This window comes from Saccoglossus kowalevskii, chromosome 12 (assembly GCF_978046115.1).
Source record: "Saccoglossus kowalevskii chromosome 12, keSacKowa6.1, whole genome shotgun sequence".
In the NCBI taxonomy this organism is placed as follows: Eukaryota; Metazoa; Hemichordata; class Enteropneusta; family Harrimaniidae; genus Saccoglossus; species Saccoglossus kowalevskii.
The window spans coordinates 8,693,311-8,765,399 of record NC_140652.1 but is presented as its reverse complement, the minus strand read 5'-3'; the positions used below and the strand labels follow the sequence as shown (position 1 = coordinate 8,765,399).

The window sequence follows — 72,089 nt, the reverse complement described above, 5'->3', positions numbered from 1 at the left end:
GGATTTAATTTTGACCGAATGTTTATTGTAATAAGATATGGAGATTAACGCACCATCTAGTGATGGGATATGGCGAAACTGGCCAAATAACCCTGATCGGGAATTGTTTAGTGTTCTCATGTGACTAGCGCATGCGTATTAGTCATAGACGCGACCTGGATTGCTTGTCCGTTAACGCATTTAGTTAATTGCGCGGTGGAACTGTGACATTTCAAACTTTGAGGCATGTGATGAGCAAAAAAGCCCTATGAACACCCGAGAAAAAAGTGAAGATGTGGATAATAATGCCATTCCTATGAATCACGCCCTTTATTGACGGAGCGCCACTGGGCGTCAAAATCACACATAATGTATATTCGTTGGTCATCCACATGATAGTAAAATCTCTCAAAAACATCATCTTTTTGATCAACGGCTACAAATCGAAACAACATCGACGACTTGAACGACCTTCACGTTTCACTTTTACGTCACTGACGCCTCTGGAAGCAAAGACTTTATATATACAATCCAGGCAGAGCGGCTACTCTGTTACAACTGTATGAGATAAACCGATTAATGTAGGAAACTTTCATATAGAACACAAACGTTCTAGCAAGTTTATAAAGTTAGTCATTTATTGTTTAATCTTATTACTTTGCAGAGGAAGTTACAAGACATGATTGGCTGAAAAAATGACTTATTTGCATAAATTGAAATTAATGAGCCATGAAAAACTCGTCTTTTTCTTTAACGTGATTATAGCAAGTTACGAAATTCATGGAGAATACAGAAGCACGTTGACATTTCACTCTAATACCATTGCTCAAAGTTGCCCAAAATTGTTTCAATAACTTTTACCGGCACTAGCAACAAGTTACCTAATTAGTATGCATTTCCAGAAATCATTGTGTGTGTGTGCATGCGCAGTTTGAAATGAAACAATTTTGAACGCAATAAAATCACGTGTAGGACACAGGCTCCAGCAAGAAACTAGTGGCATCAAGCTGGTTGTCGGCTGAATTGTTTTGCATTAGACATAATTTTAGAGCCTGTATATTTCTGTGTGATGTTTCTATATTTTTGTATAAGGAAGTTGTTGCTTCGACGATGGGCTTCTGGCGACTGACTTTGAAACATTCCATTCAGATCAGACGACGCCCTCTCGCGCCGCCACCCCCCCCCCTGTTACCTTGTATAGCACTAAATTTAGGATTGTTAACGAACGTTATGATAACTGAATGTGAAATTTTATGATTCGGTATCTTTATTTTGTTTCGTTCAAGCTAATTTTTTTTGAAATTATCAAGGACATGACATCGTTTTGAACTTAAGAAGTAGTAGAAGCCTACTCATAAATTAAAATACCCAGAATTTATTCATTTTGCAATTAACTGTACTCCAATTCAATATAAGGACATTGACTTAAAAAAGTTGGGGGTCACCAGCCTTTTTTTCGAGAAATTGATGGTTGCATTTTAGTGGAAAGTCGCCATTTTGTCACTAATATAACACTTTTACCATAGATTCCTATGGCAGAATTATTATGCAATATCTCAACTTCTAACCTAGTGAAATAGACTGAAAAAATCATATATTGTTGGAGTACTTTTTGTTGTTCTGAATTATTTAAAAAATCTGGATTTTAAAAAGTGTCAAAAAATGCAATTTTTCTTTAACATTGTGTTCCATGGAATTGTTCTAAAAATAGCAATTTTCAAGAAATATTAGGACACGTTTCTCAAAAAATTATGACTAGGCTTCTACCTTAGAGTGATATTGTTTTGATCTGCAGTCCCGTTTTAATAACTTAAATTTGAGTCAATTGACAGTTTCATTATACTTATACGAATATATACGATATTTAAGGAAAGTCCGGGGAAAAAAATTAAATCTCCCAGATGGAAAGGCTCCCCAAATGTAGGAGAATGGAATTTATGTTTTTATATCATTTTACATTCACTAGATATTCAACTTTTCATCAGTATTATCAGTATCCCACCATCTTGATTATCCAACAAAGGGTTATGGGTAAATTGTGACGTCATAGCCATGGTTGAGAAAATGATTTGATGTCCTACGTCATTAGCCTACAGAATGCGAAAAACAAAATTGTGGGGATCTGCGTAAAATCAGTCAATTTAGATATACTTTGGTTTCCACCCTGCATATTTTGGTACAGTGCAATTTTCACATATCTACTGCCATTCCAAATCTTGCGATAGGATACACGTTGATTTAGCAGGTGTGAAACTCACAAAGACTGATCACTAGACACCATTCATATCAACACATCGTGACACAACACAGCAATATAAATATCATATATCGCTTAAAGACTCTGTGATGTGTTGTATTAACGTGTTTTCTCCGTTGTTCTCTTCTCTCAGACCCGACGTTGATGGATTTTCCGTTTACCGAAAGCCAGACTGAATTACAGAGAATTTGTCACACTCGTTAAGATTCCAAGTCTGCGAAGGTACAAAGTGTAATGTCTTATGCACGTTTCCATAGAAACCGTGTCGGATAGGGGGACGTCATATTGAAAACCAATCGAGCAGTCAGATTCGGCGGTTTGGTCGGTAATTGCAGACACACGCGTCATCACCTCGAGTTGTGGAATCCCTGTTTACAACTAACACATGACCCTAAGAAGTCACGTCACAATTGCAACGACTGCCTTAAATGCAGAATGCGATCACCAATCTTGTAGGAGCTCGCAGACAAACTGGTATTTTCGCTGCACCTATCTGTTTACATTGAGACCAGTGATACCTGAACGTGTGAATCGAGGTCATATTTGGTCAATATGGTGGATGTAGAACAAGGATTGTGTTTCAAAGTGCTTTGAATGCTCGGGCGAAAACAACTCGATTAGCTATTTTTGGCACGTATATTTCCAATCGGGTATTATTATCGAGGATAACGCACCTCCAAGTTTGCTGTACGGACACGTATTCGTACTACTGCAAAGGCATCACCCTCCTAAAATACAAGCGAATGTGACTGAGAGTGTACGGCATTAAATCGATAATTTGTGTGATTTTCGCCAGTCTTTTAATCCATATAAAAGAGGCAATTGGTAATAGTGGTACCGTGAAGAGACGGGATTCTAACTGCGCTGGAGACAATTTGATACGGTTGTGTTCGCGGCGCACGTGGTGGATATAGTCAAACTTTAACACGGACTTACATGCGGTACAAAGGAGCTGGGTGAAGTGACGGAAATAGGACCGTCTATCGAGAAGAAATTTAATACATCAGTAGCAAATTGACAATAATTAGTTTGGTTTTGCTCGGTCTCTGCGCTGTAAGACGCGGCCACTATGACCACGCAGAACGGGTCGATCGACGGAGAAGGAAATATGTCGCAGGTTCATCTCCCGCTGCCCGTCACCGAAGATGAGGTACATCAAATCGAGAGTTTTTTCCGCAGTCGACGGTCTCATGTGTACGTCTGCCGTGGACTTGTAAACCTGTACGAGTCCTCGATTGAGGACATGGCCAATTTAGCAGGATGGGATCTGGTCACGACGGGTGTACCGGCCCTGGTCTGGGATAACAATGAAACATTGTTAACCAACAGAACTCGCAGATCACAGGCACAGATTTGTATTGCAGAGCGAGGGACCGGTTTTGTTCTGTGGAAGGACTGTGTCAGTGCAACAACAAATTACAAAGCTCCTGATAAGAGTTTTCATACCATGAAAGTTTCAAGCGACCATAAAAAGTTGGCAGGACTGAGCTTCGACGATGAACGGGCGGCTTCGGACCTTCTCCGGACGATCCGATCATTAATCGGTGCATTGGAGGTGGAACAAACAATCAGCAAGAAAAAATTAAGAAATGTGCCAAAAACGCCGAAATTGCCCAAAAAGTCGGATATTTCGCTGCCATGTTGTTTTGAACACATAACCAGCTTGGAGACTGCTGATCGGGATCATATTATCACCTTGGCAACGCTGGTACCCGAGAAGAAGAATGGGTGTAGTGACGTCAAGCGATTTAGATCTGTGACGCTTAGACGGTAACTACACATTTAAATACTTGTGGATGACGACAAATTCAGTTTTATATAATATAAAGAGTTATCGGTAGCTGGTATTATCGAAACCCCTAGAGGACAATTTTCAATACATCAATCCTATAAGTCGCGCCCCTAGTGACGGAATGCTTCGCGCCCTCTAGTGACGGAATGCTTTAGTGAAATCAAAATGACGTATACGGATGTAAACAGCTGAACTGATTGGTTGTATAGTCGTTAGTCATCCAGAATATTGTAAAATCACTCAAAAACATAATCTTTATTGATGGACCACAGATTAAAAAGACATCGGCTTTCGTGTCACTCATTTACGTCATAAAGCGATTCGTCACTAGAGGGCGCAATTTATAGGAAATGTCTATTTGACATCTTGTGCATGCAAGATCTACCTAACATTTTGTGGTATAATAAATCACAGAACACAAACATGAGATGTAAATAAACACAATTATATAGATGACCCGAACTGTCTATGCATTGCATCCAAATAGTCATGGCTCTGCATTACATTATGGATATAAAATATCTCCATGGTTACAGAGAAACAAGAGGGGTGGGAAATTAATCTAACAATTTCATTACTGGACACAATTTCAATTTCAATCTACATTCAAGGATTGCAAATTTAATTATGTATTACACTTATATCTTTACTATATGAACTACCTTGAGTTTTTGTCACGTGATATGTACTTGGTTCTCATTTGTTTTCTCTATAGTATTCATGCATTTTTTTTACTCAAAATATTTTCATTCTTTTGTTATGAAACTTGTTTATTTTTTATTTACTGCGGAAGGTTACTCTAGATGTTCAGGGCTGTACATAGTTTGTCTTTTGCCTCGTCCTGAAAGTGTTTGTCGCCCTCAATCCGATCTAATGAAAATATCATTAAATTACAAGGCTAATTAGAATGTTAATGCATTTGACCTGTCACAGTTGATTGAAAATGTCAACGTTAGTATTGCCGATCATCTGGAGGTCATGTCATTTGAGGGCGTGCAAAGCATATATTCATCTTCGGCCCGAACCCGGCAAATTACTACATGCGTATGGATAATAAGAAAATCGGCCAACATTTCTAGGCTATTGTAGATGTATTGAAAAGCCGGTGCGTAGATTCTAAACTTTAAAGTAGAAGCCTTCTCATAATTGTTGAAAAAGTTAGTCATGACAATATCTAGTATATGTAAAATCATGAAGCTATTGTTCAATGGTATGCTGAAATAGCATTATTTTGTATGTTACAGTGACATTTTTGTGAAACTTGTCTATTGTCGTGATTTTTAGAACAACTCCATTGAGCACATTGATAAAGAAAAGTTGAATTTCTTAACATTTTTTGAAATAATTAAGAATAACAATAAGTATCCCATCCCAACTTTTTTTAAGGAGATAACCTTTTAATATAATGTCCCAACGTATAATTTATTTAAAAAATAAACAAGTGTGGGTATTCTCATTTATGAGTAGGCTTCTACTTTAGGCGACAACGGCGACAGGATTCCTGTGAGATACAAGAAAATGTGTGCCTCATTCATAAGAAATAAATTGATGCAAAACAATTCATGTAAGTGGAAGTCTTGTAAGTTTGTTTCATACACATTACATCTCAATAGAGGGCGAGCACCTACACCTTTCCTCTAAAGCGCGCCCTCTGGGGACGAAGTATTTTTGTGAGAAACACTTTCCCTGAAGTAGCACTACCGGCGTGCAAAAATACTCCTGCTTTGTCATGGCGGAAAATACAGACATGTCAGTTTGCTGACAGGCGATAAAAGTTCATTCTATTTTCATTCTATTTCAAAATCACGCGTGCAAGTTTACGTTACACCCCAAACGGCATGCGCGCGCATGCGAAACACCGTATAGTATCCAATGCGCCCTCTAGCGGCGAAGCGCTTTTATGACGTCAAATCACGTTGACGGTAGAATAAATGTTGTTTTCAGTGGCTAGTGGCTCAGTGGCTAATATCTAGTTGTGATGTCGTTCGTCATTTAGAAAATAGCAATTTTCTCTAAAACATTATTTTACCACAGGGAGCCCAGGAACTATAATCAACCGTAGTACGCAGTGTTTATGAGCGGGGGGGGGGGAGGGGTTATCGGCTGGTATCTAGTGTAAGAAATAGACAAGGGATGAAGGCTCCAGCCAGCTCACATTTTTTAAACTAGAAAAAACAGACGAAAAGAATGAAAAATAAAATCTAAAAAAAATACCAGGTTGAAGAATATTAGTTGCTCCTTCAAATTTTGCCAAAGCCTTGCCTACATTTTACCGATATCTGCAGAATAAATCAAGAAAACTACACAAATTGACTCCATTTAGGAATTCCTAACGGTTTTCCCGAACGCACGGCAAAGTTTGGAGGCGTGGCCTGTAGCATTTGGCAACTACCAATCACAAGACTGGTTACGAACAAGTTGAGCAAGGCTAACCGAGTCGTGACCTCGATGTGGTTCGTAACTAGTCTTGTGATTGGTTGTTGACAAATGCTGAACAGGCCACGCCTTCAACTGTGCCGCGCGTTCGGGCAAACCGTTAGGAATTCCTAAATGGAGTAAATTTGTGTAGTTTTCTTGATTTATTCTGCAGATATCGGTAAAATGTAGGCAAGGCTTTGGCGAAATTTGAAGGAGCAACTAATATTCTTCAACCTGGTATTTTTTTTTAGATTTTATTTTTCATTCTTTTCGTCTGTTTTTTCGAGTTTAAAAAATGTGAGCTGGCTGGAGCCTTCATCCCTTGTCTATTTCTTACACTAGATACCAGCCGATAACCCCCCCCCCCCCGCTCATAGAGACTGCGTATTACAGTTGATTATAGTTCCTGGGCTCCCTGTGATTGTACATTACAATTGTCTTCAGTTCAAAACAACGCAAACACGGTGATTTTCCTTATATTTATTTACGCCAGAGGAATGCTCCAGGGGCGCGACTTATGCGTATTAGGTATGTTTTATTTTAACTTTTCAGTCAAGAAATTAAACAACATTTAATTTACCGATGATTATGGCATAATGTGTATATTTCTTATTACACCCCGGCGAGAATATACACATAAATAATAAAATACAACGTAAATCCTAAATAAATGGCAAAATACATTGATAATTTTCATTCAGGAAAATAAAGATTCAATTGCAACCTGCTAGAGTATGTAAACCATAATTATTTTTTCTTTTTCTTCAATTTAATCTCGTAAATTTCCTCTACTACACCACTGCCACTACAGTATGTATCCGACCCCTTTACACCGTTCGTGGAACACAGTCAATTTACATTACACATGACATGATAACTTTTTTGGAACTGTTTGTTTCTCTCTCTTTGTCCACAGTAACACTTCCATCCAAATTCCATAAAATAAAATAAAATATTACATTTCATTCGCTAAAATCATAACAAACACCCAAATAAACACTCACGTATCAAGAGGACAAAGTTCAAGTTGCGTTCACGAACGATACAAAATGGCATAGATTTGAAGTGTCGTTCAGAATTTAATAATAGATAATACTCGTTGTATCCCTGAACTGTGTCATTCAAACCACCATTTTGCCCACTCTTGTGCCAGTGATCAGTGTTTGGGCGAGTGGTCGGTGTTTTCAATAAGCGAGCGAGAGGAAAACGATAAAAATGCGGTCGTTTTCCGGTCGGAAAATATCATGCAGTCGGAAATTAAGCGATAAACCACAGGGAGCCCAGGAACTATAATCAACTGTAATACGCAGTCTCTATGAGCGGGGGGGGGTTATCGGCTGGTATCTAGTGTAAGAAATAGACAAGGGATGAAGGCTCCAGCCAGCTCACATTTTTTAAACTCGAAAAAACAGACGAAAAGAATGAAAAATAAAATCTAAAAAAAATACCAGGTTGAAGAATATTAGTTGCTCCTTCAAATTTCGCCAAAGCCTTGCCTACATTTTACCGATATCTGCAGAATAAATCAAGAAAACTACACAAATTTACTCCATTTAGGAATTCCTAACGGTTTGCCCAAACGCGCGGCACAGTTGAAGGCGTGGCCTGTTCAGCATTTGTCAACAACCAATCACAAGACTAGTTACGAACCACATCGAGGTCACGACTCGGTTAGCCTTGCTCAACTTGTTCGTAACCAGTCTTGTGATTGGTAGTTGCCAAATGCTACAGGCCACGCCTCCAAACTTTGCCGTGCGTTCGGGAAAACCGTTAGGAATTCCTAAATGGAGTCAATTTGTGTAGTTTTCTTGATTTATTCTGCAGATATCGGTAAAATGTAGGCAAGGCTTTGGCAAAATTTGAAGGAGCAACTAATATTCTTCAACCTGGTATTTTTTTTAGATTTTATTTTTCATTCTTTTCGTCTGTTTTTTCTAGTTTAAAAAATGTGAGCTGGCTGGAGCCTTCATCCCTTGTCTATTTCTTACACTAGATACCAGCCGATAACCCCCCCCCCCCGCTCATAAACACTGCGTACTACGGTTGATTATAGTTCCTGGGCTCCCTGTGGATAAACGGTCGATTAAAAAGTGTGAAGTTGGGCAAAATTAGTACTGTAGTTCAAGTTGATGTCAGCGTATTTCTAATTTAGTTATAAATCGTACAATAGTTATTTACTCACTGTATACTAATAGATAAAACGTTGTATGTGTCTTCAGATTTTCAGCTTAGTTCGTCTGTCGATTTCTCGTACCAACAACATGATTTTTTATTTGGGATCTTGAGAAACTTAACATGATTCGTTATGGCATTCATACACACAACACCTCACAATGTTTCAACTTTCAGTTAACAAGGTCTTTCACAGTAACACTTCTTTGGGATTGACATACTAGCATGAATGGGTTCAATTATCAGTGTTCACTGATGACGTCATTTGACTGGCCCTCTAGAGGCGAAATGATGCCAGGAAAAGCGGACGTTTGTCGTCTACTTCACATCCCGTTTTATACATTCGATATTTAGAGCATTTCGCAGCACATACAAGTTGTTGTATAGCAAGAATCAAATCTAATGTACGGAATGAAAACAGCCAGTATTGAACACTGGGTAGATAACAACCAGTCCCACGTGACAAGATGCGTGTCTTGGTTTGCATCAGATTGTCTTTCATCGTCATCGGCCGAATCACACTAACTCGGTGTGAAAATACTCTCCCATATCAGAATAAACGGACCTTGTCTGTTGAAAATGTGGCTCCATACGAATATGTGGAATGTCTGGCTGTGGTATAACGTACTCACGTAAGTTAGCATAGTTTCACGTCATACATTACTTGTATCACTGTTGCCAAGATATCATTGCTTTAGGGTTATCATGCAACCCAATTCACAAAGTGTTGTTATAGTTATTTTCAGGGGCTGTGCAATTTACCTTTAGTGTTTTAGAGACCGGTGATTGGGGTTCCAGGTTCATGAGGTTTCATTTAGTGAGTCCCGATGAGAAAACGAACTAGAATACTAGAACTAGCATGTATTCTGTATGAAAATAATTTTTGTATTAAAGTAGGGATTCGTCTCTAATATTGGGGTCCGGGAAACAAAACATGTGGCGCCCTCGCTGGCCGAACGGCTTGGGTTTGGAGCACCGCGGTGGGCGCAACTCACGCGACCTTGTCAGGCTACCAATAGCTTTGTTTTAAATGACGTCACTCGCAATTATACATAGTCATATTTGTAACTATTGCGGGATTGAAATTCTTTCTTATTGTTTTATTCAGGGCATAAACTTCTTTGGGATTCAGAACTAATCATCAAAAAAGTCAAAGTAAATTATCGTAGTTGCCCCTTGAAGATGAACGTCTGTTCACGTTGTCTTCATTTATTTCATGCACATTTCATCATTACGTCAGTTTAGTAAGATCTCGTAACAAGTGCTGTAAAACATCGCATGCTTGCAACAACCTTCTTTATCTTACGCGCATGTGACCTCGACCAACCAGTTGTGTACATTGAGTTCAAACGCAGAGCCTCCTTTCCAGTTATCTGATGTTCAAATAACGACGTCAAAATGTAGAAAAGAACAATACGATTAGAATAAAAATAAATCTTTTATTGAGTTTCATTTGTCATTAAATTTTATGCGATATGAGTACATTGAACTATATGCGACAGCGCCCTCGGTAGTCGAAAAACCACGATTCTCTCTGTGAGACGGGGTGCCTGCACGACGCACGCCTTTTTCATGGTGCAAATACATATGTCAGTATGTGAATATTCGGTAAAAGGGAATCTTATTTTTTCCACGTCGATTGTTACACCCACAAGCACAACATCACGCATGCACGTTTACGTTACGCCCCAAAACGTATCATCCGGAACTATACGTACACTTTTCATAAGTCACCATTTTACTGTTTTTAATTACTAAATCAACAGTAAACGATATCCATGAGTACTAATTAACAAAATTAATAATATAAGTCAAAACACTTAGTTAATAAGTGTTACACATACCTGGCAAGATGCGTGACAGCGCCACCAGCAGTCCAAATTCCAGGATTTTTCTGACAAACGTGCCTCAAAACAATTGATTGATCTATTGATTGATTGAAACGCCAAAGATTCATCACACCCTCTTTTACTTCCGCCCAGGAAATTACAAACCGATTTCCAGACTTCTCTGTGAAGATAATTCAGACAATCCGTAAGAATCTGCAGAATCATTTACATGTCATTAATACTACGTTGCAGCATATGCGGAAGAACTATAAAAAAGTATACAATCTCCCGATAAATCAAGCCATGTTGACCCCATGACCCCATACTAACAACTATACACTAACAATGCTTAAATGTTCTACCACCTACCAACATGTTTACTCCTTGCAAACCCCTGAAACGATTTATTTATTTATTTATTTATTTATTTATTTATTTATTTATTTATTTATTTATTTATTTATTTATTTATTTATTTATTTATTTATTTATTTATTTATTTATTTATTTAATAACACTTATAACAGTTATATCAGCCAATTTATTACAAGAATTAGCCACATAAACTACACCTTACACTACAGATTACTGGAAACCACCTTGACAGAGTTTTGGTGACGGAAACTTGACTAACTGAAAATGATTCAGATTAACTTCATTATAGGTGCGATTAACTATGATGGTTATAAACTACTACATACACCCAGAGTTATGGGGAAACCAGGATTGTCATTGCATATTACAGCGAATGACATGGTGGGAGTGTGTATTAATCCTCAGCAGCCGCTGGATTGTTAACTGTTGTATATATCTGGTAGCGTCGCTTATGTGTGGGATTCGAATACGAACTTGGACAAACTTCAGCACCAATAATTTGGTGAAACCTTATTGACGGTGCTGAATGGTATGTTGCATGGAACGAAAACTTCGATTGACCTCATTGTGATGACGTTTACGTTGTGGAATACGGACACAATATGCTAATAACCTTTAACGAGATTATGACGTAGACATATATCATGAATATTATTTGAAAGTGAAATTATTAATAGAAAGCATTTAGTATGAAATGCCGGAATCACATATATTCGGTCTTGACCCCCAACTCTGTCTGTTGTGGTTATTTGAAGACTGTAAACACTTTCTATCATTCTAAACTGGTCTCCAATTTCAACAACTATTTCTGCGGTTTACACTCAAATCTCAATAGGTCTCGATTGTAAACAGCGCCACCAGTGGCTGTTCCTGGCTCCAAGCGTAAAGTCTGAAACCTAGAGGAGGTGACATTGGTGTTCTCCATCAAACCAATCTAAATGCGATGTTTTACAGCGACATATCTATAAATCATTTGAACACATTGTAAGATCACCTACTGATTACTGTAGATTAATCATTATTGGGAGCTGACATCCGGGCATTTCTACCGCCTGGCAACAATCACGGTGAAAAAAAGGCCGAAAACTCTCAGGAAACGATGCTTTAGAATGGTTGTTGAGACTCCTCTGAACAGTGTTACAAAATTAGCACTGCATGTGTAACGTATATAAATTTGGTTGTTCGGGATTACTTCAAAGCTGAGTTTGTGTTGTTTTCTCGAATTTTCACCGGCTCGACCGGCGTTCCACAGCAGCTCGCCCAGAGCCCATAGAAATACATGTACTTGGTACAGTGATGCGCGTCTTAGCAACATGAAACGTTCTGTGAGGTAGCTCCGCCCCTTAGGATAGACCACCAGCTATTCACTATCCCCCATAAAAGTTCCTCATTGATTTCAATATCCGTCTTGACAGCACTAATGATCACGTGGAGAAAATACAAAATATACTTGAATTTTCTTAAATTAGTTCAACGTGTTACTCAGCTAACGCACCGACATGGACACATTCTCGGTCTGGTTATCAATACACTAATCCAGCTTCATCTCACTGACTGACATGATAACATCCACAGAGGTCTGCTAGACGTTTATGCACCTCCGCGTCAAAAAGTGGTTACCATCAGACCAGACACAAAATGGTAAAATTACGATATCAAGATTCAGGGAAAGAAAAGGCGCTACGTTGAACGAAACTGGAGAATATCTAAATTCACTGTCCATCGAGATATCTACAAAACACAAAGCAACAATATAACACAATCCTTGAAGACCTTAAAGACAGAGTACTTTTCCAAAAAAACTCGGAGACATTATGAATAATCATAAAAACAGACCATTTTCCAATGTATGCTTCATTTCAAAACTTATCGAAAAATTCGTTTCATCAAGACTAACCTGCCATTTACAAGTCAAAAGCCTAAATGAATATATGTAATCTGCATACAAACTATAGCACAGGACTGCTCCAAACAAAATAACATTCTTGCAAAATCGCAAAGTCATTTTATTTGTCTGTTCTTGCATGGTTAATCTCTGTTAATAACAACGATGGAGTCTCTTCTAACTCTCAGAGTGTCAAATATGGCGAGCCACAGCGCTCTGTTCTGGGACTTATATTCACCATCATGTATACATCACCACGAAGTAACATCATCAGATAAAAACAAAATTTAGTTTTTATCAGATCAGACTTTCTGGGATTATGGCGCTATATGAAGTCTCAAATGAATAATAATAATGTATTTATTTGAAACCAAATGTAAGGTGTACAATGCAATAAGTGCTTATTGTTTATGTTAAAAGCATAGAGTTGGCAACTTGCCAGCTCTCCCAGTGGATGATGTAATAGAATGGCGGGCAATATAATTATTTGTTGCCACTTTCTACACAGCTAAAGGGTGGTGGTCGCCGCGCCACGTGCTGTTCGATATGGGACTCATATCAACGTACACCACGCGTGTAAAATAAATTGTTTTACGGGGGGGGGGGGGGAGTCGTCACCTGCGCATGCGTCAGATGGCCATAGCGTGTCATTGTTTACAAACAAGCGTATACCCATAAGCCTTTGCGTTTTTAGCGTGTGTTGTGATCGTCGCGCGTGCGTAGGTGACGACCCTCCCACTTTGAATTTGAAAACGCGCTGTGCGACGACCACCGCCCTTTAAATGCGGACGCTTAGTCCACTCGCATTTCTCGGACAGCTTATGTCGCTGGATACATGGTGAACATAACTCAGTGAGCAAAAATCGGCTCACCAAATCAAGTTAACAAGAAAAGATATTCACGTCTTTGTTTCTATGGTAACAACAGTTTTACTTCACACTGGCGGCGCTTTTGAATATAAAAAATGGTTATAATTCAGTATGGGAAACAAGATGAAGGCATTTTACGGGCTTTCAGCAATACGAAGTCTCCCATCAGTCCTCCATAGCTTATTAAAAATGTTGTCCGAAAATGTTTTTAGTGTCCATCCTCAAGACATTTTATATAAAAACCATGTTTCCAGTCAAAATCGCATTCGTGAAATCCATTTGGACAGAATAATTTAAAATATCAAAGTGGCGTCACGCTGATTTGCAGCTCCGGAATATGTTAATATAACGCCCTCTTGCAGAGTCTCTGAGAAATGCTTGAGCAGTTTGACGTCACGTCTAAATGCTTTAGTGTCAAAGGTCATCGTGAGGACTGACAGTGATTTCCAATTTGCAGAAGATGAGCAAGTGTTTTGAGTGTAAATCGACATCATGACTGTAGAATTTGGACAACAGTCAAACAGGCATCGGAAAAAAATAGTGATTCCTACTACTCTGTCAGCACATATCCGGGGATTTTATTGACAGTAAAGGTAAAGGTAGGTCTTAATATAAACGTATAATATTTCAGTGTCGACCAACGAACCGATACACGTTGTTTCGTAATAACTTTGAAAAAAACAAAACAATCTCATCTCCGAAAATAAAAACCGTTATTTTTATTCACTTTTGTTTTAAACAACTTCCTACAATTATTCCGACTTGAGGTCGCTTCGTGGCATTTCTTACCTGTCTTGCAATGTAGTTGCCTATCGCAATTTAAAATGCATTCCGCGCCGGGCGCTGTGCTGGGAAGAGGCCTTCGGGCAACGTCGTCAGAAATGCGATATGAGATGTGTTCGCAATGTGATTTTTCTTATTTTCTGTTCTATTTTTACATCAAATATTGTCTCGTCGTTTGTGACTGGGATAGTAATTGTCTTTCTGTCAGTGTCACTTGTAACCATTAGCTATTGTGGACGGCGTGCATCAAAACCGATACCGTGGCGCTGTGTAATTGTGTGTTTTTAGTAATTTCAATTTACATGACGTACTTTACTGGAATATAGCATTATACCTGTTTCCGTTTCAAAGAATTCTCGGAGGGTTTTTCGATAGAAAATTTAACGCCATAGAAATTAGCTGTTATAAGTGAAGACACAAATGTCATAGTAACGCGAGAATTCAACTGTCCCCAAAACGCAGCAATTTATGGAAAAACAATATGTACTTGTATTATAAAACGTACACATGCAGTGCTATATGAACATAAAATTATTGTACGCTAACACTAACAATATCCAATATCATTTTTGAACCTACCAGTAACAAAACATGAATGTTCTTTGCTTTTTGCACAGACGTCTGTCAATATCATAATACATTTATAGAAATTTATTTAATTCTGTTATTTTATGAAAGTAAATAATGACCATATGGTTTGTTTTTTTTGCTCCAGCGAAAATAAAACCATGTATGCATCGGTTTGAACAACATGTACTGTAGAATACTTTATTTTAACTTGGAATTAATTTTCGCTTTTTTTTGCTGAAGGAATGATTCAGTGAAAATAAATCAAGGGAATATACCTTTTTTCCAATATTTTACATTCAACTTGTCAAAAATCAGTGAAAATAAATTCCATACCAAAGCACCAAAAATGTCTTTTCAGTGAAAATTAATTCCAGCTAAAATAAAGTATTTTACGGTAGGTATTTTAGGGTTCTTTTGCGATGGTGTTTATAGTAAGGGTCACTTTTTGTGAGTCACAAATTCGTGATTTTCCAAATCAATTAGTGAAAATGTTGAAATATTTTAGCAGTGGAAACTAGGATAAAGATTAACTAGTTGGTCAAAGTAATTTTTTTTCAATTTTTGTCCTTGCAAGCAGATGTGAATGTGAAATTGTAAACATTCCTAGTGCAAACTATCTTGTGAATTTGACAAGAAATAATCAAGAAATAATATACCAGTGAAGATTTTTTTTTGAAATTTTGTAAAATTCCATCTTCATGATGATTTTAGTGTCAAATTTTTTTGTTTTATAACATACAGCTCGAATAATTTTGAAGAATTAAACACAAGTGAGTGTATGATAATGTACATGTACCACAATAATCCTTTTAGATGAATTGAATCATTGTTATCATATTTATTTGTTATACCTGTCTAAACTAAACACGAAATGACATAATTGTTGTGTTTATGGAGATTTTTGGTTTACATGTATATGGGATTTTTACAGAAGGATTCGTTTTATCGAATTGTTTTTTCCCTCCTGAGATGTTTGATTTATAAAGATCTCAAAGCAAAACCTGTGTAAACTGAACACAAATGGAATTGAGAAAATTGTGGTTTATAGAGGTGTTCATTTTATATAGGTGTTCAGTTTACAGAGGTGTTTGGTTTATATATGTGTTCAGTTTATGAAGGTCTTACAGCAAAACCTGTGTAAACTGAACACAAATGGAACTGAGAAAATTATTTGGTTTGTAGAGGTGTTCAGTTTATAAGGTGTTTTATAGAGGTGATTGTTTTACAGAGGTGTTCAGTTTATAAGTTGTTTATTTTACAGAGGTTTTCAGTTTATAAGGTGTTTGTTTTACAGAGGTGTTTAGTTTATAAGGTGTTTGTTTTACAGAGGTTTTCAGTTTATAAGGTGTTTGTATTACAGAGGTGTTCAGTTTATAAGGTGTTTTACAGAAGTGTTTAGTTTATAAGGTGTTTGTATTACAGAGGTGTTCAGTTTATAAGGTGTTTGTTTTACAGAGGTGTGTAGTTTATAAGGTGTCTGTTTTACAGAGGTGTTTAGTTTATAAGGTGTTTGTATTACAGAGGTGTTTAGTTTATAAGTGTTTGTTTTACAGAGGTGTTTAGTTTATTTAGGTATTCAGTTTATAAAGGTCTTACAGCAAAAACTAAATTGCTTGGTTTATAAATCATGGCATTTATGACCTCATGTATTAGTCTTGTAAAATTAAAATGTTACAGTGTGACTGACGTAATTAAAAATACCAAATATTCATTTTGCAATCAATGGTATTCCCAGTCAATACAAGAATATTGACCTAAAAAAGTTAAGGGTCACCGGCATTTTTGAAAAAATGTAGGTTATAATTTATTGTTTTTATTAGAACATTTTCACCATTGATTCCTATTGTTCCCAGGTAGGAAATTACAGGAGTAAATATCTGATGCCCTTCAAGCTTCTCTGAACATTACTAAACGTACCCCCTCCCCACCTACCCGCTAATAAGACATAGTAAATAAGAGTGCCTATCATTTGGTACACCATGACTGTACAATGATGTTCTGTTTCTCTGACACATTGACATTTCTCTTTATGTTTGACAGTAAGGTGAACTTGACTTTGGTATACAGGGCTTCCACTACAAGGTAAAGTAGTTTTAGCCAAAGTGGCTTTTCCTTCATTGTTTTCTCTTCGGCAAATACCTACATGTTCAATTATTTGACGAATGAGGAGAAAGATAACATTATGAAATTTTTCCGTGGGTGATGACACATTTTATAATAATGACCATTTCCTCTGGATATAATCAGTTGTCTATTCTTCTCATTCGCCAATTATAGGGATGGAAGTGATTTATTTTAGCCAAATCTAAAAGAAATCCAGCATTGGTGACCGACAAATCAGCAAATATAGATACCTGTTAGCATTTGGTAATTATGTCAGTTAGGTTCAAAATCAAAAATGAAATTTTAGGAAAATACAAAAGAAAAAAATTTTAGGGAAAAATTATGAGTATAAGGATTACATTATGAACTGTTTGCATTTCCCATGTATGTTGCACATAACAGAAAAATTACAGCACGCTACGTGACTTAATTAAGGCGATACACTGACATCATTAATAGTTGCCGTACATGAGCATAAATTATACTTTAAATGAACTTTTTTTTCACTTTTTATAACTTTGACTAAGTCTGTGTATGCTATTAATTTACACAATGGAGGATTTGATACATTGCCATCGTCTTCGAAGACATTAGTGGGGAAGAGATTTAGTCATGGTGACTCACTGTCTGGAATTTTGAGCTGCTATGAAATTTTCTCAATTTTTCCTGACCCTTGTAATTTGAGAAAGAGTGTTGTTGCCCTAATTAAATGGTTTTGAAGTATGGTATGCCTGATTTTACTAGTATATAGAAAATAGCCAGCTGTTAACAATAAGTCATCAGGACCCCTAAGCCAGTTCTCATATATATGGAGTAAAATGTGGTGCCCAAAATAGATTATATACATCTGCAATTAATTAAGATGGCATTTTACTAATTAATTTGGGTGCTTCAGTCTAGCCAATAACACTTGAAATGCATTTCTGAAGTTGCCTAAAATTTATTAATTAGGTGGGATAGGGGTGGTGTGTGTTGCGGGGGGGGAGGGGGGTATATACTGCTTGGACAATTTATATTTTATCAACAGGGTGATGAACCAGTTTTCACCACGAGTTCCTTTTTTTTCAATCACAAATTCACAAAATAGTCCTGTTTATAGTCTGTACTTTCTTTCAGAAGGTTAGGACAAAAATTGCCAAATTTTTTGATTAAAAACTGAAAGTTTATTCAAATTTTGTCTGTTAACTCTTAAATTAAGGTTGATTTACAGAAATTTTGAAGAATATAAGAAAAATGTGCAGACAAATATGGGCCAGAAAGTCTGGTGGTGAAAGGGTTACGGGAGGAAGAGGGGAGCCGAGAAGAGAAGAGTTACCGGTTCAAATAGATATACAATGCCATTCAAAAAAGATGCTCAGCCATACTTATTAACCACAACAAAAAAGTTGGAATGACATTGAATGATTCACTAAAAATAGATGAAGTCATAGGATACTGCTCTTTTAATATCATGTAATATCAAATTAGAGGACATGTCTAGATAGAGGAAAAACATGTGTTCAACTCAGATTATATTACTTGGTAGTGAAATCAAAGAAAGTTAGCTAGCTCAATAAAATACTGTAGAATTATTTTAATGTCACAACCAATAATGAATATTCATGAGGCAATAATGAATGTCAATGTGATAATAGAAACTGTGATGATGAATATTGAGGAGGTGATAATGAATATTGAGGAGGTGATATTGGATACCAGGAGGTGATGATGTATATTCATGTGGTGGTATGCAATATTCATGTGAAAATGAATATTCATGAGATGATATTGAATATTCATGATGTGATCATGCATATTCAGTAGGTGGTAATGAATATTCATGAGGTGATTTTAAACATTCATGGGGTGATGATGAATATTCATGAGATGATGATGAATATTCAGTAGGTGGTAATGAATATTCATGAGGTGATATTGAATATTCATGAGGTGATGGTGAATGTTCAGTAGGTGGTAATGAATATTCATGAGGTGATGCTGGATTATAAAGAGATCAGAATGGACAGCCATGATATGTTTATGGAATATAGAGAATAAAGGACAACATGCTCCCAATAATTGCATTACAAGGCAAGGATGTGTGCAATAATGTATTAAACATACATGTATGTGGAATGGCTCATGTGAGGTCTGAACGCTTTTATTATAATGGGTTGACCATTTGAAATCTTGGGGGATGGCGACTGAAAGACTCGTTGAAAGAAAAACAAATTGCAAACTTAGACAAACCAAGCATACAAGCAAAGTTTTGCAGGAACTAATGAAAAAAAAAAAGCAACCTTGAAAAAAAAAACTTTCCTGAATCTAGAATAGGTTGATCATGATTATTTATAAGAATTATGATTATTTATAAGAATTATGATTATTCGTGAATATGCATGCACAATTATTTTTATTCTACTATGCCATTGCAGGCAGTATCTAATTCCTGATTTTTCTTCAAAATAACGGTTGAAATCCAGGAAATATATTTACCAAAAATGTCAAAATATTTAAGAAGAAGTGTATAAAAGCATTAAATTTATTGTAAAGCCTCTCGACAGCTCTGCTGTGGTCATTTTGCTGTGCAGACTCACTGTACGCACAGAAGAGAATCACAAGGCTTGACTAGTTCATGACAGACATAGCAATGAGGGATGAATATTCCCTGGTGTTTTCATGTGAAATTAAATTTCATTGACAGATAAAATTCATTAACTGTTGTAAAACCTGATCCATTAAAGGCTTGATGGGGTGTTGGAATTGCAGTTATGTGTTTGACCTTTCATGACAGAGATTGTTCTCAGGATGACCTTATTACATGTACCAGTACATGTATACACAGTTGTTTACCTCATTCCCTGCAAGCTTTGCGCAAAATACTCTCTTGTTTACCTCATTCCTTGCAAGCTTTGCATAAAATATTCTGTTGTTTACCTCATTCTCTGCAAGCTTTGTGTAAAATACTGTTGTTTACCTCATTCCTTGCAAGCTTTGCGTAAAATATTCTGTTGTTTACCTCATTCTCTGCAAGGTTTGTGTAAAATACTGTTGTTAACCTCATTCCCTGCAAGCTTTGCGTAAAATACTGTTGTTTACCTCATTCCCTGCAAGCTTTGTGTAAAATACTCTGTTGTTTACCTCATTCTCTGCAAGCTTTGCATAAAATACTGTTGTTTACCTCATTCTCTGCAAGCTTTGCATAAAATACTGCTGTTCACCTTATTCCCTGCAAGCTTTGCGTAAAATACTCTGTTGTTTACCTTATTCCCTGCAAGCTTTGCGTAAAATACTCTGTTGTTTACCTTATTCCCTGCAAGCTTTGCGTAAAATACTCTGTTGTTTACCTCATTACCTGCAAGCTTTGTGTAAAATACTGTTGTTTACCTCATTCTCTGCAAGCTTTGCATAAAATACTGTTGTTTACCTCATTCTCTGCAAGCTTTTCATAAAATACTGCTGTTCACCTTATTCCCTGCAAGCTTTGCGTAAAATACTCTGTTGTTTACCTTATTCCCTGCAAGCTTTGCGTAAAATACTCTGTTGTTTACCTTATTCCCTGCAAGCTTTGCGTAAAATATTCTGTTGTTTACCTCATTCTCTGCAAGCTTTGTGTAAAATACTGTTGTTTACCTCATTCCCTGCAAGCTTTGCGTAAAATACTGTTGTTTACCTCATTCCCTGCAAGCTTTGTGTAAAATACTCTGTTGTTTACCTCATTCTCTGCAAGCTTTGCATAAAATACTGTTGTTTACCTCATTCTCTGCAAGCTTTGCATAAAATACTGCTGTTCACCTTATTCCCTGCAAGCTTTGCGTAAAAATACTCTGTTGTTTACCTTATTCCCTGCAAGCTTTGCGTAAAATACTCTGTTGTTTACCTTATTCCCTGCAAGCTTTGCGTAAAATATTCTGTTGTTTACCTCATTCTCTGCAAGCTTTGTGTAAAATACTGTTGTTTACCTCATTCCCTGCAAGCTTTGCGTAAAATACTGTTGTTTACCTCATTCCCTGCAAGCTTTGTGTAAAATACTCTGTTGTTTACCTCATTCTCTGCAAGCTTTGCATAAAATACTGTTGTTTACCTCATTCTCTGCAAGCTTTGCATAAAATACTGTTGTTTACCTCATTCTCTGCAAGCTTTGCATAAAATACTCCTGTTCACCTTATTCCCTGCAAGCTTTGCGTAAAATACTGTTGTTTACTCCATTCCCTGCAAGCTTTGCGTAAAATACTGTTGTTTACCTCATTCTCTGCAAGCTTTGCATAAAATACTGTTGTTTACCTCATTCCCTGCAAGCTTTGCATAAAATACTGTTGTTTACCTCATTCCCTGCAAGCTTTGTGTAAAATACTCTGTTGTTTACCTCATTCCCTGCAAGCTTTGCATAAAATACTGTTGTTTACCTCATTCCCTGCAAGCTTTGCGTAAAATACTGTTGTTTACCTCATTCCCTGCAAGCTTTGCGTAAAATACTCTGTTGTTTACCTCATTCCCTGCAATCTTTGCATAAAATACTCTGTTGTTTACCTCATTCCCTGCAAGCTTTGTGTAAAATACTGTTGTTTACCTCATTCCCTGCAAGCTTTGCGTAAAATACTGTTGTTTACCTCATTCCCTGCAAGCTTTGCTTAAAATACTCTGTTGTTTACCTTATTCCCTGCAAGCTTTGCCTAAAATACTGTTGTTTACCTCATTCCCTGCAAGCTTTGCATAAAATACTGTTGTTTACCTCGTTCCTTGCAAGCTTTGTGTAAAATACTCTGTTGTTTACTTCATTCCCTGCAAGCTTTGTGTAAAATACTGTTGTTTACCTCATTCCCTGCAAGCTTTGTGTAAAATACTGTTGTTTACCTCATTCCCTGCAAGCTTTGTGTAAAATACTGTTGTTTATCCCTGCAAGCTTTGTGTAAAATAATGTTGTTTACCTCATTCCCTGCAATCTTTGCATAAAATACTGTTGTTTACCTTATTCCCTGCAAGCTTTGTGTAAAATACTCTGTTGTTTACCTTATTCCCCGCAAGCTTTGCATAAAATACTGTTGTTTACCTCATTCCCTGCAAGTTTTGTGTTAAATACTCTGTTGTTCTCTTAAGAAGCACATCTCTATAATAAATGTGTATGAGGACCCCCTGAAGTTCTCTCTACGTCTTTATTAGTATAACTCAACAACTTTTTATTAATTCTGTTCAAACTTCGTAGCATTGGTATATAATTTCCGTCAATTTATATCTGTGAAAAGGCAATTTACTATTAGATGTATCATATGTCTTGTGTAGCAATCAATTCTACTCTACATTACTCAACTCTGCCCTCACCTATTCTATTCTATTCTATTCTATGCTATTCTATTCTATTCTATTCTATTCTCCATGTTCTGTTTCTTTCTATTCTGACCAAATCTTTTCTGTTCTTATCTGCTCTATTCTATCTATTTATAAAACAAGAGCACAGTGTCCCTATTAGTTTAAGGGCATCCCTGGATTTCCTTGTACTCTTGGGGTGGACTATACCATTCTTATAAAGGGGTGATATTATGAAAAATGGAGGAAATCAAACAAATGTTTATTAAGGTAGATGAGTACTTAGCAAAGAAGATACAGTAACTCTATTAGATCATGTTGTTATTGCAGTTGTCTAATTTGGGGTTAGTGCATCTGATTGCAATATTACAAGAGATTGCAGTGAACCTCGTACATTGTCGGGCATTACAAAGTCAAATTTATGTTTGTCGTTGGTTTGCTAACCAAGTATGGGTAAGTGTTAGAAAACAAAAACAAATTATTCAGCAGATTCTATTCTTTCGCTGGTTTCATATTTATGAATTATATCTATGTTATTGTATAAAAATTGACACACTTCTTGTCCAGCAGACATTCATATGAGTCATTGTCCGTCGTCCGTGTCGACTTTTTACTTTTTCGACTTCTTCTTGAAAACTATAATTATTATTGCTTTGATACTTGGTGCTTCTGTACCTTGGGCAGACCTCTCTTAGATTTGTTCATTTCGAGATGACATCTTCAATTCTTTAATTTTAATGAATATTTTTGTCATTTTTGGTAAAAAGTGATATTTTTGACTTCTTGTTGACAACAACAAGTCGGATTGCTTTGATATTATACATATTAGTACTACAGGTAGATCTCTCTCAGATTTGTTCATTTCGTGATGACATCTTAAATTCTCTAATTTTGATGAATATTTTTCTCATTTTTGGTAAAAAGTGATATTTAGCTCCGCTGTCGTCCGGCGTCGTCAACTTTACAATTTCAACTTCTTCTTTGAAGCCGCAAGTCAGAATATTTTCAAATTTAATATGCAAGTACCTTGGATGGTTTTTTCTCAGATTTGTTCATTTCATGTCAAAATCTCAAATTCTCTAATTTTGATGAATATTTTTGTGATTTTTGGTAAAAAATGATATTTTCGACTTCTTGTTCAAAACTGCAAGTCTGATGAATTTGATATTATACATATAGGTACTACCGGTAAACCTCTCTCAGATTTATTCATTTTCTAATGATATCTTCAGTTCTTTGATTGAAATGTGCATTGGTAACAGTGATGCTATCTCAGCCGAGAGGCTGCTTGTTATTCTACAAGTTCTCTTGGATTTAATATACCAAATTTCACCAATCAACGAAGATAGTGAAATTAAAAAATGTGCGAGTAATTGATGCATTCACAGTATGTGGTATGGCTCCCATGTCGAAAACAAGACAGCGTGATGACAAACACTATACAAAAGTGCAAGAACATTATATATACCTGTTGTACATCATAGAGTTAATAGCGAAATAAAATGCGAGAAAGGTTCTCAGTCTTCTCACTCAGTCTTGCTATTATGTGTATTAGGTACTAGCCGATGGGATTTTATATGAATTACAATTTCAAGGCTTAATTTGTTGTTTTCAATGTGAAAATGTTGTAGATGCACAAATACGCATATTCGTGAACACATATTGAAAATGCTGTAAAATTCCCAAAACGAATGTATTGGAAATATTGTAGAATTGCATGCAAACACACACATTGGAAATTCTCAGAATCGCAAATGCTCTTATTACAGATACTGAGGGTTGTGTTGCGGTTTACTTTACGTTATCGTTTCTATGAATTGCCACTTTTAAAATTCAGTCACATAAACTAAGACACGGTAACCTGCTGTTCCAGCATTCATTGTCTTCTCAATCCTTTGTTACCAGGACCTTCCAGGGTATCTGTACACAATCTATAGTACTGTCTTATTTTTCACCAACAAGAGACGATATCTCCCGTAACTACCGGTATGAGTTACATGCCTCGGGTCTTTTGCATGTAAAAACTTGTACATTTATAACAAAAAAATTTTAATCCATTACTCGATATCAAATTCAACAATTGTGCATTTTCCACAAAATGAAATGCGATCATTTGGTCATAATTTTACAAAAAAAAAAATGATAAAACAAGAAATAGGCCTGAAGTTGCACCAAAATTCTGTCAGGGGAAAAACTATGGTGTAGAAAGAAGATAATATTTGGTAATCGTAGTCCTAAATAACTATTAAAATAACTATTACTTTGTTATTATGATCTCATATGCTTTAATCTTTCATGTTCAATATTTAATTTTTAAATTAATTAATGGCTATGGTTATTGTTATCAAAAGATGTTCTAGCCTCATCACCACCAGACTTTCTCGCCCAAATTTTTCTTTATTTTATTTATATACATCAATATTTCTGGAAATGAGCCCCAATTTTCGAGCCAACAGACACAATTTGTGTCAATTTACAGTTTTTGCTCAAAAAATGTGGCTGTTTTTGTCTCAGTCTTCTGAAGGAAAGTGTAGACTATAAACAGGACTATTTTGTGAATTTGTGTTGTTGAAAAGGTTAAAAACTATGAATATAATGATAGAATAGAATGGAATAGAATAGAATAGAATTCATATAGGTATAGTCTCTATTGACTAGGGATGCTACTTTTTTACTGTTAGTGGGTGCAAAAGTATCGCTAAGTCTTTTAACTTATTTTTATACATATATGTATGTCAAGGTGTGTATGTACTATTCACCTCCTCTCAGACTTTCAGTGTCTTTGGTGTCACCAATGCACATGTCTCTGCTTAGTAACCAAACAAAGAAAAACTAAAAGCAGGTCAAGGCACCTTGCATAAAGTGAAACTGCACTTTTAGGGGAACAACTGCATCAACCAATTAACGAAGAAAGTGATTTGTCAAAATAACGTCGCGTGGCACATGAGAATAATCTGAAATCGACTGGTCACTTTGAAGGTGATTGACTTTTAGTGTATACATGCCTGTACACTGCACCTTTGTATCAAAAATAGTCTCGGACAATGTGCTGCTTGAGTTCTTTTTTGATTTAAATTACCATTGTTATGAGGCTGAGTTAAGATACCCCCTTTAAATATGTTGGTGCAGACTGTTCTACTTAACAGCATGATGCACATTATTGCAATGTTGTCACCGCTGCTAACCATCGTAGAATTGTTATTATTGAAATGAGTTATAAGGTATGTTTCAACTCTGCTTGATTGCATTCTTCTATTTTTAGATTCTTTTGCATGTGTGTTCTGTTTTAAGGCAGTTCATACATTGTATGCATCCAGTTATGTATCAGTGACTGCTAACACCATGTACAATACATCAGTTGTCTGTAGAGTATTTCAATGTACATTCATTACAATTGGGCGTCAACTCGTACACTTGCACGTACGTTTATGTCTGCATGCCTTTTGTTTGTGTGTGAGCCCTGTTTAGGTAGCAGAAATCTTCTTTTGCATTTTTTGTTGTTGCGTAATAAGTCCCCAGTATTATAAATACCACATTTCTGTCTGAATATGTAGAATGCATGTCCCTTCCCTTGTGTGTTTATAGGTCAATTGACCCCTGAATTGACCTCAATATTTGATCATACGAGTAGTGAATTGACTGTCAATTTAGAATATTATTTTAGAAATTTTACCACTGGACCATTCTAAAATGTGACCTCCAGTTTAGAATGGGTGGTTGGGTGTGGTGGGGTGGGGGATGCAAGGGGGCGGGGTTGATGACTGTGGGAGATGGTTGGTGGTAGGAGGGAGGTAAGTTTCTTCTTATACATCTACCCCAACTTATAAATGATATATATGAAAAATGTGAATATGAAAAAAAAATTGGGTAACAACTATTTTAAAACAATAATTAATTTAAATTTAAGGTAATATTATGTAAATAATATTAAGCATTGAATTGTAGTAAAACATTTCCATTTTCTAAGCACTATTCAAATTATGCCTTTGTTAAGTTGTTGTACCTCATTAACTATTCTTAATACTGCAAACACCACACATTAGGATATTTTGGGAAGTATGTCATAATGTGTTCATTTAGAAGTCATCGTTTATTGACCAGCTCATATGGGGGGGATTCTCTTAATCACCACCTTGTTACCAGTGTTAACCTTGCTATCATTATCATTCTTCAATGCTCAATAGCTGATTGTGATGAGACATTACCGGGTACTAGCATCAGAATTAGTTTTGTATGTTTTTTTATATTAAGGGTCACATTTGGCAAAGCGCCCCTCAATTCAAAAATGCCAAAACTTGTCGAACTAGTCATGAAACCTTGTCACAGTATTGGTCTTTTTAAATAGGTACAGCATTTTATTTGACAGGTTATTACATGTACTGCCTGCTCAAATCCTACATGAATAACTGAAATAAATGGGAACAAAAGGTGTCAACTTTTGATTGGAAATTTCAGAGAAAAATACTGCAAATCTATCATGACACACTAGCGACAACTACTGTAAAATACTTTATTTTTACTGGAATTAATTTTCGCTGAAAAGACTTTTTAGGAGTGTTGTATGGAATTTATTTTTCCTGATTTTTAGCGAGTTGAATGTAAAAGATAGGAAAAAAGGTATATTCGCTGGATTTTATTTTCACTGAATAATTCCTTTAGCGAAAATAGCAAAAATTAATTCCAAGCGAAAATAAAGTATTCCACAGTATTTTGCATTTCAATATACAAGTAGATTTTAGACAGACACTTCTCATTTTCTGCAGACAACCATTTCTGATTGGTCAAACCCTTCCCAATTCATATCAGTGCTTGAATTAAAATTAATCGTGGATTCTTTGTATGCTGTTGCCACACAAGAAAAGGATTTGACAAGTACATATCAGCAACCACAGACAAAATTCTCACTTCTTTAGTGTTTGTTTCCAGTACACAAGTTTTACTGAGAACAGTATTTAAAATAAATTTATTTGTAAAACAAATTTTTAAAACTCTTTAAATGTTTGTTTTAATAACAGTAAATACATAACCTTGGCATACCAATGAAATTAGGAAACACTTAAACTAATGATGAAAGTAACTTTAGATTCTTAAATCAATTATGTCAAATGGACAAGTCAACAGCAGGACATGTGGCTTGACTCCATCCATCATCTGTCTCAAGTCTCTATTAGGTGATGACCTTTATATAAATGCCACCTGCCCATAGTGACCACTTTTGGATATCCCCTATACAATTTATTTGTAAAATGATCTAGGAAGACCACCTGTTTAATGTGAGCAGTAACTGCTTCTTGGTAGCACTTTGGTCAAAATAAACATGTGTATAATGCCTACAATGTTAAAAGATACTGTAAATGTATTAATTATTCACTGGGTTTTAATTTCATTATTCTCGCTGTTAAGTAAAATCCACTAAATTAAAGCTATGTGAATATGTAAAATGTCAATAAAACTCCTTGACAAATTCTTGAAATTAAAACAGTGAATATGCTCAAAACATCAAAATAGTGAAATTAATTGTCAGTGAAAATAAATGGTTTTATAGTATTTTCTTTTTCAAATTTAGTAATAAAGAAATTTTTTTCCCATCTTCAAATGTTGATAAATTGCCATATTTTCATCAGAAACTTTCAAATTGTATCACCCCTGCCCCAAAACATTCCAGCCCTGCATTAGGATTATTTTAATATACTTCCATTTCCATATCAAGTAGACACACAACAACTCAACATTCTGCCAATACACATAACAAAAATCTTCAGGCCAACCCTGTATCTGTTTATGGCCAAATAGGAAAATAGTCACTTATAGGAACACCTTGCAACTCTACCGGTACTTGAAATTCTGCATTTTTGAAACAAAACCTGTACATGCAAGATGTGGTGTATTATTGAAAACAAATTTCATATCACAGTATGGGCTAATTACCTGTCTCAGGTGAAGCGGCCATCAGTAATTTCAAATACTGTATTTAAGAATGCAGTGTACAAAAGTTTCCAAAGTGTTTCTTTATACACAGGTTTATTTACTTTTACTTACCGGGTAATCTTAATTTTCTCCTATGAAATGCCATACATGCATTTTTTTTTTTTCAAAAATATAGTTCAAGACCTTGAAAATCAGATATTATTTAAAAATGTGAAATGTTGCACCAAAATTATGGCAGATTAAAATAAAAATACTTTGTTATCTTCAAGAACTTTAATAATAATGTAAGGAATTCCCTCAAGCTGTCAATTGGGGGCGCTGTTTACAATTGTTGATTGACAGTATGCCCAGCATGAATCACTGTTGACTCATCATTCAATCATCATCTCAACTCAACAGGACATCCAGATGGACAGTTAGGTGAAATTGTTTTGAGGGATGAACCATTATTTCTGATGGAGTGTTACTTGGGTTAGAATTTTGAATGGTCCACTTCTTACTTTGTATGCTAGAGGCCTATGTGTAGATCTTTCAGGGATCCTGTACTTTATTGGTAAATGGGTTTACTAATCAGTGAAATTGCAACATAATGATTTTGTAAAACCAACAATTTTTATCAGTAATTAATTTCATTATTTTTGTATTGATCTTATTCTCTGGGTTTTAAATTCACGAATTTCACAGTAAAACAATAATATCCATTGTAATTTTATCCGTTCACATTAATTTAATTTAGTAGATTGCACTTTACAGCTAAAATAACAAAAATTAAAAACCCAGTTAATAATTAATGTGTTGCAAAATCAGACTAATAATCATTTTACTTTGAATCAGACACGCACATTGGATCACCCATAATTCTACAGGGGTTTTTCTAGAAAAAAATAACAAGAGAGAGCACACATGCGAGGGAGCGGAGCAACCAAGTGAGAGGGTATATCAGAAAGTTTGTGTGCTGTTTTAACGGTGTATCTATCGCCATTGAAATATTTTTAGTGTATCTGGTATCCAGACACATTGTTGCTGGGAAGTTTTCATGAAGAAAAATATATTTGAGAAAGATTCAATCGGCGATTCTTTAAGAGGGTGCCAGCCAAGAGTATCAGGGCGCTGCGCCCCTGTTCCCCAGCTAGAAAAACCCAGATTCTCACATTACCTGATTCTAAAAGTACTTCACACAGGAAAGTATACAAAACCACAGAGGTATAAATATGTGCATTTCCTGTCAGATTAGAATTGTCATCCAGGATCTTAGTGGTAATGTTGCTGTTCTACTAACCACACTGGTAACCCCATCTGCCATGACACCATTGTTAGAACTTGTATGAACTTGTACAAGGTCACCCAAACCCCACTCCCCAGCTTACTTTAATTTTAAAAAACCTTGATTTTTATTTTATCAAATCACAAATTCAATAAATAAATAAGTAAGTAAACTTAGTTTTCTTCATTTGTACTTTAACCTTTTCACCACCGGTTCCGGATTTTCTGGACCAAATTTTTCTGCGCTTTTTGACTCCCATGTGCGAAGCACAAAATGGGAGTCTTTGCAGTTAGTGTGTCTGTATGTGTGTATGTGTGTATGTGTGTATGTGTGTATGTGTGTATGTGTGTGTGTGTGTATGTGTGTCCGACTGTTCCACTGCTATCTCAAGAACCATACATCGGTTTTTGATGAAACTTGGTGCATAGATGCTCTGGGCCAATGCGCAGATTTGATTAGGTTTTGGTAAAAATCCATGCTCGTTAATTACCTAATTTGCATGATAATTAGCTAATTTTTAGCTGTTCTATGACTGTTCCACTGATATCTAAAGAACCACTCATTGGATTTTGATGAAACTTGGTACATAGATGCTCTGAACATATGCGCAGATTTGATTAATTTTTGGTAAAAATCCGTGCATATTAATTACCTAATTTGCATGATAATTAGCTATTTTTTAGTGGTTCCATGACTGTTCCACTGATATCTAAACAACCACTCATTGGATTTTGATGAAACTTGGTACATAGATGCTCTGAACTAATGCTAGGTTTTGATTAGTTTTTGGTAATAATCCGTGGATACTAATTACCTAATTTGCATAATGATTAGTCAATTTTCGGTTTTTCCACTGATATCTCAAGTACTAATCATCACATTTCAATGAAACTTGGTACATAGATGTCATACGACACTGCACAGACCTGATAGTTTTTATGGTAATATCAGTACATATTAATTACCTAATTTGCATAATTAATTAATTTTCAGCATTTGATATAAGTAGTTAGCATTACATTTCAATGAAACTTGGTACTTACATACTCAAGGACTATGCAGAGATTGATTGTTTTCGATAAATATTTGTGCATATTAATCACCTAATTTGCATAATTAGTTAATTTTCAGCTTTTCCACGGGTATCTCAAGTACTAATCATCGCATTTCAATGAAACTTGGTACATAGATCCTTTAGGACTATGCAGAGACCTGATTAGTTTTAGGGTAAATAATTGTGCATATTAATTACCTAATTTGCATAATTAATTTTCAGCTTTTCTACTGATATCTAAAGTACTAATCATCACATTTCAATGAATCTAGAATTATGCAGACCCAATTAGTTTCCGGTAAATATTTGTGCATATTAATCACCTAATTTGCATAATTAACCAACTTTCACACTGATATCTCAGGTACTATACATCACATATCAATGAATGTACATGGATGCTGTAGGACAATAGACAGACCTGAATAATTGTGGGTTAAAATCTGTACATATTAATTACCTAATTTGCATAATTAACCAATTTTAAGCTTTCACACTGATATCTAAAGTACCGTAAAAACTCCAAAATTTCGACCGGTTTTAAATAATTGGTGTTAGATATGTGACGTGTTTTTAGAGTCAAAATTAAGGTGCATTTTCGGACGGTCGAATTTTTCAGAATAGAAATCAGCAAATGAAAAAATGGGGATGATAGACAGTGTGCTTCATTAGTTTTTAAAAAATGCAATGTCCGTCAATTGACGTAAACTTCCTCATGTTTCACGGTAAAAGCAAAGGTCGTGGCCGAGTTGTAACTCAAAATCTAAACAAAGTCATCAATCAGTGAGTATTATGACAAGCAAAACAAAACATCAAGACGCGGAGAAGAGGTCAGCACAAAACTAATAGGTCAAAAGACAAAGCTGTCTCGCACTACCTAGAAAAACTTGCGAATGTTCGAAGTACAGGTACCCATTGGACAAAAGATGCATGGAAGTTTAGCAAACTATCTCCCCGACCCAGTGCAATGTATCCGGTTAGAATCAAAGCTCACGTGTCCCTTATTTGAGGGACCAAATTCTGCCGTAAATTCGCCCTTGGATTAAAAAATAAAATGGGATTTAAGAAAATAAAATGGGACTTTTAAGGTGTATTTTGGCGTCATTTTTCGGACATTTCAATCAATCCTGCCGGCTAAAATAGAGTCTAAGTTTTACCGTAGTCATTGACGTTTGTCTATTCAAGAGTACACGTGTATGATTTTTATCGTGACTAGCGTGAGCGGGTAAGCTTCCTTTCGAGAATGAGCTGTTATCACTGTGAACAATGTTAAATTATTCTTCAGATGACCAGTTTATTTTTTAAAAACAACTAATTTTTTTATTTAAAAAAAATCATGCCGTTTTCGCATCAAAATCCAAGCCAAAACATCGTACTACAACACCAATCTCTTCCGCATTGCGTTCAATAACATTAACATATTTAAATAAGCTATGGTAATTTGAACACGTTGGCATCATCCAGCTTTTTGATTGGTTAATTAGCGATTTGACCTATTTGACCTAAGAGAACATGGCGGATATCCTACAGCATCAAACGTTTATACGAGACCGGAATCATTCGCTTACGATGAAACTAAGTTGACTTTTATTTGTATTTCATAACCATTCAACAAATTTATTTTGTGTACATTATTATAATCACTACTGAGTACAGTAATAATCAACAATTCAGAAACGCAGCATGCCGAGATTTTTGTGTTCGTTTTTATTTCAAACTTCGTTTATTTAGAATATATTTTCGTTACCAATAAAATAAAAATCTCTCAGTCAATCAGAAACCCGGATTCATGCCTTCGAGGAAGGTCCCGTTTGAACGCTCACATCGTTTTTTTTTTTCGTTTGTGGGAAAACTAAAACTGGTCGCAATTTTCGAATAAGAATGAGTCGGCAATTTTTAGTGGAATCGAAAATTTGGAGGTAAATAAAACACCGAAACCCGGTAAATAAATAGGCGATCGAATTTTTAGAGGGGTCGAAATTTTGGAGTTTTCACGGTACTAATTATTCCATTTCAATGAAACTTAGTATAAAGATGCTCTAGGACAATGTACAAACCTAATTAGTTTGGGGTAAAAATCTGTTCATATTAATTCCCTAATAAGCATAATAATTCATAATTTTTTGGTTCTAATCACATTTCAATTAAACTTGGAGACATAGATTTTCTGTTACATTGCGCAGACCTCATTAGTTTTACACTCAAATCTGGTCATATTAATTTTCTGATTTGCATAATTAGTTTTCAGCTAAGTAATTTCGAATTATATTTAATGTGTCTCCAATACTCTCAGCACATGGGAGTTCTTTCTAAGCTTTCTTTGATTTCTAATATTCTTCAACATTTCTGAAAATGAACAAAATTTTGGTAAATTTTCAGTTTTTACTCGAAAAATTTGGCTATTTTTATCTCAATCTTCTGAAGGAGAAAGTGCAGACTATAAACGGGATTATTTTGTGAATTTGTGATGAAAAGAGGGAACTAGTGGTGAAAAGGGTAAACCTAGTAAATATGCTCAAAACATCAAACTGGTGAAATTAATAATATCTGTGAAAATAAATGGTTTCATAGTAATTTACACAATTTCTGAATCTAAATATATAATATAAGGACTGTTTTTTTCACTTTAATTTTTTTTTTGTTATTTTCACTGATCTTCGATGAATTAGTGAAATTAAAATCCAGTGAAAATACATTTTATCCTATGTTTTACAGAATCTAAAAAATAAACGTCATACAAAATACCTAAAATGTTTTCATCAAAAATTACTTCCAAGTAAAGTATTTTACAGAACCATGTGTGTGTGTGTAGATGTTCGTTTGTTTATATAAATCAAACTTGTCAGTTTTCACTAATCCACTCACTGTCTTAACATGACCTAGAAGGTCAGATACTGAAGATGGCAAGCATAAAAGAAACAGACCAGAGGAAGTCACCAGCCCACAAATGTATATATCGTTTCCTGTATCTCTCTGTCTGGGAACACCACCCTCTGTCTAGTAAAAGTAAGAGATACAAAGTGTGATGTATGGTTTCTTGTGGACCATGTCATTTTTGACATAGGGGTGGTAACTTACTACACGGAGGGGACTGAGTTAGCATAATCTATTATTTTCAGTTTTTCAAATTTCTGTTGACTTTTACAGAATTATTGATTGATCCAATTGGTAGTAGATTGTATTAATAGACAGACTTATCAGATAGAACAAACAATTCATAGTCTGACCTACCCTCTGAATAATGGTTTGGTCTCTGTTTACTATGAAGTATCACAGCCCACATAAGTATGTATTAACACATTCACTACAGGAAGCTGGAAGCCCAGTCAGTTATATGAGAGCAACCTCTGTGTATGTGACTGGGAAAACATAGACATCAACTTCTTGTACACTCAGAAAGGTACTTAACACTTACTGAAAGCTTATTTAAAGTACAAATCACCTCGGAATTTGGAATACTACATCCTACTTGTTACCACACTTAGACTTTACAATAGGAGTCCAGCAGCTTTCCTCGATTAATTACTAACCTGAAGGTAAGTCTGTCTACTTGGTTTCATCTGTCCCTATATTGTAATTTTTGCTTTTTCGTAGATATTTGACATTTTCAAAAATTCTGTGATAGCTTTAGAAATTCTTACCTAATATGTATGACTTCTTTGCTATTAACTCTGATTGCTTTCCCAAATACTGTAAAATACTTGTGATTTATTTTCGCTGAAGGGATGTGATTTAATGAAAATAAAATCCAGCATTATATCTTTTTTACTAGCGAAAATTAATTCCAGCTAATATAAAATATTTAACAGTAATCTTCTTTTACCTAACATATTCCCTTCACATCTTCATACCACATGTGAGGTAAAACATGGAGAGCCCTGGGAAATCTTTTTACTGTAAGAAAGTACCTTGATTTTTCTGATAATTAGATTTGTTGCAAATTTGTGTTCACCTTGTGCCCAGCAGTCCTGCTATAGGCTACCAAATATATTTTGAAATACAAAATGTATCTTAATTTAGAGGGGGGGGGGCAAATATTACTTCAAGTCTTTTGTCGTAATTGCTATGCTTCATACTACTTACAATGTAATAGTTACTGCCACAATTTTAAAGAAATCAACATTTTGCTCCATTTTATGCAATTTGTTTGTTTGTTTTGTAGAATTTCTTTGATAAATTGTTTTTTTGTAAGTTTGTAAGTTGATTTTTTTAACTTTCACTATTTTCTAAGTCAAGCCTACGTCAAACTGGTCAAAATCCCCCAAACATTGCCAGCAACCAATTACAGACTAGCTTTTCCTGACAATAATACTTAGCAACGTTATTTTCCCCACACTAACTTGAAAATTCTTTTGTTTTTGTCTCATTTCCGTTTCTGGTCTGTCTTAGAGAATCTCTTCAAAAAGAGATTGTAGACTTGCTGTACCTAAGTCCTTGTAGAGCGTCTGTGTTACGTCATCTTTAAACTGACATTCCCTGTTACTGTATGTACATGTATGCTTTCAACTCGTGGGTGGGAGGGAGTGTATTTTCATTGAATATCCCACATACTTGTTGTCTGTTGTTGTATTGTAACTGTAAACAATAGCCAACTGTTGACAAACAATTACAGTGCCACACCATCATCCAGAAAAACACTAACTATCCGCCAGGCTTTTATAACTGACTACTTACTTGTTCATTTCATTATCAGCCACCTGGCTACGTGTACAATTTTAAGACAAGCCCAGATGAAAAAAAATTACTGTGGAATACTTTATTTTCGCTGGAATTAATTTTCACTGAAAAGGCTTTTGGGGCATTTTGTATGGAATTTATTTTCACTGATTTTTGATGAGTTTAATGTGAAATATAGGAAAAAAAGTACATTCACTGGATTTTATTTTCACGGAATCATCCCTTCAGCGAAAATAGCGAAAATAAATTCCAAGCGAAATTAAAGTATTCTACAGTACGATTGGCAGTCCAAATTCATTACAAACGGTCTTGTGTGGGAAGGGGTTTTATTTTCTCACTTATGGAAATATGTATCAAAACAGTTTAGAGAAATATACGTTAGGCAAATTCAGCAATGTGACAATACCTGTTAGGTTGTGACACAACCAACAATGGACACTGCGACTTCCAAATCATCTACCATTAGGGTTATACATGTAGCACCCGCCCCCCATCTGTGGTTATAGCTAAAAAGTGAAAAGTCCCCATATTGGTCTGTATTTGTAGAGGTTACTATTGATTGGTTGATTAATTATTCAATTATTGCTTTTAAAAAAAAAAATTCAATAAAAGGTTTATAGCAATTTAGCCTGTCACATCAAATTGTGAGTACTTATCAAAAATGACAGGTGTTGTCAAAAATGACAGGTAGACAGGTGTTGTCAAAAATGACAGGTAAACAGGTGTTGTCAAAAATGACAGGTAGACAGGTGTTGTCAAAAATGACAGGCAGACAGGGGTTGTCAAAAATGACAGGCAGACAGGGGTTGTCAAAAATGACAGGTAGACAGGTGTTGTCAAAAATGACAGGTAGACAGGTGTTGTCAAAAATGACAGGCAGACAGGTGTTGTCAAAAATGACAGGTAGACAGGTGTTGTCAAAAATGACAGGCAGACAGGTGTTGTCAAAAATGACAGGTAGACAGGTGTTGTCAAAAATGACAGGTAGACAGGGGTTGTCAAAAATGACAGGCAGACAGGTGTTGTCAAAAATGACAGGCAGACAGGTGTTGTCAAAAATGACAGGTAGACAGGGGTTGTCAAAAATGACAGGCAGACAGAGGTTGTCAAAAATGACAGGCAGACAGGTGTTGTCAAAAATGACAGGTAAACAGGTGTTTGGCTAAAAGCTGAAGTGTGTGAACAACGTTACTAATATCATAGTCAAATCAATTACACTTCATTCAAGTTCAATATTGTTTTCAGATCGGCAGTTTTCATGTTCTGGCAATGGTATTTTACACTGAACTAGTTTCAGTATAATATCGCTAGGGGAAGTCATTGACCCGAACTGTGGACTTCCCTCACATACAATACTGAGTGTAGCTTTTAGCTGGCTTAAAATTAGATTAGTTTCTTGCCATATAGCTGAATTGTGCAGAGTATTCTGTTGAATACGTATTGTAACATGGAAAAATACAACCAGGAACTTTAAAAACTACTGTAGAAAGGTACTTGTGAAGCATGCTGAGAGCCAGCTTGGGAAAAAAGTTAAGCTGAGACTGTACTGTTTAATACTTTTGTCAATAAGTGGTGGTCTATACGACTGTGTTAAAGATACAAAGGACAATTTCTCTACGACACATGCTAACTGCTAGTAAGAGGGGGAAATGTAAAACCTGTATGTATTTGTTGACAAAATCCCCAATTTTCCCAACAGGCTTACAGTACTTGAGTCACTAAAATTACTTGCTATGTTTTATGGCATTTACCATTTCACTTGGGGGATATTTTTTTGGCTTCTGTTGGAAAGCAGCCATATTCAGATGAGGGAATTACATTTTACAGTAAGTACATCTTAAACTGTTACACCACAATTTTTTTGTAAAAAACATTCTGGATCATAGTTAATGTGCTGTTCCACCCACTTACTGTAAGATACTTTATTTTTAATAGCAGGAATTACTTCATTTTCGCTGAAAAGACTTTTTTGGTGTTTTTTTGTACTGATTTTTGACGGGTTGAATGTAAAATATAGGAAAAACTATATTTGCTGGATTTTATTTTAACTTAATCAGCGAAAATAGCAACAATTAGTTGCAAGCGAAAATAAAGTATTTTACAAGTATATACACATATGGAGTACTGGGGTAATAATTTTTTTTTCTGGCCAGAAAGTATCATATTTTACTTGTAAATGTAGATGCTGAGCATTGGGGCTGATTTATATTCTTGTGTTTGTAAAATAGAATGCTTAGTAGTAGGTTATCAGGGTGGAGATTGTTGATATAAATATTTGACATAGCTAGAACAGATTGTGATGATGATTTCACACTCAGGCTGGCAGTGTTTAGTCATAATTCAATGTTCCTGTAATCATTTAGGTCATGAACTGCTCACTTCAAAGAGAATGTTTACATCTGGCTACTGGTTTTCATTTTAAAATAGAACTGACGTGACGATCAAATGCACAAGAAATAGTTCACATGTGGGTAATGTGTGTGTAGACGCTAACAAAAACTGAGCCACCTTGTAGTGTTTTTTTGTGAATCCAAAGGAAGGCTATTGCCTGAACAAAGCCCAGAAGAATTTATTACAACACGGCAACAGTTGTAAATACATCTACTTCTATTTTATTTTTTGTTTACTTGTTAGTTTGTCTGAATCTTGAATAATTGATCACATGACTTAATTTTTAGTGATATTATTTAAAACAAGCACTATCCTCAACTGCTGTAATTTAACATTTTAACGAGTAAGGCAAGATTAAGTAAATGTTGCAGTAAGTGTTTCTGTGAAGTCCTTCAAATGGGGAATCACGTGGGTTGTTCATGATTGTGAACAGCACTGCTGATACCCTTAAAAAGGCAGTGATTTTCGTGCTATGCATGTGCGAGATTTGTGAATGTGATAAACAGTGATTTTCTCAGTCCAACGCGCTCTCCCAGTTGCAAGCATGTGTGGGATTTTTGATCCAATCATGACGCATGCTAAATACCAACTTTGACTCTCCTTGAATATGCTCCAGTCATTCCAAGAATTACCCAATCAAATTGATTGATCTGTGCAAAATTAAGTCTATTTTTTTCTAAAATTAACAATGAAACTGTATAAAAAGAAAAAAACAAAAGAAAAATATCTGAATCACAGAAGAATTTTCATTTATTGAAATAAATAATACCGATAGCAGTTGCTAGTTTGTTGTCACAGACTTGCAGTTGATTTTTTGTTGATTATTTATAGTTATTTTGTAATTTACAGGTAAGTTTCAATCACATTTGGACAGGTTTGTGAAGATCTAAAATGAGAAGTATCTCTGTAAAATTACAAGCAGACAGGTGGCTGGTTAAATGCTTGCCTTTAGAGATTTTGGTGTTTTACAGTTGTATCCTCCCCAACTGCATGGTTACCGGTATAGGATCTATTGTTGATAGAACTCATGAGAACTGAGCACCTTTTATAAACTAACATTGCTTGCTACATAGTGTTGGCCCACGCAGCATAGTTTTTACTGTGTGGGTCCATTCCCTGGATGACTGCAGCAGCCATGAGAAACATGCCAAATTCCAGCTCCCATGGGACACTGGAATGTCTGTGGGTGGCTGGCTCCCACCCATCATTTACTTTGTTATAAGTACCTCCAGATAAGTCAACAAAATGGTATCAAATTAAAATCACTTGATTAGTAGTTTTCTCTTCAGGCATTATAAGCATTTTTTTTTTACCATCCATTGCAACTGAAATGCCATGCTTTCAAGAGTCTAAAGATGTTATTGATATGTTAAATATCAAATTACATATGTAAATTAGATGGTGGCATGCCTGGGCATTATCTGGGGTGCACACTGCAAGTGCTGTCATTTTTTATAAAAATTCATCTTTACTATTAAGAAAATTTTAACCTAATAACTGTTCTTAACTGATGAGGTGGGGTCTAAATTTAATGGGTGATAGTCGTTGCATGCATGGGATATATGGGTCTCGTATACCCCTGGTAAACAAAGATAGCAACTTTGTCAGTTGCGTATATCGAGGACAAACTGAAGTTTCCAAGCTTTAATTAGGTATTTTTTAGGTGATTGGAAGGTATCAATGGAGTCACTTGCAAGTCCGCCACTGCCCTTTAAATACTAGAATATATATACTGAATTTTTTTAATTCTGACACAAACAACAAAACAACTATTTTCATCTGATGGTGTGAGGGCTGAACCGCTAAATACAGAAATAGTTTACATGTGGGGAAGAATCTACACAGCACTTTTGAAATGTTGAGTACTCATGAATATTCATGAGGTTCAAGCATACATGTACAGGCACACTCAGGTGTGATAGACGGATCATTGTTACTGACCTCTCCATTCATGGCACCATTTATATTCATACCAGGTTGGCTGCATAAACACAGCTATATTGTTAATGCTATATTTTCTAGACTAATATACAAAGTAGTGTTATTTTACACCTATTACGTTACAGGATACCGTAACACACTTGTTGACTTTTATAACAAATAAAATCTATTGTGATCCAGGAAGTTCTAGCCACTCCTCTAACTACTTGACTGAATTCATTTTCTGACAGATCATCTTTCCATAATCATATGGTTTCTTACATGGAACACCATCTACTGTAAAATGACTAATTTTCACTGGGTTTAAATTTCCCTGATTTAGCATTTAAGGCATATTCAGTGGGTTTTAAATTCACAATATTATCATTTAGATAATGTGTTCTATGCTCAATTTTACATATTCACTGAGTTTAAATTTAGCACATTTTCCAGTCAGCGAAATAAGCAAAATTTAAACACGATGAATAATTAACCCCTTTACAGTATATGAGTTTTCGACTTGTCAAGTGATATACAAAGTCAACAAGCAGTAGAGATACATGTAGATAGTTATCAGCTTTATTACAACTGTGTAGAAAATGTTGCATTTCTAATTTGGTGTTTAAAATGTAATAAAGTTAAAGCGAGGGGGTCGTCACCTGCGCATGTGTCAGATGCCCATGAGCCTTTGTGTTTTTAGCTTGTGTTGTTATCGTCGTTTGGGACTCAATTCCCGCTCATGCGCAGGTGACGACTCTCACGCTTTAATGAATAACTAAAAAGTAAGCGAAAATTGAGTAAATGAATTGTCAAAACGGGCATGTTTAGCAGGGAGAGCAGGTAATTGCAGAAATTGTGTCGTTGACTTGAAAAGTTTTTTTAATTCTCTCACTTGTAAAATGTGAAATCAAAAAAAGCTTTTTGTTTAAATCTATTTATAAAATACAATTTTGTAAAAAGCAAACTTAGTCACAAAAGCCAATTGTGACAGACTTTTATTTTTTTACCCTTTGAGTGCAAGATAGTTTTTTCGCTCAAAATTCTGTGCAAATATTTTCACATTTTTGTAAAAATTTCACTAAATTTCATCATCATTTTGGACCATATAAACAGTTTTATATATTGCTTTTAGTTTTTGATCAAAAGATTTATCAATTTACATCAACATTTTATGTGGGAAGAAGCAGACTACAAAATCTTTTTGTAGATCTTGCCAAGTTGACAATGGCACTAATTACCTGTGTAAATGCAAAATATTTGTTCATTTAGTTTGCAGAATCCCCCTACCCTCATTCTATCCGTAACACAGTTTCCTTTAGAATTCACCACCTACATATTTGTAATGATAAAGATGCCTTCAAAACACAGACTATCAGTTTAAGTTTATAGTGTCATGTTACTTACATATGATACATTGCTATAACCTCTCCACTACTCTTTCTTGTCTTATTTGTCTTCACTAATTTGTCCGTCATCTGTGTCAACTTTTTACTTTTTTGACTTCTCCTAAAACTGCAAGTCCAATAGCTCTGATACTATACATATAGGTACTACTGGTGGACCTCTCTCAGAATTGCTCATTTTCTAATGAGATCTTTAGTTCTTACCAGTAATTGAAACATGCATTGCTAACAGCGTCACTATCTCAGCCGAGAGGCTGCTTATTTGTTAGTTGTACTGAAAGAATACACTAAAAGGAAGTGATATACAGATTATTAAAAAAACATGAAAATTTGACCAGATTTCCCCTGTTGCTACCTTAAATCATATTAAACCAATTAGAACCATAGAAATAGGATTGATCAAGATTTCAGTTTAGTGATGCTATGCAGCAGTATTTTCATGAAATGTGACAATCTGAGAAACATTGCTTATTTATTTCATACATTTTGTATTGAAGAAACCTGATTACAAATATTTTTTGAAATTAAATCATAACGTTTCTGAATACTAAAATTGAAATTAGCTTTAAATTAGCATCAAACATGACATGACGTGACTACCGTGGCAGTTTAAAAACCAATCACACTATATTGTGGTTGTCATTGTGACATAGAATTTTCTATACAACAACCGTTTCTCGTTTCCGCGCGCATCATTTTGAACTATGTGCCTCAAACATTTTTTTTTTCCCTTCTAAAGCCTTCCAAAATGCGCTTGTACTCGCACATGTCTTAAATTCCCCCCATTTTAGCTTAGTATCCCAAAAAAAAAAAACGACTAGCTGCCTTTTTAAAAATTTTCCATGAAACGAGAAACAGGGAATTTTTTTTTCCTGGCCTAATTTTACTCTTATTTTTGGATGATATTGATGTCTATTGTTTCCACTTTACACATGTATATGTATATGTAATACAGACTTCTCATGGTACACATCAGTAAGTAGTAAACACAGCTCATGGCCATAACTTTCTATAATCACAAAAATCCTTGAACTATGGTCAACCCTAACACAATTTGGTTTTGACCGTTTATTGTATCTTAGCCTTCATCACTAGACTTTCTCATCCAAATTTTTCTGCACTTTTTTTTCATATTCTTTAATATTTCTGGAAGTGAATCCTAATTTTGGAGCTAACAAACAAGATATTAGTCAATTTTCAGTTTTTAGTCAAAAAATTTGGCTATTTTAGTCAATTTTCAGTTTTTACTCAAAAAATTTGGCAATTTTAGTCTCAATCCACTGAAGAAGAGTACAGACTATAAATGAGACTATTTTGTGAATTTGTGATGAAAAGAGGAAACTGGTGTTGAAACAGTTAATTTTGCCTGTAAACTTGCACTAAGCTTTCAGCAGATTTTCCAAAACATGGTGGCTTTGTGATTTTTGCATCAGAGATGTGGGTTGAACACCAAAAAGGGTTGTCGCCGAGACAGCTCATAATATTGTCATATACATGTATAATACCATTTTCATAGATAGATAGTCACACAGGTTTGTCATGCAGTCCCAAATATGGTTTCTCTGTCACTATATCACAGTACACACACTTTGCAATTTGCTTATAAAAAAACATCTGGAGAAACAACAGTGATAAGTATTATCTAGAACTGTTATATAAAATTAATTTTAATAAAAAAAATTACATTTTTAATGTTGTTAAGATCACAAAACATCTCCATGTGCATCTTGTTTGAATACTGTAAAATGTCTATTTTTCACTGGGTCTAAATTTCGCTGATCTACCATTTCAGGCATATTCAGTGGGTTTTAAATTCATGGTTTTATCATTTAGATAATGTGTTCTATGCTAAATTTTATATATTCACTGGGTTTTAAATTAGTGCATTTTCCAGTCAGCGAAAAAAGCAAAATTAAAATCCAGTGAATAAGTAAGCTTTTTACAGTACATGATAACAGACAACTCATTTCAGATCTTATAAAGCAGATGTTGTATTTATTAAACAGCTTACCAGTATGATTAAATTGTATTTTGTAATTTATGTAAGAGAATATACTGTAGAATACTTTATTTTCAATTGAAATTAATTTTCTTCTTTTTTTTCGCTGAAGGAATGATTCAGTGAAAGTTAAATCAAAATATACCTTTTTCTTATATTTTGCACTTTGTCAAAGATCAGTGGAAATAAATTCTATACAAAACACCCAAAAAGTCTTTTCAGTGAAAATTAATTCCAGCTAAAATTTACAGTACTACAGTACATTTTCAATAAGAATATTAAAGCAGAATGGTGGGGGATCCAAGGTCGCTGTGAATTTTAAGCCATGCTCTATTTTATCTTGGCTTTGCCCACTGCTATGATGTCATGCTGAATGAAGGATTGATCAACAAAATCTTCCCAGATTCAGAACGAATATTTCGAAAACGCAGTAAATATTCTCGTTTGTTACTTCACAGCTAGACGTGTGTAATAATCTTTGTGAAAATAAAATCTATACCTCCACGCATAAATACAACTTGATTGGTCTGAAGGCCAAATACTAGAATGTTTTGACAACTGTTAAGAAGTCAATGTAGCCTCAAGTCAACTCAGCTGTGTCTCACTTTGCAGTGACTTTTATCAATAAGGTGTTTAATTGTGTGTTGATACATAGTAAAATAATCTACCACTTGTTAAAACATGTTGTATACAAAGATTTATTTCATCAGGTAACCTTGGTAACCATAAGCCTTCTCCTAGTTCTCCCATGTACATGGAGTGATTATATTTTGGAGGTTGCTGATTTGTTAGAAATTTTTTTTTAATTGAATGATTGTAGAATAAAATAAGTCAATGAAGCTGATTTAAAACGAAAAAAGTCAGAAACATCTACAGGGTTCTCAGTAAAAAAAAAGTTATTAAGATAAGGATCTCATAATTTGGCACACCAATAATTCTTGCAAGAGACGTAAATATATGGTGGCCACTGGATAAATGTGCAACATGACACTGACTCCTAGATATATTTCTGTTTTTTGTAGGCTTTTTCAATAAAGCAGTAATACTTAGTATTAATATTAGTCCAGAAAAGTATTGACAGTTTGTTCACATGCATGTACAGTGTATATGGCACAATTTTGATAACACATCTCATGGTAAACCAGATGATGGGATTCATGCTTTAAGCAATTGCTGTTCCCAGTTTGGTTTATAGAGGGACAGGTTATCCTGTAATGTTACAGGACATTGTTAGGATGTTATAGAAAGTTTTAGTTTATTTTAAGCTAATTTAGCTAATTCATAATTTCGGTAATTCAAGATGTTACTAATTTAAAATGAAGTATGGTATATTCTCACAATGAGATAGTGATCAATTTAGCTAAATTAAGATGTCGCTAATTAGAATAGAGTATATCTTCACAATGAGATTATTGGCACTTTAGCTAAATTAAGATTCTGTTAATTTGTGCATTGAGTTAAATTCGCTAAAAAGGTCTGTAGCTATTTCACTGTGTTTTACAGTAATCCAAAAAAAGGAAAACAAAATTTTACATTCATAGTATGATTTGCAGACATGGGAACTTTTATGCTTTTATTTCAGGGGTAGTTGGATCTGACCATAAATCATGGTGACTTGTTGTCGCATTAAGTTCCCATGAACTGTGTATGTGGGACACAAAAATAAGCACATGTGTTTATGTGATGACAGGTTTCCCTTAATGTAGTTCAATACTGTTTCATAAAAGTCTCTGGAATGTTTTACAAATAGATTGCTTATTGCTATACAGGGTCATAGGTCCCCCCAAAAATGTAGGTCTCCAATCAACTTTTTCAGATGAATGTGACATAACTTTACTTGAAGGAGTGATATTACCAACAACATGTTTTCCATAAAACTGTTAACTATTCCATGGTTTTCAACTCTTTTTATATTTGCTTGAAACAAAGTGTGTAAACTAATAATATATTTTGATTGGCCACTCATACAGTGATTCATTCTGATTTGAACTTGCTATCTTTTCTTTGTTAGGGATGAACCACTTTATATTGGGGAGGGGGATGCTCACACACAGAGAATTCAGTGAAATTGAATGAATTCTAAAATGATCATGTAAAAACTAATTATGCAAATTTTTCAAAATCATAAAAAAGCTATATTAACACGCAACAGGCTGAACAAATTCCATTAAAAATAGGTTTCTTTATGTATCCACAATAGATATATAGTACATGCATTGTACTTCAGTGCTTCAATTTCATTAAGAGCCTTGAGCTGGTTATTTTTGCTTCTCGGAAGAGCGTCATAGATAGATAAGCATTATAATGAATGGCAAAAGACCCCGGTAAATTCTAATCTGGGCTTCCGCTAATGCTACAATACTCAGTAGTATTTAGACTAATACTTCACTGACATAGTTGCATATTAATATTAACTTACTGTAAAAAAAAAATATTCAGTGAGTCGGTGAAAATGGTGCAAATTTCTCTGAGGTGTTACAACACAAGATGTCGGTGACTTTCAGGAAATGTTGTCTTCGGGATTTGCCGAGAAATTGCGCAATTTCTTAGCAGGAAAACATAAGCACTTATCTTTGCAGGTTTACTGTATGGTATTGACCAACTCATTTGCATAATTAATTGCTTGTCAACAATACAAACTGTACAATACTGTTTTCAAAGGTTGCATAATGCATGAAAAAGACAGTTCATAAACCTGCAGAAAAAATTGAATGATTCGTTTTTGAACTTGAACTCCTGTCAAAATGCCTCAAATGTGTAGTGTGGAAATACTCAAAGATACATGCAGCGAATGAAAAATTTATTTTAATATTTCAATGTATATGTTCTAACCGTAAAATCTGTATTATAAGCTGCATCTCTAATAGAAGTCGCACCCATTCTTTTTCAATGGAGAATCAAAAATTCATCATTTCTCATATGTGTAAATGCTCTTGTAGAAGTCACATTAGAAGCCAATTTTACCATAAGGTTGACTATTGGAAACTTGGGAAAACTCACAGAATAAGAAGAGTTAAAAAAATCGTCAGGGACAATGACTGAAACAAATATATATTTCAATACCTCTAACTTAGCAACAACATCTTCCAAAAATAATCTCACTCAAAACTAAATAAGATTGAAGCAAAAGAACAATTAGTTTTACTACCCACCCACACGTTTTAATGGCCAACCCCTTTTAATATATTTAATCTTTAAATAGAACACAACTAGACAGTACTTTTTATTTCATCATAAATTGGTAAACTAGATATGTATCATTAATAAGTCATTAAGTTTAATCTCGGGATTAACAGGGATTTGTGGGCGACTCCATACAGCAGGAGTCTAGCATCTAAAAATATTGCAGTGTAACCAAATTCTCAGTTGGACTGTTTTACCAAAGACACATCCCACGGCACTGTAACAGATCCCCCTTAATTAAAGTTAAATGGTTTATCCCTCACTCAGTATAAAGACTGTAGTCATAAATTGTTTAGTACTGACCCTTCTTAATTGTCATCCTGACTTTCCCTGAGTCATTGTTTTACTACATGTGTATGCTATTCGGATTAAATTACTATGCCTCTGCTGGCTAGCTGGCTGTCTTCATTTCACTGATTACTGTGACAAGAAAGGTACTGTATTTTTTTCTCTCATGTCTTAATTTTAAAAGATTCTTCATTTTTATTCATGATAGTACATTCGGGATTGTTCTGACGTCTTTCTTTGTTGATGTACATGTATAGTTCCCCGTACTAGTTCTTGATGTGTAGTGACTTTTGCAGAATGTCAAATTTGTGACCTTTGGCGTCATTATTCAATTCGAATTGATTTCATTGTGTGTGGATGTGTGCAGAATATGAATCAAAACGAAAAAAAAATGATTTGTCACACTGGGTACCTATGTGATTATTGCGTATATGCTGCCCTCATAGGCAGGATAGAGGGAGAGGCATCAGATCAATTTTTTTGATAAATTTTGGCTTCTTCGTACATTTAGCATTGCATCATTTGCATGGTTTCGTTGAAACCGACATCAATGGCCGTCCCTATGAAATTTTATTATGTTATTATAGCTCAACTGGTAAAAACACACAACTTTGTGTTTGTTTTTCCCATGGAAATGCATCACAACATGCGTCTTTGTCGTGGAAACGCACCAGAGCAAGCATTTGATTTCATCGCCAGGAAATGAAGGTTTATAGTGGGAATTCTGCCAAGGTGTAAATGGCGAGAATGATGAACTTGAAGATAGCGAAAATTGACTGTATATCAATGCATGCTGCATCTGTGTCAACATGTATTTGACAGACTGGTTTAAACAGTCATATGCTTTTAGCCAGCCACCTGTCTACCTACCACCGGTACAGGCAAAAATTCTATAAATCTGTCCAATCTTGATTTAAAAAATAACCATAAACAATCAACAAAAAAATTATTAAAAATCTATTACCGGTAATTCAGACTAGCAACTGCTATTTTTCATTTTGATAGTTTTTAGACAGGCATTTATTTTCTAGCTCATGACACTGGTGCACTTAGCAATTAGCACCAAAAGGCAGGGGAAACAAAAGTGGTTTCAATTCTGTCGACTTTCAATATGTATTTTAGAAATACTGACTCCAGACAAAGATTCAATTTTTAACTTCCTAGCATGTTACACTCAATCCCTCTTCAAATGTGTTATAACTAATGTATGTCTGCAGACTTGTTGACCATTCATGAACCCACTCCCAATGCGAGATCACGTTTCCCTTCCATCACCTATCATTAATCACAACTACCTTCACTTCTGTGACCTCTTGACCTACAAGGAACCTTCTCACTATACAAGACAATATGCACATGGGTTCATCGACTTACATAAAGAAGAATATGGATTGTAAGCCGAGAATCTTGTCAAATCAAATGGCATTGACAAATATATTATCTCGCTTGTCTGTCTTTGTGTTCAATAAAAACTGTCTGCGTTGAAGTAAAAGAGAATTAACCTAACAAAATATTCTGAAAACATGTATGAAAATTGAGTCAATGCCCTCTTGAAAACTGAAACCACTTGTACTAAAACACAAAAAATTGTGACATCCCTAGAACTGAAATACAAAGAATGGTGACATCACTTGCACTGTAACACATACAATGGTGACATCACTTGCTTTGTAACACATAGAATGGTGACATCACTTGCACTGTAACACATACAATGGTGACATCACTTGCACTGTAACACATACAATGGTGACATCACTTGCACTGTAACACATACAATGGTGACATCACTTGCACTGTAACACATACAATGGTGACATCACTTGCACTGTAACACATACAATGGTGACATCACTTGCACTGTAACACATACAATGGTGACATCACTTGCACTGTAACACATAGAATGGTGACATCACTTGCACTGTAACACATAGAATGGTGACATCACTTGCACTGTAACACATAGAATGGTGACATTACTTGCACTGTAACACATACAATGGTGACATCACTTGCACTGTAACATAGAATGGTGACATCACTTGCACTGTAACACATAGAATGGTGACATCACTTGCACTGTAACACATAGAATGGTGACATCACTTGCACTGTAACACATAGAATGGTGACATCACTTGCACTGTAACACATACAATGGTGACATCACTTGCACTGTAACACATAGAATGGTGACATCACTTGCACTGTAACACATACAATGGTGACATCACTTGCACTGTAACACATTGAATGGTGACATCACTTGCACTGTAACACATACAGTGGTGACATCACTTGCACTGTAACACATAGAATGGTGACATCACTTGCACTGTAACACATAGAATGGTGACATCACTTGCACTGTAACACATACACTGGTGACATCACTTGCACTGTAACACATAGAATGGTGACATCACTTGCACTGTAACACATACAATGGTGACATCACTTGCACTGTAACACATAGAATGGTAACATCACTTGCACTGCAACACATACAGTGGTGACATCACTTGCACTGTAACACATAGAATGGTGACATCACTTGCAGTGGGTCACATAGAATGATGACATCACTTATACTGAAACACAAAAATTGGTGACATAACTTGCTCTGAAACATTAATATTATAGTATTAATAATGATTATAAATTTAGTAATAAGATATTAATGTCAGGACCATCAATTTGTAACACAAATACTATGAATTATAATAATTAAAATATGAAAAATAGATGAATTAAATAAAGTTATATAGACTTTTTTTCATTTCTGGCAGCTCGTACTATCTATTTTAATCTGTCTTTTTGAATATTACAAGTTATGAATATACTAAATCAAATTATAATTTTGCTTTCTCAATGTAACAAAAAATTATTCTCAATTTGATAAATAAAATTAAATAAATAAAAAAAAATTGAAATCATTTATGGATAAAATGACATCATTATTCCTAACTAAGAAGGCATTATGTGTGAATTCTTCTATAGATTTGATAATTTTTATCTGTGCTTTGCAATAAATGAATTTTTGGAAATTGGTTTGTATTTCAATAGGAGACATTACTGTAGATACACATTTTCAAAATGAACAAACTTATTTTCCAATGAAAGCAAAAAAATTAATATTTTTTAACAAGTAAACACTAAAAAAAAAATTTTTATTTTATTTTTTTTTGCCGGTTGACAGTTCAGAATATTGAATGTCATTGCAAGTGCTAGTGCTGATACATTTTTGCCACAGAAGCCATATTCATGTTCGGGACTACATGGCAGCGCTTACGAAACCATCTTTTATCAAATACATGTAGCAAAATAATACGCTAGCCCAGTTAAACACCAGCACCTGTGAACCTTAACCAAGGTTCCCCAAAGTTGCATTTATTAAAGAATGAGTCTCAGCCAGTGGTTTTAGCCTTCCTATTGAGTCTGTGACACACTCACCCAGGATAGGGGTCAACCTTTTTTGGTGTTCAGCCTAAGGTAGAACTTGAACTTGGGTCAGTGAAAGTTACCATCCAAAATGTCTATACCTCATGATAATCATTGCATTTGATTAAATATAATTGACAGTTTCACTTTAACTCCCTCTTTAACTCCCTCTTTAACCCCCTCTTTAACCCCCTCTTTCTAAGCCACCTGCACATGCTGTGCAAGGTTGGTGCTGCTCCTCTAAAAAGGTTGTTGCCATGACAAAAGATTGTAAGTGTTATGTCATTTATCTAATGTATTCAAAGTGTCCATGGTCAGTGACCTGTGTTGTAGATGATGTAAACAGTCCCTGTGGTATTTGAAGGTCTTGTGAGAGGCACTTGTTGCATTCAGTCCAGCTACACCTCTTTCAGTCAGGAATGGGTGTAATGCATGCAAGGATTCCATAATGGGTTGCCAATTTATAATTTAGTGTGATTTCTCATTTGAATCTCTGGATTTATTCCCAAAGCAAGGACGTTATATTTGTATCAAAGACTTTACTCATATCACAGTTCTGAGGGGATGTTCGTTTGAAATCTACAAGTCATCGGCTTTCAGCTGCGGATCACTGCAGACATTTCTTGAAGTGACTGACAATCAAATTCGTCTATGCTTGGTTTTCTTTGTGGAGTACTGGTAATTCAAATTTGTTGTGTCACACATGTGCATGTGCATGCTCTGTTACTGAAATTACTGTTTGTGCAATTGTACAGGTGAGTTCTTTATCAGTCTTTGTTGTCATTCTATGCTGTATTTTTCAAGCCTTAATTGTTCCTAGTAAGGTGAAGATGGTTGTAAAAAGGATTATTATAACTAAGAAGAATCTCCATGGTCAGATGAACAATTAAGTTAATTGAGCTCAAACTGACATATTGGTTTAATTAGTTTGGCATTGGATAACATTGGATTACAATAGATTGTTAAATCTATTGAAAGTTAGAATTGTATCCACTGAAAAGAGCAATCTTGTGTAAAATGCCACTTTACAAAGCGTAAACAAGATTTCCTGCTGAGAGTCGGGTCCGAGTTGGTATGTTCTGAAACTTGGGTGTGCGAATGATCAAGACAGAGTTGGCATATGCTGAAACGTGCGTGTGCGAATGGTTGAGACAGAGTTGGCATGTGCTTTAAAAAACTTGATCTTGGTCCCAATAAGGAATCAAGGTCGAAACTCGGCACATGCAGAGATTGTCTTTCTGAACGCTTGGCTGAACCCGAATCACGTTCTCGACGATGAAAAGAACATATACTTATTCATATGCCTTAGCAATAGAGGGAAGTCCAGTTAGCTTGTTGAGAAAGAAGCAAGAATACTTTATTAGTAGATGGAAAGAAGATGTTAAAATCTATCTCAAGTGGAAGGCAGACATAAACCTCAAAACAACTTATGTTGACAATATAGGTACATCTGTCATTTTGCGCGAGTCTATGAACTACAAATAAGGCAAATACAGTAATTAATATTTACTAGGCTTCTGTTAATTCATGTATATGTTAGAGAAGTCTGCTAACTGAAATCAAACTTCATTATTAAAAATTATGCTAAGATTTTATTTCACGAATTTTGCCCCGAAACAATCATGAATGGGTCATTGTTATTTGACATGTTTACATGGATTTCATTTAGCAGGTTTTACTTGTAATTGACTTTACTGTACATGGAATCCAGGTTATGTCAGTCGCATCTACTGTAAAATGGCAAATTTTTACTGGGTTTAAATTTCGCTGATTTACCATTTCAGGCATATTCAGCGGGTTTTAAAAATCATGGTTTTATCAATTAGATAATGTGTTCTATGCTCCATTTTACATATTCACTGGGTTTTAATTCAGCGCATTTTTCAGTCAGCGAAATAAGCAAAATTAAAACCCAGTGAATAATTAACCCCTTTACAGTAATACCTGTGAATAACTGATTCTGTCCAATGTAACCTTTGCATGGAAAGTTGAGATGACTCTGAATATCCTATATACTATATAGAAATTAAATATTTATTTTACTGATTACAAAATATGATAAATTAAAACTCAATGAATATTCAAAAGTAGCAATAGAGAATGTACATGTACACAGAGTGAATGTAAAACATATCCTTGCATTTGAAAAAAATCAATTAACTCTGCTCCTCAACTAAAAATTAAAATGCATGTCACCATTCCCCTATATGAAGTGCCCTCTAGAGGTCTTGTACCAAAATTTGGTTCCATAGATTTGTGCAGCATTTATGTCAACTTTCAACCATGGTTATAACCAGAAAAAAAAGTGCCAGTCTTAAAAACATTGAAATGAAAAATAGCGGTTGCTAGTATGTAGACAGGTTTGTGAAGATTTTGCCCGTCAAATTAAATTTTTTAGATGACTAAAATTGGCAGACAGGTGTCTGGCTAAAAGACTGACTTCAACTGTGATTCGTTCAATGTTCATTGCCAGAAATAGTTTTCAATTTAATTAAATTTTAACAATTACTAATCTTTCCTTGACTTTCAAAATTTGTCTCACAAAATAAAGTTTAATCAGTACTACGGTACTACCGGTAGTATGTAGCAGACTTATGTTCTAATGCAAATACTATGGAATATTTATTTTCGCTTGGAATTAATTTTTGCTATTTTCGCTGAAGGTACGATTCAGTGAAAATAAAATCTAGCAAATACCTTTTTTCCTATATTTTACATTCAACTATCAAAAATCAGTGAAAATAAATTCCATACAAAACACCCAAAACGTCTTTTCAGCGAAAATTAATTTCAGCTAAAATGAAGTATTTTACAGTATTACCATTTTATTAATGAAAGCACATCAATAATGGAAGCATGTTGACACCAATTGTTCCATTTAAGGAATACTGGATTACCACAAACACCTCTGGCCATTTATACATGAGTTACTAATAGAGTAAATATGATTTGTTGCATTTAAAATTACATCAAATATTTTAATATGAAAAAAATATATTGTTCACATCTACAATGTAGTAGAACATGTGCACACATTTTTATCCAAAACAATTTTCGTAAGAACAGATCTTGTGACTTTTTTATGTCAGTACTGTGTGTATGGGCAGGCAGCTATTGAAGATGTGCTTGTAATGCTGTCAATAGGGGTTGTCACAGTATGCATCAAGACATGACACAGACAACTGGTGCAAGACCTGTTCCTTGATCCCTGTTAATAGTGTGGCCTCAAATTACTAATGTTTGGCATGTCAGATGATAACCTGTCTAAGATCGCAACGAGGAGACAATAGAAAAGTATTTGTCATTTCAAGAAACAAATTCTCACAGCAATTTTATAGCGCTATGAAAATGAACCGCTTTGATGGAGAGGCAAATAATCTAAGGCAGTGACAAATATTTAGCTGTGATTTATTAAACAGTAACATTTGTTACCTGATCCCTAGGAAAAGTTTGTCTCAGATTCAAATAATGATCCAAGGCCAGAGAATCAACTTGCAAAGATTTAATTGTAATTTTAGGCGTATAACTCAGATCTAATGGTTTAGTGGAACCCTGGATAATGTGCGCAGGTGTTTGTGTTCCACAGGGCCTGCTTGACCTTATCATAGATTGCATGTAAATTGTGCTTTCTATGATGTCATTATGATAGGAAGATAGTCACACAGTCCTGTCATGTAATCCTGAACATGAAATATAGATTCTGTTGTAAAATGCAATATACAGTTGTATATTTAATTTGCACTTGTTTTAATATATGATTTAAAATGACTGAATTGTTTTCATTTATTTATTTTCTAATTTCTATTTCCAATTTTGTTTATTCATGAGGGTTTATGCAGGTGGTGTGTTAAGAACAGAGATACTGACTTGAATATCATGTGACTTCTTTTGCTGTTTTTGGTGTATTTCTCTATTTTATTAGTGTTATTTTAGACATATTTTGACATTTCATACGTTCTTGATTAATAAACATTGCTGGGTGGAAAAGATGTGGGTTTATTTTGTGAAAAAAGACAATGAAACATATTGGGGCTTTACATGTACATGTGCATGTACGTGTGGATCCCAAGGCCGAAAATAAGCGCCTTACGTAAGTAACTTATGCACTGGGTCTTATGCATCATGCCTTCTCATTGAAATGTCTAAAAAAAATATATATATATATATTCATTGTATAAAAAAAGGACAATGACGTAAGCTACATTAATCCTCAATACTGATTTAGTGTTTTTTGTATTGGTTGGCATGGCAACTGTTTTAAACCGTTGTTGCTAATAGTCTGTCCTATTAGTGCTTGCTCATCAAATTGTCTTTAGAAGGTTTCAGGATATTGAAGAAAATATGATACTGTGTTTTATGTGCGTATTAAGGCTTGGATTTGTATCCTGTAACAAGCACCCTCCACCTATAACAAAACAGATGATCTTAAAAGCGAATGCAAAATAATGTATTTTGTGCTTGTTAAACTTTTACCTTGCCTGTAATGAAAAGTGAAGGAATAAGCGTTTGCTTGTCTGTCTGACATTGCTGTCATCGTTAACAATTCCTTGTGTCCATGGATGAGTTGTATTTTAGGCTATAATGTACATTTTATATTGTGTTTTTTAATCTTTAATTCTGTTTTTTTTTGTGTTCCATAAAAGACGTTGAGATTCATGTAATGTACCAATATTATGGCGAGTGTTTTTTATCAGTCATCATTTTTAATTTTGCATATATTATTACATGTTTTAGGATTCTTTATACTGGTGATTTAATATTTACTGTGGGACTTTGCTATTATTTGTTTCTGGGTACCCTCTTTCCCTCTTCCCCTCTAATTTGGCTATCTGTAAATGCATTTAATTGCAACATTTAACATTTTCTGTTTTTTGTTGACAAGTTGAATACAGATCATCTAATCATTTGACTTTTATATTTATTTATTTTTTCTGTCGTTCTGCCTTTGTAGAATTGTTTTTGAAATGTGCAAAATGAGTTTGAGTCAAAGTATATATACAAGGCAGAATTTGATATGTTAAAAAAACCTGTCAACTACCGGTAACAAGCTGCTCTCTGATTGGTCAAACTGTTGATGTTATTGTTGGCTAACCAATCGGCCACAGTCTTATAAGTAGCTTTGACTCCAAAATGCTGCCCCAGCAGTTGAATTTGGAAGGAAAATTGATGGCATTCACAAAGCAATATTCTAATGACTATGATGGCATTCATAGAGCGGTATTCTAATGACTATGATGGCATTCATAGAGCGATATTCTAATGACTATGATGGCATTTATAGAGCGATATTCTAATGACTATGATGGCATTCATAGAGCGATATTCTAATGACTATGATGGCATTCATAGAGCGATATTCTAATGACTATGATGGCATTCATAGTGGTATATGCTCCATTAGTAACAAAATTTGGTACCACAAATTAAGGTAATTTTGGCACAGTGTTGCATGAATTCTAAAATACCTGTGCTTAATGTGATGACCTTTTAATCTACGTCTTAAAACTGTAAGCATTAATTATCATCAAAATGAGATACAAAATTATGTCTGTAATTTCTGTAACAGTATTTCCAATAGTGAGTTATGAAATATATTTTAAGATGTACGTCAATGGGAAAGAGCTCGATAACAGTTGATTTTCCTTCTCATTGTTATATTGTTACCCTGTGACCACAGGATTCATGACATATATGTCGTGTCTGCCCTGGGCAAGCAATACACTTCATTCTATCAGCGTCTTTCCAACCAGTGGGTGGTTTGTAAAGCTTGTATCTACCCATACATATACCCCATGGTGTACTTTCATTCAGGATCTCATATCAAGTTAACATCCTGATTCTATAAACGTATTAATTATTTACTGTTTTTAATTTTGCTATTTTCATTCAAGTAAAATCACTAAATTAATAATTCATGTGAATAACTATCAAACTCATTGTTTCACTGCCAAGTTTGTGAACACAAACCCAGTGAAATTGCTCAAAATAGAGAAATTAAATGTCAGTGAAAATAGTTGTACCCCATTACTAATTCGACGGTGTAAATAAACATTTAGTAAATATTAATCCTAAAGAACTTTCATGTTTTTATGCATTTAATATTCACAACAATTGTTTACCTAATTACAATATATTATTATTACAAACTGTTATGTCAAACTAAAAAACCTGTTTAGCTTAAAGTAAAACACGTTTATTGGTGATAGGTCAGTACTGATAGAATAGAATAGAATTCTTTATTAATACCATAAAGATAATGTAAATTTCTTTTTTTGGTTAACGAGTCAATAAAGTTTTTGCATAGTTGAGCAATCATAAAACTATCCGTGAATAGCAAAGGTGAGATAATTTACAATATGTAAGAATATGGCATATGTATTCCTTATGTTGTAACACTGTTCAATGTACTTAAAGGTTTCTTTGATTAGCGGAGTGTTTTTATAACATTTTTGTATACATTTTTTATAGTTTGTCATATCTTGGAATCCATCGATACAGGATTTGGCTGTTGTATTTAGAATGTCTCTGTTGTTTGCATATAAGGTGCATTCTGTTTTGAAATGTTTTGAATATATAATTATTTCTTATTATGCAGTCAATCGATCAATCAGTTGATCAGAGTAAAATCTGATGTAGGGAATATTTTAATATGGTCACAACTACCTTTGTAAATCATGTTCTAGTTTCTCCGGATCCACCAATCAAGGCCTCTGTTACAGACTGCTTACTATATAACACAGCCTGTTTTAGTAAGGCATGCTTTAATTTGTTGACAAATCCTGTCAGATTAGAGTTGCCAGCACATGATTTGAATAGGTAGTTGATCAGATGTAGTTAGAGGCATGTACACTGGCAATCATAAACCTGTGATCACAGATTGAATTCAACCAGAGCTTTTTGTACATCATATTTTAATCAGGTTCACAATCAATAAAATTAAACAAAAATATTTGTTAATTTTCAATAATTAGTCGAAAAAACTTTTTTTTTAGAAAAAGCTTCACTATCCCCCCCCCCCCCAAATAATAACAATAAAATTTAGCTAAAATTGTTTTTAATTAGAAAAAGATACTGATTAGATAATGTGGCCAGTATTATGTTCGTTTGTGTTCAATTCCATGTGAACATTTAAAGTGAAGCTGAACACACACAGAATGTCACATGGTGGCTGGCATCCGGTAAACAAGTCTGTGTAAGCCCGCCTACTGCATGGTGTCTTCTAGGATATGTACGTCACATATTCGGCTCAGAGACTCCAACACAGACATGTGACAATACAGGATATGACATCGCATGAGTAACATAATTAATTCTAAGGATGGACAGCCATGGGTAATATATATGTATACAATTCATTTCCTAAAATAGTCATTTCCTAGGATTTTCATTGAATCAAATATGTTCTCTTAGTGTGTACAAGCCTGAGTACATCAGTCTGAATCGGAGCATGAGTGCAGCCAATTCCCCTTTCATTGTTCCTGATTAATAGTAAGTAACTCATAGACTTACTACTCATGTATAAGCTACAAATACTTTCCTTTCTTTCACCAATTTTTAACCTTTTTTTTTTTCATTGGATTTTATCCCTCCAACATTTCTATGAACTTGATTAATTTTAATTGTAATTTTGGAACTAACGGAATGAGTTACAATTGTATGGCTTTCAAAAGTTTTTATACACATTTTGTTTCAAACATGGAAATTATTATGAAAACAAATATTTTGGAATGTACGTGTGATATTTTAGGGAATTTTGATAAATTCTGAATATATTATTTTAGCTGAATATATCAGAAATCTAAATGTCAGAATTGCGTTATAATTAATTTTCCCCAATAATACTTGTAGCCCATTAAATTGTCAAGAAATAATATACCAGTTAAAAAGCATGTTTTACTGCACATGATTCGGAACTATATTGCGAGAGGACACAAGTTACTATGTTGGTGAAGGGGTTTACCCAGCGTGTTGTGAGGATTGATTTCAGGGTGTGGTGTATATTTTTATGTGCCATATCCAGTACAGATACCCTACTAAGTGTAAACAAATAGAAAACTATATCCCTGCTTTACTGCATTGCATTTCATTATATATGCTTACAAAGAGATATTAAATCAACTTTATTCTTCATAAAATTTTCCAGCTTTTAACAAAATAATAATTGTCCTGTATTTAAAAAAAAAAAAACGCTGCTAACATTTTTAAATATTTGAGGAATACCATTATCCATTGTACAATACTACGGTAATTAGTACTTTCTTCTTAATTTGGAACTTTGTTTAATTTTCGCTGCTAGAAATGTTCAAGATTTAATGATTTTATGGCATTTATGAAAATGAAATTTTGTGAAAGTTGCTTTCACTTTGTTTTGTAGGAGCCAGAAAAATGTCATGGTTCTCACCGACTCTTAAAAATTGTAGAATTAAAGTTGAACTGATTTGCTTATACATGTAGTATTTTCACTATACTAGTAAATCAATTAATATTAAATATGTTCACAAAACTTGTTCTTGTTTTGCAAATTACATAAACTTTGTATTGTTCATACAAATTCAGTCAAATACTGATAGCAAATCAAGTAGGTCATTCACTCTGACGCGCAGTCATACACAAATATAAAGTTTTTCTTTGAGTGAGTTATGCGGTATGGCTCTTAAAGCTACATGCGTTCTATTCATAAATGTCATCGACTATTATTCTAAAGAGAAATAGATGTATAACGTAATAGACGTATTTTCACTCTGATGACGACGACTACAGTGTATTACAGTTTTGACATTTGAAGATTAATAAAATGAGTTGCCCTTGGTGGATAGTATTCCCTATATAAATAGGAGTATCTGATGTCTCCTGGCCTTTTGTGGAAAGGTCATGGATACGTGGATAATACAGCCCCAGAAGTCGTCTTAATGATGTTACTCTGTGAACAGTACTGTGCACCTGACGCACTGATCAGGTCTTTTCTCTGAATATGTTAATGTTTTGATACAAAACTCCAAATTTAATGGTTTTACTCTACATATGGGATAATATATTTCTGACTCAGTGCCTTCTTCTCTTCAAATGTGGTAACGTATTGATTTAAAACTCAAAATTTTACAGTGTTATTTTACATATACATGTATGTATGGTACATTACTATGATCAGTGCTATACATCTACGACAGTGTTGTCTATGGTTCCGCACATGGTAATATTGATTTAAAACTCAAAATTTTACAGTGTTACTCAACAAACAGTACTTAACTCGGTACAACCTTCTCTCCAAATTTGGTACCGTATTGATTCAAAACTCTAAAATCTAATGACATTATTCTATGAATGGTACAAGTCACTGAACTCAGCACTGTCTTTTCTCTGAACATGTTTTTTCTGTTTTAGGGCATTTTACAATTATTTCCTATAGCAAGAATATATCTCAAAATTTTGCTCAGTGAAAAAAGAATATATACTCAGTGTCTTCAAGGTACTTTTTGATGTCTAGAAGTTGACAATATTTTCAGTAGGTTTTTTAATGTGGAAATGTGCTTTCATTGTGGTCTATGGAAATCGCTGCTAAGATGGCATTTTATGCACATTATTTTACTGTTTCTTTTTTTCCCAAAAAGTAGCTTCGCGATGATTGGCTTTCGCATTGAGTGGAAGGAACCTGTCTTTTCATCGCAGTTGAGAATCTAATGTTGTATATATGTGCCATTAACAACCGGTGTTAATCTGGGAATACCATGTATAATTAAATGATATCAAAGTATATGAGATATGTAATTATATGCATAAATGATACACACTAATAAGAAAACGCCTTTCTTTAACAACTTGTACTATTATGGGAATACCATCAAAAAACAGATTGACAGTGAACCAACAAAATTCACATACTTTTAACTAATATTAAAAATGATTTTACAAGATAAGGGGTATAAATGTTAAGGCTAAGTGTTGCTCAATTTTTTTTTTCTCTTCTCTTCAGATTTAAGTAAATTTCTGTGCCAGAATGGGTAATCAATGTGTACAGGGAGAACTGGATAAAGATTTCAATCCATCAATGTTTAAAGTAAAGAATGTAGATGACGATGGAAGAGAACTTGGCAGTGGTACAATTGAAGTTGGACTAGCTGATTTAATTTTATATCAAAAAGGCAAAGATCCTGTGAGGTGGCCATTAAGATGTCTACGACGCTATGGATTTGATGCCGAACTATTTTCTTTTGAAAGTGGAAGAAGATGTCCAACTGGTCCTGGTAAAATAAAAATATAGTTTTAATTGTGTCTAAGTATCACTGTAAAATAGTCAGGGGTTTTGACTTTAATAGAGACTATAAATAAAAAAAAGTGGTTGACAGGAAAAGTACCTGCGCACACTTGATAATAAAAAAACTAAAAAACAAATCACAGCAACATTATCATGAAAATAAAAATTGCACAACCTTCTTATTGGTCAGTCCCTAATGAGAAAATAGATTCTTTCTGTCAGCCTCCAAGCAGAGCTCAAAGTATGTCATTGGGAAGTCGTAGAAAGCCAAAATGAATTGACCTTTCACCTATCCTGGTGAAGTAAATAAGTGATTTTCTGTTCAACTGATCTTGCGAGTTGCATGAAAGACGCGCACCGAACATCTGTCACAAAAATTTAACTCAAATTTCTTTATTTACAAGCTCTCATCGAAAGGCCAATCTTTGACGTGGGAATATTGCATTTGAAATTGACCATCATCAAATGTGTACAGAACATTATTAAGCATGAAAATATCTCCCAAAATATTTTCGCATTTGTCGAATACCATGGGACGTTTGTCCTCGCATGCAGTGAATGGAAAATGGACGATTTAAATATATCTAATTCAAGTTTTGTATCTGAGCATGATGAGACAACAATGACATCATAAGTACTGATACACAAACAATGATGACATCATAAGTACTGATGCCCAAACAATGATGACATCATAAGTACTGATGCCCAAAATATGGCATCACAAGAACGATGAATCAACTGTTATTTTCTTTCTTAGCTTAGAGATAACCAGTCGTTGGATGTTCCTCTAAGTGAGAACAGCACTTGATAAGCAATAATTTCGCTATGTGGTTATTTTGATTATATTCACTTGGTCTAATTTCCTGAATTTTCTACTGACACAATGCGTTCTATTGTAATTTTGCATCGTTACTTAGATTTAATTTAGCAGATTCCACCTGTCGATGACGATAGTGATGGAAACAGTTATTAAAGCGTTTCAGATGTTGTATAAATCACCTGAGACCCATATCGAACAAAACTAAAAACAAATATAAAATAGTGATAGTTTCATTCTCAATATGTTATAACCTGTAGAATACCTTTCACTGATCCTCTCTCCATAAGAATAACAAGGGTTTAAAGCGGGGGAGTCGTCACTTGCGCATGAGTCATATGGCCATAGCCTGTCATTGTTTACAAACAAGCATATACCCATGAGCCTTTGCGTTTTAGAGTGTGTTGTTATCATTGCTTGGGACTCAATTCCCGCGTGTGCGCAGGTGACGACCCTCTCGCTTAAAACAAATTTAGAAGTGTTTTCTAAAATAAAGCAATGTTGCTTTTATGTTTGATTTGGTGATTAGACCCATGACCTTCAGTGCTTCCACTATTTCATAACTTGTTGCCATAGTAACTGATTTCATCATTTTTTCCTGATGATCGCAATAATCAGGCAGTGGGATGTGTTCTGTATATAATAATACAAAGTAGAAACTTACCCTTTCGTTACTGCTCTTGTAGTACTGCCAATCCTGTAATATGCATCAATTTCATCTCAGTGAGTTGAAAACTAAATTATTTTGTTGATATTGTTATTCTAGGTATATATGCATTCAAGTGTAAGAGAGCTGAACAGTTATTCAACCTCGTGCAGGACAATGTTGAGAAACAAGGCCAGGCTGATGACACAGGGAGCCAACATCAGGCAGCAAGCCGCTCAAGTTCACTTACAGGAGCCAACGGAATAATACGTGAACATTCTAGCGGTTCCATATCATCTACGGGCGGGGCACGATCTTCAAGTCCTCATTACGTGAATGGGAGTATGGTTCTAGATAATACACCCCCTGGAAGTGCCACGCCGAGAACACCAAGTAGTCCGACATCGCCCACATCTCCAGATATGCATAATTACGTAAATTCGCCAGGGTCGTTAGCTAACGAGGAGGTGGGTACAGAGAGTGAAACACAACAGTCGTAGTGGTTCCATATTGCACTGCCAACAACTTTTTCTAAGTTTGAAAGAAACTTTTTTTTTAATAATTATTTCTATGCAATGATATATTTAATTTATGTAACGTACCAAAACCTGTATGTAACCTGAGTTCATGACCTTAGCACATCCTAGTATATGAGCACCAATTTCTTTCTTTTCTTTTACTTTATTTTATTTTATTTACATTAAAATTTATTTATAGTACATGTGTGAGAAAACATGTAATTTATGTATATTCTTTGCGGTAGTGTCAATGTTGTAGTGTTTTACTGTGCTCTGTCTCTCATACTTCACACTAAATGTATACTGACTTATATTACCTATATTTCAACCGAATAAGTTTCTTGTAAAATCACTTTTTTTTAAGCTGATAGTCATTTCAGGAAATTAAATCTTGATAGATTACCCTAAATCGTCAACAATTTCTTCCAGTGAAAATAGTCGAGTCTAAATGAGAGCCACTTTCACTTTCTTTCCTGGGTACAGTTCTTAGTTGAGGTGTTATTTACTAATCACTGATTTATAATGTCTCATGCCACAAATCATATGGTTGTTGGCAAATAGGCTTTTTCCCCAATGTTTTTTTTAAAAAAAAGAAGAGAAGTAAGAGGGCATACTTCAAATACATCAAATACATAACTCGTGTAGGAGACTTTGTTATTATTGACAAGTACCAGTGATCTGGGGAACGATTAGATACAACAAAACTGGCTGCTTTTCTGAGAATATTGAAAGTAGAAAACCAAACTAATCTGAGTTTGAGCCGGCGAACATGTGGTTTCAGCAAACTAAAACATTTTAGAGAAATTCACTTGAACAATAACATTAAAAACTAATTAGTGGTATGAGACCTGAATCCATAAACTTTGCTATAGCAAGAGGTGTACGGTAATAGTAGACACGCACAAACAAACTAACAAACAAGTGAGAAGAAAGTTAAAGATGAATGACTCATCCAGAGAAATTATAAAAAAAAAAAAAAAATAAGATTTTTTTAATAAAGTTCAGATACAAAGCTAACTGAAAATATAACATATAAAATCTAAAATGATCATTTATGAAGAAAAATGTTCTGTAAAATAAAGCTAAGCGTATGTTGTATTATACCTAGTAGATATCACATGACTAGTAAAAATGTTTCAGAATGCGTCAGTGGAGCAGTGTTTTTGGTACATGCCAAATATTTAAAATTTTTAAGTTTCTAATTTTGCATGATTGATTTATGAATTTTTAATTTTTGTTTCAATAAAATTTGTTTTAAGAATATTTGAGATTTCACATTTTATTTTTAAAATAAGTAATGACATAAACAGTTGTAGCAACATTTTGCTTGGCTTACCGAATACTAACACTTTTCAGATCAGGTGACTTTCTCTTGTCTGTGATTGGACCATTGCAGATCAGGTGATTTTATCTTGTCTGTGATTGAACCATTGCAGATCAGGTGATTTTATCTTGCCTGTGATTGGATCAATGCATATCAAATAACATTATCTGAATCTGTGATTGGACAATCAGACTGGAATTTATGACATAATGGACCCCTCTCAAACATTACTTGTTTCTATAATTTTTCCTGAACTCTTTCTTGATTTCCTTGGAAAATTGTAATTATGGTTTAAAAACTTTTAGTCAATAACAGTGAGATATATCAAATTATATCAAGTATTTGCTTCAAAATTGATTTTTTTTTTGGAACATACATCAGATAGCCATAGCGTGTCATTGTTTACAAACAAGTGTCTACCCATGAGCCTTTGCATTTTTAGCATGCGTTGTTATCTTCTCTTGCGCAGGTGATGACCCCTTCTGAATCAAGAATCAAAAAAAAAAAAAAAAATTCAATGCAAAAATTCCATAAAGAAAATAGTACTACTGCCCAGAAAAGTAATTCGTTAAATTTTGATAGTCGTTATGGCCATTGAGATTTAGATACAAATATACATTACCCATTTGATCTAGTCTAGGGGTCAATCACTTTAAATATTGGGAGGGGGTGGCTGAAAGAATGTGACGACTGCAATTTCACAATGTCTTATCTGTATGTTTTCATTTTCTTGATTGTATCAATATTTTTTTTAGCGACACCTTGCATGCATGTTTTTTCAGTGTCCAGCTTGCCAATTTTTGTTTGTTTAACAAATCTTTCAGCCACCCTCCATGATTTCAAATGATCAACCCCTTGTATGTTCCATGTATGGGGCCCCACAGTGAGTGTGTGCACAGTCATAATGTGACCTTTGACCTGTAACTTTAATACAGCCAAGAAGCAAAGAAAATAAATAAATAAATAAATAAAATAGGACATCCCTGTTACAACATAGATATTGCCTCTTCTCCTTCAAACCAATCTGAAATGAACAAAGATTTAATATTATTCATCCTACATCATTTGTAATTTTGCAGAACATCTCCCAAGTTTTGTGAACCATTTTTTAATTTTTCCAAAAAAACTGAAAACTAAAGAGGACATCGAGGATATTGTGAAAGAAATTGAAATTGTTTTGAGTGAAGATAAAATAAAATACAAGCATTTGCATGACAGCTGCATACCCCCCTCCTCTGATTTCTACCCAATTTACCCCTCTCAATGATTTCTAATGGGTAACATTTGAACAACTCTTTAGAGCTTTTACTCAAAGCTTATTAATAATATCAAATTCTAGTTGTTTGGTCCAAAATTGAAGTCCAACTTGTTGAAAATTACAAAGACTTAACCAAATTAGCGTCCAGCTTTTGGCGGGAACATGTCTGGTGGTTCTAGAGTGTAGAAGACTCATTTATTATCTAGGTCATCGACCATGACGGTTGTTGTACTCTGAACTCGTTGCATGTAATGCCTATTTTTGATTGATGTTAAAGCACATTTTTGGCAGCAGTTGGCCATTTTTAGATGTAATTCCTTGAAAAAGACTGTCAGAATTCAGTGACCACGTAAATGTCAGATCAATCAACGCTGAGTATGAAAAAACAGCAGTTGACCATCTTGGATTTTATTTCTGGGAGAAAAACAGTTAGCTATTTTTGACTTGATTTCTGGGGAGAAAACAACAGTTGGCCATCTAAGAGGAGGGAAACAACAGTTAGCCATTTTTGATTTGATATTCTAGGAGGGGGAGAATAACAGTTAGCCATCTTGGATTTGATTTTCTGGGAGGAGGGAAACAACAGTTAGCCATCTTGGATTTGATTTTCTGGGAGGAGGGAAACAACAGTTAGCCATCTTGGATTTGATTTTCTGGGAGGAGGGAAACAACAGTTAGCTATCTTGGATTTGATTTTCTAGGAGGAGGGAAACAACAGTTAGCTATCTTGGATTTGATTTTCTAGGAGGAGGGAAACAACAGTTAGCCATCTTGGATTTGATTTTCTGGGAGGAGGGAAACAACAGTTAGCTATCTTGGATTTGATTTTCTGGGAGAAGGGGAAACAACAGTTAGCCATCTTGGATTTGATTTTCTAGGAGGGGGAAACAACAGTTAGCCATCTTGGATTTGATTTTCTAGGAGGAGGGAAACAACAGTTAGCCATCTTGGATTTGATTTTCTAGGAGAAGGGGAAACAACAGTTAGCTATCTTGGATTTGATTTTCTAGGAGGAGGGAAACAACAGTTAGCCATCTTGGATTTGATTTTCTAGGAGGGGGAAACAACAGTTAGCCATCTTAGATTTGATTTTCTAGGAGGAAGGAAACAACAGTTAGCCATCTTGGATTTGATTTTCTAGGAGGAGGGAAACAACAGTTAGCCATCTTGGATTTGATTTTCTGGGAGGAGGGAAACAACAGTTAGCCATCTTGGATTTGATTTTCTAGGAGGACGGGAAACAACAGTTATCTTTCTTGGATTTGATTTCTGAGAAGAAAAAAAAAACGCATATCTCGACATAAATCAATTATTTAACAGTGTGAACAGGAACTCTACTATGGACTGAATTTGTGTAAAAATAGTTGCACAATTCAACCTGTTTAGAATACAATGTATTTCACTAAGCTTAAAATGGTAGTGCACTTTCTTCAAACCATGGGCGTTTTGACTTACTGCAGTTCATAGGAAATCTCATCCAAATCTTGTCTGTTGTTTTGAAAAATAATCCCCTATCAATCATTGCTTTAATGCATACTCGGTGTATGGGATGTCCGGATTGTTTCTCAAGACCTTTTGACAAATTTTACATGAACCCGTGGAGGGGGTATTTTGGAGGACACGGGTATAAAAAAAAAAGGTGAAAAAAAGAAAATACAACAATTTTAATTTTCTGAATTTGTAGCTAACCTCACAGTATGTAAATAGTCATTAACAACTCTGACTTAGTGTGTTCGTTTCATTGCATTGGCCCTGAAATACAATACATGTAGATACCAATCTTGAAAATTATATTGGGGCGCTTTTTCACTTGTTACATTATATTTGCACAAGCAATTTCTTTTTAGTTTTTGGAGAAATAAAGTAAACTAAAGTACAGGCTACACTGTACTATCATACAATGCATTAGGAATGTGTGAAAATGAGTAACATGCTGAGAAAAAAAAATTATCCTCACTGTGCGCGACACTATGGTGACAAGGTACTTTCAACATTTGGGGTAGGGTTGGGGTTTCAATTTGTAGGGCTATGAATAGTGCCTACTGATTTTTCTTTTCTATTTCCCCCTCCTAAAGTAATAGTGCAACCCTATCTATCTATGCACTGAATTTCCATTACAGTTAACCTTCACCCCCCGCTGAAATAATAGGGCAACCCTATCTATGCACTGAATTTCCATAACTGTTAACCCCCGCTGAAATAATGGTGCAGCCATATTAACCATGCATTGATTTTCCATTTTGCCCCCCCCCCCCCCTGATAATGCATGATGCCAAGATGTGAAATCTGATAGAATTATTTCTGTTTTCAGGTCATGCCATCTAATATCCACATTAACATCCAGAAATCATTGTCACACAACGAACATAATAAAGGACTTGATGTGAATTATGCCAGACTGGATCTTAATGAAGACGCAAAAATTGAGGAGAGTAAATTCATTAACTTTACCCAAGGGTCTATGACAAGTTCACCCGCTGGGGCATCACCAACTACACCCAATCACTGCTATGCAAATCTGGACATGCTGGGGGAAGTACCCCCTCAGTGTTTCAGCCGAGTGACGTCTGCGAGTCACAACACAAGCCCTCAAAATGGACTACAAACATCCAATATTACTGATCATACGTACGCCAACCTGGATCAAGTTGCTGCCGGAATCGGGAATGGAAATGGAATTTCCAAAATTGTACTTCAACCGCCTCCTAAAAAGAAAGTTAATTATATTCAGCTGGACTTGGAGAATTTAGACACCAGGACAGAGGCAAACTCTCCTGGATCGTCTCCAAGAACTCCGAAAACGCTGTTACCAGAAACGCCGAATAAAAAAGCTGTGATGTATGCAATGATAGATTTTGATAAAACTGACGCTTTGATTAAATCACAAAATGGACAAGTAGACCATGACGATGGATCAGTGCGGAAAACACGACACAACAGCCACATTGATCATCCTATATAAAAACATCGTGAATTTTTCCTGGAAAGATTGACATTTTCCTTGGATTTCCTGGAATAAGGCGGCTATCAGTATTAGAAAGCGGGATTTGTTTTATTATTTATAACATTTTACAGACACACTGTTACATGTCTGTGGAGGCATGCAATGACAAAATCAATGGTCCTTCCAATGGCGCATATTTAAAGGGCAGTTTGCAGCACATTTTCGAACTTTGTGAAATTAAACAATGTACAGGTCTAACATCCAACTGGAAGCATTGGACAACCTCTACCTTTTAACTCTTTGAACACAAATTTGTTTTTCACAGAATAAACTTGCATAATTGTTATCATCTTTGAAAAATATTGAATAAGTCACTTGGAAATTATGCATATTATCAACACATTATAAAAAAAATACTGTGGAATACTTTATTTTCGCTGGAATTAATTTTCACTGAAAAGGCTTTTTGGGCGTTTCGTATGGAATTTATTTTCACTGATTTTTGATGAGTTTAATGTGAAATTTAGGAAAAAAAGTATATTCGCTGGATTTTATTTTCACGGAATCATCCCTTCAGAGAAAATAAATTCCAAGCGAAAATAAAGTATTCTACAGTAACGTAAAAAAAGGGTAAAATGTTGCTCCAACATCTTTAAGGGAAATAATGGTATTCAAAGTAAATGTGTAATGTCAATTACATCTCCAACTTTTTACCTCAAAGTGCTGGATAATTTTGATTTTGGAAATGAACACACGCGATCCGGATTACCAGTGACATTTTCTAATTTTCTATGTTCTCATCATAAAGAAGTCACATGGTTTGCATTTCAAGTAGAAATCTTTTCTCTGCGTAAAATCAAAATAACATTTCATTGTTAAAATGTGCTGCTTCTCCCTACAAATAGCTATCTGTAATAAACTTACCCGAGATTTTTAGATTAACCTGTTTAAACTGGTTTAGACCTGTTTTAACTGGAATTCTCTAGTCCCCTTAACTACCTGGTAAAACCAACATACTTCATGAATTATAAAAGTTTTCTCATCATTTGAAAATAGGGGTGTGGGCTGGATTGTAGAGAGGGTTCACCAAATTTCATTGACAAATTAATCCCTTCAAATTATATTAATTTTTTGCTATTCTATTTATCACCAATAAATATTTGTTTCCGTTGAAAAATTATCAATATTCTGTATTTTGAGTTGGAAATTAATTCTGAATTATAATTATTTCATTATTGAAAAAATTAAAATGCTCAACAAAAGTGGGAATCAAGTTTGATTTGAAACTCCCAGACTCCTATACATTCTAAAAACTTGTATAAATAATATTTCCAGAGCATGTCTACATTTTTAATGTTTTCTGTCTAGAACTGTTTTTAATTATTTTTTTTTAAATCCTAAACCGGCTGTGATAGCGCCCTCAGTTGGTATTGAATTATTACTATAGAGGGCGCTGTTTCAATACAAATCTGTTTCTGGAAATTTACCACTGCATTCTTGTGCAAATATTTTATACTCAAAATTTACAGTGAATTTTGTATCATTATTTATAGTGTAGCTAATTATTTACAATGTAAATTTGTACTTAACAACTCATTTCTGTAATTTGTCTTTTTTCAAATTGTACATTGTAAAATTTTATTCACTATTGTCGTGTCGTTTGACCCACACCAGTTCATGAATGTAAAATACATTTTTCTTTTAGCTGCCATTTTTTTTTTTGCTGAAAATCTATTGTTTGTACACACAGACTTACAAGGGTATTCATGCATGGTGTGATGCGATGAATATCAGATTCCGCAGAAGTTATATGCACATGTCAATTAAAAACATGGACATGTGCAAAATGAAATGTACAATTTTGTTGTTTGTCTTGCAAATTCATATGGAATCTTCATCCCCTATCATGCGTTTATCTCCTTTATAAGTTTATAAATTTTTGGTGTAACAAGGCCCTGAAATATTAGTAATTCATCATGATCACTACATGCATCATATAAAAAATATGCGCATCACAGTTTGTTTCTTTAAAAAACAGTTTTCAGGAAAAATCCACATGACAATTTCAAAATAAAAGCATGCATGCATCAATTTTGGAAAGAATATTAACCTTTTTTTTGTCAAAATGTTTTTTTAGCTCCGTTGTCGACTTTGTCGAGCGGAGCTTATCATATGAGTGATTGTCCGTCGTCGTCCGTGTCAATGTTTTACTTTTTTTACTTCTTCTTGAAAACTACGAGCCTGAATGCCTTGATACTTGGTGTATATGTACCTTGGGTAGACCTCTCTCAGATTTGTTCATTTCATGATCATATCTTCAATTCTCTAATTTTGGTGAATATTTTTGTCATTTTTGGTAAAAAGTGATATTTTCAACTTCTTGTTAAAAACTGCAAGTCCAATTTCTTTGATATTACATATATAGGTACTACATGTGGACCTCTCAGATTTGTTCATTTTGTAATGATATCTTCAATTCTTTAATTTTGGTGAATATTTTTGTCATTTTTGGTAAAAAGTGATATTTTAAACTTCTTGTTAAAAACCGCAAGTCGATTTGCTTTGATATTATGTATATAGGTACTACATGTGGACCTCTCTCAGATTTGTTCATTTTGTTAATGATATCATCAATTCTCTAATTTTGGTGAATATTTTTGTCATTTTTGGTAAAAAGTGATATTTTCGACTTCTTGTTAAAAACCACAATCATTTATGGTGAAAAATGATATTTTTGAATCCTTGTTGAAAACAAGTCCCATAGCATTGATACTATGCATATTGTTCATTTTCTAATCTTCTGTTCTTTAATTGAAATGTGCATTGCTAACAGCGGAGCTGTCTCAGCCGAGAGGCTACTTGTTTTTAGTAACTGCTGGTATCACATGTTTACAGGATTATCCCGGGTGAAAAATAAAGTTTTTTTTTTTTATACTTAAGATTCTACTCAATAACTGAAGGAATTATTTTAACTGAATTATCCCAATCCCTGGTGAACATTCAATTTTATTTATTTACTTATATTTAATTTAGAATATTTAGTCTGTGAATTCAGTTTAATGAAATAACTAATTAATTTTAAAATTAACTTGTTCGCCAACTATTTTTTAGATGTTCTTTTCATGATAAATGAATTGGACTGGTTTTATTTTACTTTGATACCACATCAGACTGGATTTGGACTGGTTCTATTTACTTGGATATTGATTACACTCGTTTCATTGTACTATGTTGAACTAATGCATCTTGTGTTTGCTACAATCTAGACATGTTTTACACAATTTTTCACAAATCCACTGGATTTTACTTTTATAGAGTGCATGGATTTTCTCACTTATTTATTTGTCTTGAACTGTGTGCTCATAGTAAATAAAAGTTTTCTTATAAAAATTTTAAAATTCTGTATTTGTGTAAATGTTTCAAGTGTTATGATTACATTACAGGGCTCATACCACTAATTGAATTTCCATAGACAACAATGTTAACATATGACGATATTGCTATATGAAAATGATGAAGAAAGTTGAAAACATGGCTCAAAAATGGGAAATCAACATGCCAGTAATCAACCATATGAAAAAAACTAACATGTTGGCCAGCTCAAACTCTTGCAAATCTCAGGAAAAGACGCCTACTGTATTTGGATTGCACCAAGAGAAATCACTGGAAAAACACCAAGATTAGAACATCCAAATACATACAGAATAAACCCACAGGTACACAGTCGCAAAGTAGTAAACAAAAGACCACATGTTGGTGTCACCTTTGACCCAGGTGATTACGCCCTCAAACAGGGAGCACCTGAGAAAAAAAAATATTTAAAAAATTTCATTGGTTCTTACAAGGCATTTAAATTGCCATTGGTTGATTAGTGGCATGAGACCTACAACAGTTGGCACCCCAGGTAAAAAGTGAATTGGAAAGTGATACTATCCTATATTTTCAACACCAAGCATACATCACAGTGAAAGCAAGGGCAGATAAAAAATTGTCCCCTTCATGTACAACATGTATACATTTATTGCTCATAATTACTTCAGTCAAGTTTGTGCTGTTTTTTCAACTTTAGCTTTCACCAGCTCTTCAATCGGCATTTCAGAGCCCATAGAAGTACATGGTACCGTGATGTGCAACTTGCTCCGCCCTATGAATACTGTAGCAACAATGATTATATCATTGCACATGTACAGTGGTTTTACAATATGCTAATTTTGCATAATGTACAGTGGTTTTACAATATGCTAATTTTGCATAATGTACAGTGGTTTTACAATATGCCAATTTTGCAAAATGTACAGTGGTTTTACAATATGCTAATTTTGCATAATGTACAGTGGTTTTACAATATGCTATTTGTGCATAATGTACAGTGGTTTTACAATATTATATGCTAATTTTGCATAATGTACAGTGGTTTTACAATATGCTAATTTTGCATAATGTACAGTGGTTTTACAATAT

At 34.6% G+C, this 72,089-nt stretch overlaps 2 protein-coding genes across 10 annotated transcripts in view; both read left to right on the top strand.

The window, feature by feature from the left end:
* LOC102805916 (uncharacterized) overlaps positions 1 to 5,596 on the top strand; it is a 16,213-nt gene extending 10,617 nt beyond the window's left edge. For both annotated transcript variants that reach the window (XM_085506398.1, XM_085506397.1), the window contains exon 2: positions 2,370 to 5,596. In XM_085506398.1, coding sequence (XP_085362524.1) covers positions 3,306 to 4,010 — 705 coding nt within the window. In that variant the 5' untranslated portion in view covers positions 2,370 to 3,305 and the 3' untranslated portion in view covers positions 4,011 to 5,596. The remainder of the gene's footprint in view (positions 1 to 2,369) is intronic.
* An 8,396-nt stretch (positions 5,597 to 13,992) lies between these two features.
* Positions 13,993 to 71,026, top strand: LOC100371539 (fibroblast growth factor receptor substrate 2-like). Of its 8 annotated transcripts, XM_078014332.2 has the most exons (5): positions 13,993 to 14,175; positions 16,970 to 17,011; positions 59,837 to 60,107; positions 61,705 to 62,051; positions 66,996 to 71,026. In XM_078014332.2, exons 3-5 carry the CDS (start codon positions 59,861 to 59,863, stop codon positions 67,644 to 67,646), a joined length of 1,245 nt encoding a protein of 414 aa, XP_077870458.1. In that variant the 5' UTR covers positions 13,993 to 14,175; positions 16,970 to 17,011; positions 59,837 to 59,860; the 3' UTR covers positions 67,647 to 71,026. The 8 variants fall into 8 exon arrangements, with proteins under 8 accessions (XP_077870458.1, XP_006823990.1, XP_085362518.1 ...); XM_006823927.3 differs by lacking the exon at positions 16,970 to 17,011; XM_085506392.1 differs by lacking the exons at positions 13,993 to 14,175; positions 16,970 to 17,011 and adding an exon at positions 33,906 to 34,097.
* Positions 71,027 to 72,089: the final 1,063 nt, after the last annotated feature.

Bases quoted from the DNA above. Each gene is read 5' to 3' on its own strand.
- LOC100371539 (XM_006823927.3), top strand. From the start codon at position 59,861: ATGGGTAATCAATGTGTACAGGGAGAACTGGATAAAGATTTCAATCCA. The intron at 60,108-61,704 runs GTAAAATAAAAA...TTGTTATTCTAG, and splicing joins AAGATGTCCAACTGGTCCTG to GTATATATGCATTCAAGTGT. The intron at 62,052-66,995 runs GTGGGTACAGAG...TTCTGTTTTCAG, and splicing joins GGTCGTTAGCTAACGAGGAG to GTCATGCCATCTAATATCCA.